Source organism: Oncorhynchus mykiss, chromosome 7 (assembly GCF_013265735.2).
Source record: "Oncorhynchus mykiss isolate Arlee chromosome 7, USDA_OmykA_1.1, whole genome shotgun sequence".
In the NCBI taxonomy this organism is placed as follows: domain Eukaryota; kingdom Metazoa; phylum Chordata; class Actinopteri; order Salmoniformes; family Salmonidae; genus Oncorhynchus; species Oncorhynchus mykiss.
In genome coordinates, this window is record NC_048571.1 from 79,698,328 (window position 1) to 79,770,416 (window position 72,089).

General features: G+C 42.1%; 4 protein-coding genes across 5 annotated transcripts in view; 1 reads left to right on the forward strand and 3 right to left on the reverse strand.

Annotated features, from left to right (window-relative positions):
* Window positions 1-25,977, reverse strand: part of LOC110529040 (solute carrier family 12 member 5-like) — a 266,968-nt gene extending 240,991 nt beyond the window's left edge. The window contains exon 1 of the mRNA XM_036984164.1: window positions 25,546-25,977. Coding sequence (XP_036840059.1) covers window positions 25,546-25,708 — 163 coding nt within the window. The 5' untranslated portion in view covers window positions 25,709-25,977. The remainder of the gene's footprint in view (window positions 1-25,545) is intronic.
* A 2,867-nt stretch (window positions 25,978-28,844) lies between these two features.
* nat8l2 (N-acetyltransferase 8-like 2) lies at window positions 28,845-31,537 on the forward strand. Its single transcript, XM_021610692.2, has 3 exons — window positions 28,845-28,898; window positions 29,128-29,212; window positions 30,311-31,537. Coding segments are annotated over exons 2-3 (690 nt in total). The 5' UTR covers window positions 28,845-28,898; window positions 29,128-29,211; the 3' UTR covers window positions 31,000-31,537.
* Window positions 31,538-35,384: 3,847 nt separating this feature from the next.
* On the reverse strand, window positions 35,385-39,201 carry LOC110528565 (docking protein 5). Of its 2 annotated transcripts, none has more exons than XM_036984167.1 (7): window positions 39,029-39,201; window positions 38,742-38,849; window positions 38,158-38,272; window positions 37,891-38,010; window positions 37,351-37,540; window positions 36,548-36,665; window positions 35,385-35,534 (listed from the first exon to the last, which is right to left on the reverse strand). In XM_036984167.1, the coding sequence occupies exons 1-7, from the start codon at window positions 39,029-39,031 to the stop codon at window positions 35,469-35,471; spliced, it is 720 nt and encodes a 239-aa protein (XP_036840062.1). In that variant the 5' UTR covers window positions 39,032-39,201; the 3' UTR covers window positions 35,385-35,468. The 2 variants fall into 2 exon arrangements, with proteins under 2 accessions (XP_036840062.1, XP_036840061.1); XM_036984166.1 differs by having other exon boundaries at window positions 38,950-39,200.
* Window positions 39,202-47,266: 8,065 nt separating this feature from the next.
* Window positions 47,267-58,814, reverse strand: LOC100136661 (1,25-dihydroxyvitamin D(3) 24-hydroxylase, mitochondrial). The gene is made up of 12 exons (XM_021610696.2): window positions 58,254-58,814; window positions 57,920-58,110; window positions 57,729-57,822; window positions 57,535-57,628; window positions 57,179-57,270; window positions 55,830-55,941; window positions 52,299-52,450; window positions 51,552-51,718; window positions 50,863-50,941; window positions 50,546-50,743; window positions 48,904-49,015; window positions 47,267-48,550 (listed from the first exon to the last, which is right to left on the reverse strand). Exons 1-11 carry the CDS (start codon window positions 58,512-58,514, stop codon window positions 48,905-48,907), a joined length of 1,551 nt encoding a protein of 516 aa, XP_021466371.2. The 5' UTR covers window positions 58,515-58,814; the 3' UTR covers window positions 47,267-48,550; window position 48,904.
* Window positions 58,815-72,089: the final 13,275 nt, after the last annotated feature.

Consider the following 72,089-nt stretch of genomic DNA (forward strand, 5'->3'; position numbering starts at 1 on the left):
ACCACCATTTCACCCTCAAGCTTCTCTTAAACTAATAACAACCATTTCACCGTCAAGCTTCTCCAAACTAATAACCACCATTTCACCCTCAAGCTTCTCTTAAACTAATGACAACCATTTCACCCTCAATCTTCTCTTCAAACTAATAACCACCATTTCACCCTCAAGCTTCTCTTCAAACTAATAACCACCATTTCACTGTCAATCTTCTCTTCAAACTAATAACCACCATTTCACCCTCAATCTTCTCTTCAAACGAATAACCACCATTTCACCCTCAAGCTTCTCTTCAAACTAATAACCACCATTTCACCGTCAATCTTCTCTTCAAACTAATAACCACCATTTCACCCTCAAGCTTCTCTTAAACTAATAACCACCATTTCACCGTCAATCTTCTCTTCAAACTAATAACCACCATTTCACCCTCAATCTTCTCTTCAAACTAATAACCACCATTTCACTGTCAAGCTTCTCTTAAACTAATAACCACCATTTCACCCTCAAGCTTCTCTTAAACTAATAACCACCATTTCACCGTCAAGCTTCTCCAAACTAATAACCACCATTTCACCGTCAAGCTTCTCTTAAACTAATAACCACCATTTCACCGTCAATCATCTCTTCAAACTAATAACCACCATTTCAATCTTCTCTTCAAACTAATAACCACCATTTCACCGTCAAGCTTCTCTTCAAACTAATAACCACCATTTCACCGTCAAGCTTCTCTTCAAACTATTAACCACCATTTCACCTTCAAGCTTCTCTTCAAACTAATAACCACCATTTCACCTTCAAGCTTCTCTTCAAACTAATAACCACCATTTCACCGTCAAGCTTCTCTTCAAACTAATAACCACCATTTCACCGTCAAGCTTCTCTTCAAACTAATAACCACCATTTCACCGTAAAGCTTCTCTTCAAACTAATAACCACCATTTCACCTTCAAGCTTCTCTTCAAACTAATAACCACCATTTCAACTTCAAGCTTCTCTTCAAACTAATAACCACCATTTCACCTTCAAGCTTCTCTTCAAACTAATAACCACCATTTCACTGTCAAGCTTCTCTTCAAACTAATAACCACCATTTCACCGTCAAGCTTCTCTTCAAACTAATAACCACCATTTCACTGTCAAGCTTCTCTTCAAACTAATAACCACCATTTCACCGTCAAGCTTCTCTTCAAACTAATAACCACCATTTCACCGTAAAGCTTCTCTTCAAACTAATAACCACCATTTCACCTTCAAGCTTCTCTTCAAACTAATAACCACCATTTCACTGTCAAGCTTCTCTTCAAACTAATAACCACCATTTCACCGTCAAGCTTCTCTTCAAACTAATAACCACCATTTCACCGTCAAACTTCTCTTCAAACTAATAACCACCATTTCACCGTCAAGCTTCTCTTCAAACTAATAACCACCATTTCACCGTCAAGCTTCTCTTCAAACTAATAACCACCATTTCACCCTCAAGCTTCTCTTCAAACTAATAACCACCATTTCACCCTCAATCTTCTCTTCAAACTAATAACCACCATTTCACCGTCAAGCTTCTCTTCAAACTAATAACCACCATTTCACCCTCAAGCTTCTCTTCAAACTAATAACCACCATTTCACCGTCAATCTTCTCTTCAAACTAATAACCACCATTTCACCGTCAATCTTCTCTTCAAACTAATAACCACCATTTCACCCTCAATCTTCTCTTCAAACTAATAACCACCATTTCACCCTCAAGCTTCTCTTCAAACTAATAACCACCATTTCACCATCAATCTTCTCTTCAAACTAATAACCACCATTTCACCCTCAAGCTTCTCTTAAACTAATAACCACCATTTCACCGTCAATCTTCTCTTCAAACTAATAACCACCATTTCACCCTCAATCTTCTCTTCAAACTAATAACCACCATTTCACCGTCAAGCTTCTCTTAAACTAATAACCACCATTTCACCCTCAAGCTTCTCTTAAACTAATAACCACCATTTCACCGTCAATCTTCTCTTCAAACTAATAACCACCATTTCAATCTTATCTTCAAACTAATAACCACCATTTCACCGTCAAGCTTCTCTTCAAACTAATAACCACCATTTCACCGTCAAGCTTCTCTTCAAACTATTAACCACCATTTCACCTTCAAGCTTCTCTTCAAACTAATAACCACCATTTCACCTTCAAGCTTCTCTTCAAACTAATAACCACCATTTCACCGTCAAGCTTCTCTTCAAACTAATAACCACCATTTCACCGTCAAGCTTCTCTTCAAACTAATAACCACCATTTCACCTTCAAGCTTCTCTTCAAACTAATAACCACCATTTCACCTTCAAGCTTCTCTTCAAACTAATAACCACCATTTCACTGTCAAGCTTCTCTTCAAACTAATAACCACCATTTCACCGTCAAGCTTCTCTTCAAACTAATAACCACCATTTCACTGTCAAGCTTCTCTTCAAACTAATAACCACCATTTCACCGTCAAGCTTCTCTTCAAACTAATAACCACCATTTCACTGTCAAGCTTCTCTTCAAACTAATAACCACCATTTCACCGTCAAGCTTCTCTTCAAACTAATAACCACCATTTCACCGTCAAGCTTCTCTTCAAACTAATAACCACCATTTCACCGCCAATCTTCTCTTCAAACTATTAACCACCATTTCACCCTCAAGCTTCTCTTCAAACTAATAACCACCATTTCACCGTCAATCTTCTCTTCAAACTAATAACCACCATTTCACCGTCAAGCTTCTCCAAACTAATAACCACTATTTCACCGTCAAGCTTCTCTTAAACTAATAACCACCATTTCACCGTCAATCTTCTCTTCAAACTAATAACCACCATTTCAATCTTCTCTTCAAACTAATAACCACCATTTCACCGTCAAGCTTCTCTTCAAACTAATAACCACAATTTCATCGTCAAGCTTCTCTTCAAACTATTAACCACCATTTCACCTTCAAGCTTCTCTTCAAACTAATAACCACCATTTCACCTTCAAGCTTCTCTTCAAACTAATAACCACCATTTCACCGTCAAGCTTCCCTTCAAACTAATAACCACCATTTCACCGTCAAGCTTCTCTTCAAACTAATAACCACCATTTCACCTTCAAGCTTCTCTTCAAACTAATAACCACCATTTCACCTTCAAGCTTCTCTTCAAACTAATAACCACCATTTCACTGTCAAGCTTCTCTTCAAACTAATAACCACCATTTCACCGTCAAGCTTCTCTTCAAACTAATAACCACCATTTCACCGTCAATCTTCTTTTCAAACTAATAACCACCATTTCACCGTCAAGCTTCTCTTCAAACTAATAACCACCATTTCATCTTCAAGCTTCTCTTCAAACTAATAACCACCATTTCACCGTCAAGCTTCTCTTCAAACTAATAACCACCATTTCACCTTCAAGCTTCTCTTCAAACTAATAACCACCATTTCACCGTCAAGCTTCTCTTCAAACTAATAACCACCATTTCACCTTCAAGCTTCTCTTCAAACTAATAACCACCATTTCACCGTCAAGCTTCTCTTCAAACTAATAACCACCATTTCACCGTCAAGCTTCTCTTCAAACTAATAACCACCATTTCACCGTCAATCTTCTCTTCAAACTAATAACCACCATTTCACTATCAAGCTTCTCTTCAAACTGGTAGTCTCTCTCTAGAAGGATTAGTAGCCTCCCCCTAGAAGGATTAGTAGCCTCCCCCTAGAAGGATTAGTAGCCTCCCCCTAGAAGGATTAGTAGCCTCCCTCTAGAAGGATTAGTAGCCTCCCCCTAGAAGGATTAGTAGCCTCCCCCTAGAAGGATTAGTAGCCTCCCCCTAGAAGAATTAGTAGCCTCTCTCTAGAAGGATTAGTAGCCTCTCCGTAGAAGGATTAGTAGCCTCTCTCTAGAAGGATTAGTAGCCTCCCTGTAGAAGGATTAGTAGCCTCTCTCTAGAAGGATTAGTAGCCTCCCCCTAGAAGGATTAGTAGCCTCCCCCTAGAAGGATTAGTAGCCTCCCCCTAGAAGGATTAGTAGCCTCCCCCTAGAAGGATTAGTAGCCTCCCCCTAGAAGGATTAGTAGCCTCCCCCTAGAAGGATTAGTAGCCTCCCCCTAGAAGGATTAGTAGCCTCCCTCTAGAAGGATTAGTAGCCTCCTCTAGCAGGATCAGTAGCCTCTCTAGAAGGATCAGTAGCCTCTCTAGAAGGATCAGTAGCCTCTCTAGAAGGATCAGTAGCCTCTCTCTAGAAGGATCAGTAGCCTCTCTCTAGAAGCATCACGGTCAGTAGGTTGACAGGAGACAACAGCTCCATCTGATATTGGGGAAGTAGTGACCGAACTTAGACTTTTGCAGTTTGTGTGTGTGCGTGTGTGTGCGCGTGTGTCTGTGTGGGTGAGGGGGTGGGTGGTACTTTATTGTCCCACCAATAGGTCTGATACCGCATGATGAAACTAAATGTAACACATTGAGCAGGGAGCAGTGAAAACGCACAACAATCTCCGACCAAAAAAGGCAGAGCTCGACCGCAGAAGACAAGGGAGAGCTCCACCACAGAAGACAAGGGAGCGCTCCACCACAGAAGACAAGGGAGAGCTCCACCACAGAAGACAAGGGAGAGCTCCACCACAGAAGACAAGGGAGAGCTCCACCACAGAAGACAAGGGAGAGCTCCACCACAGAAGACAAGGGAGAGCTCCACCACAGAAGACAAGGGAGAGCTCCACCACAGAAGACAAGGGAGAGCTCCACCACAGAAGACAAGGGAGAGCTCCACCACAGAAGACAAGGGAGAGCTCCACCACAGAAGACAAGGGAGAGCTCCACCACAGAAGTAGTCTTCTTCACTGGGAATGAATGGAGCAAAGAAAAGTGACAACATTATTCTCTCCCTCATGATTCGAATCGCTAAATTATGGATAAAAGTTGTGATGACTGTTGTTATTATTCAAATCGATTCCTGCTGCTGTTGTCCTACATTACCATTTGAGACGTCTTGCTGCAACAACAGAGAGGCTCCATGGCCCCAGTCTTGAGCGATTGTTTTCTTTTCATCTCAGTTTACCCTTGTCTGTCTTTTCACTTGCTTTTTGTGTGAAGTGGCATTGGTTTGTCAAGTGATTTCTCATGAGCTAAGGCTCCTAATTCAGACTGGGTAGAAGGGGAAGGAGGGTGCAGGGAGTCACACATCACAGCCCAATTCAGTCTGCGAGTTCACCTCACTGAATCTCAGCATCTGTCCCAAATGGTACGTTATTCCCTATTTAATGCACTACCAGGGCCCATATGGTCACAAGTAGTGCACTATATAGGGAATAGCCTGCCATTTGGGTCAAAGCCAAAATAATTTCTCCTCCAGTAGTGTGGAGAAACAGTGCCCAGACTCAAAGTGGTGATGACAGATAAGATCATAACCTCTGATACCTATTGGTGATGACAGATATGATCTTATCTTTCATCACTGCCAATAGGTATCAGAGGTTATGATCCTAACCTCTGATACCTATTGGTGGTGATGATAGGATCATAACTTCTGATACCTATTGGTGATGACAGATAGGATCATAACCTCTAATACCTATTGGTGATGACAGACAGGATCATAACCTCTGATACCTATTGGTGATGACAGATAGGATCATAACCTCTGATACCTATTGGTGGTGATGACAGATAAGATCATAACCTCTGATACCTATTGGTGGTGATGACAGATAAGATCATAACCTCTGATACCTATTGGTGGTGATGATAGGATCATAACCTCTGATACCTATTGGTGATGACAGATAGGATCATAACCTCTGATACCTATTGGTGATGACAGATAGGATCATAACCTCTGCTACCTATTGGTGATGACAGATAGGATCATAACCTCTGATACCTATTGGTGGTGATGACAGATAGGATCATAACCTCTGATACCTATTGGTGGTGATGATAGGATCATAACCTCTGATACCTATTGGTGGTGATGACAGATAGGATCATAACCTCTGATACCTATTGGTGGTGATGATAGGATCATAACCTCTGATACCTATTGGTGATGACAGATAGGATCATAACCTCTGATACCTATTGGTGATGACAGATAGGATCATAACCTCTGCTACCTATTGGTGATGACAGATAGGATCATAACCTTTGATACCTATTGGTTGTGATGATAGGATCATAACCTCTGATACCTATTGGTGATGACAGATAGGATCATAACCTCTGATACCTATTGGTGATGACAGATAGGATCATAACCTCTGCTACCTATTGGTGGTGATGACAGATATGATCATAACCCCAGATACCTATTGGTGGTGATGACAGATAGGACGTACCACTATACTTGAATGTACAAGGGTACAAGGGTAATAATCTCTATTCCAATGGTTGTCTAAGCTGACGTAGACATATAGCCCAGTCAGGCTTAATCAAAACGTATCACTAATGTCTTATTTGAGCCTTATAATATATGTATTATAATAGATCAGCAATCTAAAGGGAGAAACAGTTTTTTATATATATATATTATAGCTCAGTCAAGTGCCACAATGTTCTCTCACCATCTGGCGTGTCTGTGTTAAAACTACACAGAGGTCTTCTCTATGGCTTTCTTGTGAGTGGGATTTTGTCATCTTCTCTTTCTACCAATCCCCCCGTTCCCCCTTTCTTTGTGCAGACATCGTTATATAACCAGGATACGAGGGTTTTACTAAATGATTGCATGTCTCCGTCCGGCTGTATATATATATTTTCCGCTGCCACCCGAGACACACATGCACATACATTCACAACCTCAAGCACATGCATGAAACTCAAACCCACACTAATGCAAAGGGACATCACACAACCCCCCCCTACCCCAACACCACACACGTGTAACCTGAACACATGTATGTCTGCATCTCCCTCCCTCCCCCCCCCCCCCCACACACACACACACACACACACACACACACACACACACACACACACACCTTCATGATTCACTAATGTGAAGCAGAGATGAAGAGCAATACTGCCCCCTGCTGTTTTAACATAGAACCAGAGCCCTAGGATCAGTTGAGTCTTTCAGATCCTAATGAATCAGATTATAAAATGGAAAGGACCTGATTCTAGATCCAACATTAAATAGTCACGTGAAAAACACAAGTTTCATATGTATATATTTTTCACGCATTTCTCCCTCATGATTATTTTTCACCACTTCCACTATGTTTTTCCAAACATTTACAATGAAATTTGCTCTCGTATTTAACAATTATTTCCTTGCAATATTTTATTTTGCTATCAATACTTATGTCTTGCTTTCAAGATCATTATTTTTGTTTGCAATGCTAAAAATGTTGTTCTCACGTTCAGAAGTTTTGCTTGATATTAATGCACAAAAGTAACTCACTCACTAGAGGATTGCACCATATAATAATACTATTATTTTATTAAATGTGTTTAAAGCACCAATCCTTATTTAAAACAAGTTTTCTCCCCACCCCAGTTTCAGTAAAAAGTTGAGGGATGGGGCTGGAGAAATGCAACCACTCTCAAACCCATAGATTACGCTATGGATGCAAGGACTGACCATCCATTATATAAAAATTATAGTTTTAACCATGTTGAGGCAATACAGTGTTTGTTTACATTTACTTTGTTAAAAACATTGGAGTAAATGTGGAGTTTTCTTAGATGTGAAACTGCAAATCAAATATGATTTTCACATTTGAACTTGCAATTACACATGTGAAAGTCATATCTGAAGGTGGAGTTTAAAAAATATATGAAACGACAAATGTGATTTTCACATGTGAATGTTTTTTTTACATGTGAAAATCCAATTGCACATGTGAAAGTTGTTCACGTGTGAAACTGCTTATCAGATTCTCACGTGAACATTTTTAACATGTGAAACTGCAAATTTCACAAGTGAAACTGCAATTCCCATGTGAGGTGAAAACAACATATTATTCTCTTCACATGTGAAAGGTGGTGTTAATATGTGAACTCTACATTTAATACGTATACCATGTGCCAATCTCTCCTGGTCCATACACTAATGTGAAGGTAAGGACGTGTGATTGATTTAGGTGAACTATCCTTTTAAGTTAAGTTTCCACACTTTGTCTTTATTGTAGCTTGTTCTTCCTTGAGTTTTATTCCCTGCAAGGACCTTAAAACAGACTACAATTTGTGAGGTTAATTCCCACTTCATTTTTCTACCCCTCTCTGGTGGTTTAATCCAGGAAATAGGGGGATTACTGAGCAGAGACTGTGGAATAGCGTCAATTTATATTCAGTTACAGTGCATCCGGGAAAGTATCCAGACCCCTTCACTTTTATACATTTTGTTACGTAACAGCCTTATTCAAAAATGTATGTGTGTTGTATGTATGTTTTTTCCCCTTATCAATCCACACACAATACCCCTTAATTGACAAAGCGAAAGCAGGGTTTTTAGAAATGTTTGCAAATTTATTACAAATAAAAACAGAAATACCTTATTTACATAAGTATTCAGACCCTTTGCTATGAGACTCGAAATTGAGCTCAGGTGCATCCTGTTTCCATTGATCATCCTTGAGATGTTTCGACAACTTGATTGGAGTCCACCTGTGGTCAATTCAATTGATTGGACATGATTTGGAAAGGCACACACCTGTCTATATAAAGGTCCAACAGTTGACAGTGCATGTCAGAGCAAAAAACAATGTTTTTCAGTGGCAGGGACTGGGAGACTATTCAGGATCGAGGGAAAGATTAACGGAACAAAGTACAGAGAGATCCTTGATGAAAACCTGCTCCAGAGCGCTCAGGACCTCAGACTAATGGCACCGGAGGAGATGGCTCCTAACGAATTGTGCTATTGTGTGTGTTTTTCACGTTATTTGTAACTTATTTTGTACATAATGTTTCTGCCACCATCTCTTATGACCGAAAAGAGCTTCTGGATGTCAGGACAGCAATTACTCACCTGTAATATCTTATGTTTCAACGAGTCGTGGCTGAACGACGACATGGATAACATACAGCTGGGTGGGTTTTCAATGCATCAGCAAGATAGAACAGCTGCCTCCGGTGAGACAAGGGGTAGAGGTCTGTGTCTATTTGCAAATAACAGTTGTTTCACAAAATCTAATATTAAGGAAGTCTCAAAGTTTTGCTCGCCCGAGGTAGAGTTTCTCATGGTAAGCTGTAGACCACTCTATTTACCAGGAGAGTTTTCATCTATATTTTTTTGTAGCTGTCCATTTACCACCACAAACCAATGCTGGCACTAAGACTGCACTCAACAAGCTGCATAAAGCCATAAGCAAACAAGAAAATGCTCATTCAGAGGCGGCTCTCCTAGTGGCCGGGGACTTTAATGCATTTTACCTCATTTCTACCGGCATGTGCAACCAGAGGAAAAAAATCTTTAGACCACCTTTACTCTACACACAGAGACGCCTATAAAGCTCTCTCCCTCGCCTACCATTTGGCAAATCTGAACATAACCCTATCCTCCTGATTCCTGCTTACAAGCAAAAACTAAAGCAGGAAGTACCAATGGTCAGATGATGCAGATGCAGATGCTAAGCTACAGGACTGTTTTCCTAGCACTGACTGGAATATGCTCTGTGATTCTTCCGATGGCATTGAGGAGTACACCACATCAGTCAATGGCTTCATCAATAAGTGCATCGATGACATTGTCCCCAAGGTGATTGTATGTACATACCCGAAGCCATGGATTACAGGCAACATCCACACTGAGCTAAATGGTAGAGCTGCCGCTTATAAGAAATCCCGCTATGCCCTCTGACGAACCATCAAACAGGCAAAGCATCAATACAGGACTAAGATTGAATCGTATATGGACGAACAATGTCAGAGTGGCATAGACTAAGATACAGTAAAATAGAATATACTATATGCATATGAGATGACTAATAAAAAATGTAAACATTATTCAAGTGACTAGTGTTCCATTTATTAAAGTGGCCAGTGATTTCAAGTCTATGTATATAGGCAGCAGCCTCTAATTTGCTAGTTATGGCTATTTAACAGTCTGATGGCCTTAAGATAGCTGTTTTTCCAGTCTCTCGTTCCCAGCTTTGATGCACCTGTACTGACCTCACCTTCTGGATGATAACAGGGTGAACAGGTAGTGGCGCGGCTTGTTGTTGTCCTTGATGATCTTTTTGGCCTTCCTGTGACATTGGGTGCTGTAGGTGGTCTGGAAGGCAAGTAGTTTCCCTCGGTGATGCGTTGGGCAGACCGCACCACCCTCTGGAGTGCCCTGCGGTTGCGGGCGGTGCAGTTGCCGTACCAGACGGTGATACACCCCAACAGGATGCTCTCAATTGTGCATCTGTAACATTTTGTGAGGGTTTTATGTGCCAAGCCAAATTTCTCAGCCTCCTGAGGTTGAAGAGGCGCTATTCTTCACCACACGGTCAGTGTGGGTGGACCATTTCAGTTTGTCAGTGATGTGTACGAGAAACTTCAAGCTTTTCACCTTCTCCACTGTGATCTCATCGATGTGAATAGGGGGGGTGATCCCTCTGCTGTTTCCTGAAGTCCATGATCATCTCCTTTGTTTTGTTGACGTTGAGTGAGAGGTTATTTTCCTGAAACCACACTGCCAGAGCCCTCACCTCCTCTCTGTAGGCTTTCTTGTCATTGATGGTAATCAAGCCTACTGCTGTTGTGTCCTCTGCAAACTGGATGATTGAGTTGGAGGTGTGCATGGCCATGCAGTCATGGGTGAACAGGGAGTACAGGAGGGGGCTGGGCATGCACCCTTGTGGGCCCCAGTGTTGTTTCCTACCATCACCACCTGAGGGCGGCCTGTCAGGAAGTCCAGGACCCAGTTGCACAGGGCGGGGTACAGACCCAGGGCCTCGAGCTAAATGATGAGCTTGAAGGGTACTATGGTGTTGAATGCTGAGCTATAGTCAATGAACAGCATTCTTACATAGGTATTTATCTTGTTCAAATGGGACAATGTGTGCAGTGCGATGGCGATTGCATCGTCTGTGGATCTATTTGGGCGGTAAGCAAATTGAAGTGGGTCTAGGGTGTCAGGTAATGTAGAGGTGATATGATCCTTAACTAGCCTCTCAAAGCACTTCATGATGACAGAAGTGAGTTATGGGGCGATAGTCATTTAGTTCAGTAACCTTTGCTTTCTTGGGTACAGGAACAATGGTGGACATCTTGAAGCAAGTGGGGACAGCAGACTGGGAGAGACTGAATATAAGTAAACACACCAGCCAGCTGGTCTGCGCATGCTCTGAGGACACGACTAGATTTGCCATCTGGGCTGGCAGCCTTGCGAAGGGTTAACACGCTTAAATGTCTTACTCACATTGCCTACAGAGAAGGAGAGCCCACAGTCCCTGGTAAGCAGGCCTTGTCGGTGGCACTGTGTTGTCTTCAAAGCAGACAAAGAAAGTGTTTAGCCTGTCCAGAAGCAAGATGTCGGTGTCCGCGACGTGACTGGTTTTGCTTTTGTAGTCCGTAATTGTCTGTAGAACCTGCCACAAACGTCTCGTGTCTGAGGCGTTGAATTGCGACTCCATTTTGTCTCTATACTAACATTTTTCCTGTTTGATTGCCTTACAGAGGGAATAACTACACGGTTTGTATTCTAACATATTCCCAGTAACCTTACCAGGGTTAAATACGGTGGTTCGCTCTTTCAGTTTTATGCGAATGTTGCCATCTATCCACAGTTTCTGGTTAGGGAAGGTTTTAGTCACTGTGGGCATTCCTGGTCGTAATGCTGGTAATTCTGGTGAGTTACCACCGCTCTGATATCCAAAAGTTCTTCCCGGCTGTATCTAATAACGCAAAACATTTTCTGGCCTAATAACGTAGGAAATAAAGTTGCCTACGGGCTAGAAGCTCGGCTGCCCTCTCTGCCGACGCCATTTTTCATCACTAAGCTAAGAACCCTGGGACTGAACACCTTCCTCTGCAACAGGATCCTGGACTTCCTGACGGGCAGCCCCCAGTGGTAGGTCTGATCACCAACAACAATGAGAGTGGTGTAGTGCCAGGATAACAACCTCTCACTCAACGTGATCAAGACAAAGGAGATGATCATGGACTACAGGAAAAGGAGGGCTGAGCATGCTCCTATTCTCTTTGATGGGGCAGTAGTGGAGCAGATTGAGTGCTTCAAGTTCCTTGGTGTCCACATCACCAACAAACTATGATGGTCTAAACACACCAAGACAGTCGTGAAGAGGGCACCACAGCGCCTATTCCCCCCTTCGGAGTCTGAAAAGATTTGGCATGCTTCATCCGATCCTCAAAACGTTCTACATCCTCACCATCGAGGGCATCCTGATTGGTTGCATCACCGCCTGGTATGGCAACTGCTCAGCCTCCGACCGCAAGGCACTACAGAGGGTAGTGCGTACAGCCCAGTACATCACTGGGGCCAAGCTTCCTGCCATCCTGGACCTCTATACCAGGCGGTGTCAGAGGAAGGCCTTAAAAATGACTCCAGCCAAAGACTCCAGCCACCCTAGTCATGGACAGTCCTCTGTGCTACCGCACGGCAAGCGATACCGGAGCACCAAGTCAAGGTCCAAAAGGCTTGTTAACAACTTTTAACCCCAAGCCATAACTTCTGAACAGCTAATCAAATGGCTTCCCAGACTATTTGCATTGCCCCCCCACCACCATTTGTATGCTGCTGCTACTCTCTATTTATTATCTAAGTGTAACCGTATAGCTTCCGTCCCTCTCCTCGCCTCGAACCAGGGACCCTCTGCACATATCAACAACTGACACCCACGAAGCATCGTTACCAATCGCTCCACAAAAGCCACGGCCCTTGCAGAGCAAGGGGAACAACTACTTCAAGGTCTCAGAGCGAGTGACATCACCGTTTGAAATGCTATTAGCGTGCATCCCGCTAACTAGCTAGCCATTTCACATTGGTTACATAAGCATAGTCACTTTACCTCTACCTTCATGTACATATTACCTCAATTACCTAGACTAACCTGTGCCCTCGCACATTGACTCTGTACCGGTAACCCCTGTATATAGCCTCGCTACTGTTAAAGGATATGCATATTCTTGATACCATATGAAAGGAAACACTTTGAAGTTTGTGGAAATGTGAAATTAATGTAGGATAATATAACATATTAAATCTTGTAAAAGATAATACGAAGAAAAAAACATGCATTCTTTTTTGTACCATCATATTTGAAATGCAAGAGAAAGGCAATAATGTATTATTCCAGCCCAGGCACAATTTAGAATTTGGCCACTAGATGGAGGCAAAATGTGTGTGCAATGACTGATCCAATGAACCTTTGCATATTTGTTCAAAATGTATCAATACTTTCAAAATGTGCCTAATTGGTTTATTCAAACATTTAAGTTCATAATTGTGCACTCTCCTCAAACAGTAGTGTGGTATTATTTCACTGTAATAGCTACTGTAAAATTTGACAAATACAATTTGATTTGATTGGGGCAAAGGTTCACCTTCCAACAATGACCCTCAGCACACAGCCAAGACAAAGCAGGAGTGGCCTCGGGGCAAGTCTATTAATGTTGAGTGGCCCAGCCAGATCTCTGATTTTAACCCGATCAAACATCTCTGGAGAGACCTGAAGATAGTGGTGCAGCAACGCTTCCCATCCAACATTTTTTTTACCTTTATTTAACTAGGCAAATCAGTTAAGAACAAATTCAAATTCTTATTTTCAATGACGGCCTAGGAACAGTGGGTTAACTGCCTGTTCAGGGGCAGAACGACAGCTCAGGGATTTGAACTTGCAACCTTTCGGTTACTAGTCCAACGCTCTAACCACTAGGATACCCTGTCACCCCGATGACAGAGCTTGAGAGGATCTGCAGAGAACAATGGGAGAAAGTCCCCAAATACAGGTGTTCCAAGCTTGTGTCGTCATACCCAAGAAGACTCAAGGCTGTAATCGCTGCCAAAGGTGCTTCAACAAAGTACTGAGTAAAGGGTCTGAATACCTATATAAATGTGATATTTCTGTATTTAAAAAAAATCATAATAATTTGCAAAAATGTCTAAAAAACAGTTTTTGCTTTGTTATTATGGGGTATCTTGTGTAGATTGAAGTACTATAATAAAATAAAAAAAAATTAGAATAAGGCTGTAACACAACAAAATGTATAAAAAGTGGAGGGGTCTGAATAGTTTCCGAATGCATTGTTTATCAAATTTGAATCAATCTAATATGACATTGATCTGAATAAGTATATTTTGTACCCTCTGTATTGTAGCCGTGTCATATCATTGCCAATGTGTTGAGATGAAATCACTGGAAAGCCGCAGATAAACGACATAACCTGGAAGATAACAATGGTTAGCCAAAGAAATGTGATTTACAGCCACTCAGCCACACAGATAATAAATGGAGGGGAAAAAAATAGAGAATATTGCACTCCAGAGACAACGGTCCTTTAGGCCCAAGTCACTGCTAAGCTTACCTCAACATTGACTTACTAATGCATTCACAGGTGCAAATCAATGCGACTGAGAGAATGAACATTATTACTGTTGTCACTGAGCGATAGAGGGCTGAGCACGGCCGTTAGAAGGATATCAGCGTTTACAACCACACAGGAAGTGTATTATTCAGTCCAGTCTAATCAGCACCAGTCTGTTCCACAATGGAACAACAGTCCAGTCTAATGAGCACCAGTCTGTTCCACAATGGAACAACAGTCCAGTCTAATCAGCACCAGTCTGTTCCACAATGGAACAACAGTCCAGTCTAATCAGCACCAGTCTGTTCCACAATGGAACAACAGTCCAGTCTAATCAGCACCAGTCTGTTCCACAATGGAACAACAGTCCAGTCTAATCAGCACCAGTCTGTTCCACAATGGAACAACAGTCCAGTCTAATCAGCACCAGTCTGTTCCACAATGGAACAACAGTCCAGTCTAATCAGCACCAGTCTGTTCCACAATGGAACAACAGTCCAGTCTAATCAGCACCAGTCTGTTCCACAATGGAACAACAGTCCAGTCTAATCAGCACCAGTCTGTTCCACAATGGAACAACAGTCCAGTCTAATCAGCACCAGTCTGTTCCACAATGGAACAACAGTCCAGTCTAATCAGCACCAGTCTGTTCCACAATGGAACAACAGTCCAGTCTAATCAGCACCAGTCTGTTCCACAATGGAACAACAGTCCAGTCTAATCAGCACCAGTCTGTTCCACAATGGAACAAACAGTCCAGTCTAATCAGCACCAGTCTGTTCCACAATGGAACAACAGTCCAGTCTAATCAGCACCAGTCTGTTCCACAATGGAACAACAGTCCAGTCTAATCAGCACCAGTCTGTTCCACAATGGAACAAACAGTCCAGTCTAATCAGCACCAGTCTGTTCCACAATGGAACAACAGTCCAGTCTAATCAGCACCAGTCTGTTCCACAATGGAACAAACAGTCCAGTCTAATCAGCACCAGTCTGTTCCACAACGGGAGAGACAGTCCAGTCTAATCAGCACCAGTCTGTTCCACAATGGAACAACAGTCCAGTCTAATCAGCACCAGTCTGTTCCACAATGGAACAACAGTCCAGTCTAATCAGAACCAGTCTGTTCCACAATGGAACAACAGTCCAGTCTAATCAGCACCAGTCTGTTCCACAATGGAACAAACAGTCCAGTCTAATCAGCACCAGTCTGTTCCACAATGGAACAACAGTCCAGTCTAATCAGCACCAGTCTGTTCCACAATGGAACAAACAGTCCAGTCTAATCAGCACCAGTCTGTTCCACAATGGAACAACAGTCCAGTCTAATCAGCACCAGTCTGTTCCACAATGGAACAAACAGTCCAGTCTAATCAGCACCAGTCTGTTCCACAATGGAACAACAGTCCAGTCTAATCAGCACCAGTCTGTTCCACAATGGAACAACAGTCCAGTCTAATCAGCACCAGTCTGTTCCACAATGGAACAACAGTCCAGTCTAATCAGCACCAGTCTGTTCCACAATGGAACAAACAGTCCAGTCTAATCAGCACCAGTCTGTTCCACAATGGAACAACAGTCCAGTCTAATCAGCACCAGTCTGTTCCACAATGGAACAAACAGTCCAGTCTAATCAGCACCAGTCTGTTCCACAATGGAACAACAGTCCAGTCTAATCAGCACCAGTCTGTTCCACAATGGAACAAACAGTCCAGTCTAATCAGCACCAGTCTGTTCCACAATGGAACAACAGTCCAGTCTAATCAGCACCAGTCTGTTCCACAATGGAACAACAGTCCAGTCTAATCAGCACCAGTCTGTTCCACAATGGAACAACAGTCCAGTCTAATGAGCACCAGTCTGTTCCACAATGGAACAACAGTCCAGTCTAATCAGCACCAGTCTGTTCCACAATGGAACAACAGTCCAGTCTAATGAGCACCAGTCTGTTCCACAATGGAACAACAGTCCAGTCTAATGAGCACCAGTCTGTTCCACAATGGAACAACAGTCCAGTCTAATCAGCACCAGTCTGTTCCACAATGGAACAACAGTCCAGTCTAATCAGCACCAGTCTGTTCCACAATGGAACAACAGTCCAGTCTAATGAGCACCAGTCTGTTCCACAATGGAACAACAGTCCAGTCTAATGAGCACCAGTCTGTTCCACAATGGAACAACAGTCCAGTCTAATCAGCACCAGTCTGTTCCACAATGGAACAACAGTCCAGTCTAATCAGCACCAGTCTGTTCCACAATGGAACAACAGTCCAGTCTAATCAGCACCAGTCTGTTCCACAATGGAACAACAGTCCAGTCTAATCAGCACCAGTCTGTTCCACAATGGAACAACAGTCCAGTCTAATCAGCACCAGTCTGTTCCACAATGGAACAACAGTCCAGTCTAATCAGCACCAGTCTGTTCCACAACGGGAGAGACAGTCCAGTCTAATGAGCACCAGTCTGTTCCACAATGGAACAACAGTCCAGTCTAATCAGCACCAGTCTGTTCCACAATGGAACAACAGTCCAGTCTAATCAGCACCAGTCTGTTCCACAATGGAACAACAGTCCAGTCTAATCAGCACCAGTCTGTTCCACAATGGAACAACAGTCCAGTCTAATCAGCACCAGTCTGTTCCACAACGGGAGAGACAGTCCAGTCTAATGAGCACCAGTCTGTTCCACAATGGAACAACAGTCCAGTCTAATCAGCACCAGTCTGTTCCACAACGGGAGAGACAGTCCAGTCTAATGAGCACCAGTCTGTTCCACAATGGAACAACAGTCCAGTCTAATCAGCACCAGTCTGTTCCACAATGGAACAACAGTCCAGTCTAATCAGCACCAGTCTGTTCCACAATGGAACAAACAGTCCAGTCTAATCAGCACCAGTCTGTTCCACAATGGAACAAACAGTCCAGTCTAATCAGCACCAGTCTGTCCCACAACGGGAGGGACAGTCCAGGACAAACAAAAACACAGATGACAGGTCACAATGGACAGGCAGGGCAGAATGGTGCACACACACACACACACACACACACACACACACACACACACACACACACACACACACACGTTCATAAAAAGAGAAAATACAGTGTACAGAAAAGACTCAAAGATATACTAGTCATTTAGAGTAACCTTATACAGACACACATTTCTGAGCACCTTGCCTATCTGTCACTTTGTGCAGGCTCCGTGTCCCTTGTGATGTACACTGACGTATCAGGGTGACCCCTGACCCCCATGACACAGTGGTGTTGTTTTTTTCTGGATCAAAAAAATGGCTTAGATGGTTGGAGTGGAAGTGGTCGTGGCAATGGGCTGCAGGGCTGAATTCCGCCTTCACCAAGGTCCGGGGGGGACCCACTGCAAATTGGGTATAATGCCTGGTACCTCAGCCCAAAAGAACCCTGAATTGCTAAATTTTTGGATTTTATTCTTCTTCTCAAAACCTGACTGTCCAGATTTTATTTTGGTGCATTATCTTCTCTACAAACTTTCTGCCCCAAAATAATTGTGTAGTTATTTTGTTTGTTTGTTCTTTTCTACTGTATGGCAGAAGAATTTCCTATGCAGGAAAAACCCTGTGGTCAAGGCATTGTTCGAGACCAAAGAGTTGAGTCTAATGCAATGGAACAGTGGCTTTTATTACTGGGTGGGATCCATAACATGTCACTAACCTGCCACCTCCCACGCTAGTCTGAGGTCTACTGGCTAAAGTGTGCTAATTGTACGCACGCACATTTGCACACACACACACACACACACACACACACACACACACACACACACACACACACACACACACACACACACACACACACACACACACACACACACACACACACACACACACACACACACACACACACACACACACACACCAGGGCCAAGGTGAGGGATTAATTATGCATTGAGTTAAAAAAAGGGAACAGTCCCTTTCAAACAGCTCTGCATCTGCTCATACAGTACAAGTTAACGGATCAACTTTGGTCTCCTCTGTATACGGTGCATTCGAAAGTATTCAGACCCCTTCACATTTCCACACATCATTTTTGTTACGTTACAGCCTTATTCTAAAATTGATTCAATTGTTTTTTTCCCCCTCATCATTCCACACAAAATACCCCATAATGACAAAACAAAAACAGTTTTTGAGAAATGTTTGCTCCTATTCTTCTCTGCAGATCCTCATAAGCTCTGCCAGGTTGGATGGGGAGCGTTGCTGCACAGCTATTTTCAGCTCTCTCCAGAGATGTTAGATCAAGTCTGTGCTCTGGCTGGGCCACTCAAGGACATTCAGAGACTTGTCCCGAAGCCACTCACTCCTGTTTTGTCTTGGCTGTGTGCTTAGGGTCGTTGACTTGTTGGAAGGTGAACCTTCGCCCCAGTCTGAGGTCCTGAGCGCTCTGAAACAGGCTTTCATCAAGGATCTCTCTGTACTTTGCTCTGTTCATCTTTCCCTCGATCCTGATTAGTCTCCCAGTCCCAGCCGCTGAAAAATCATCCCCATAGCATCATGCTGGACTACCATGTTTCACCTTAGGGATGGTGCCAGGTTTCCTCCAGATGTGAGACTTGGCATTCAGGCCAAAGAGTTCAATATTGGTTTCATCAGACCAGAGAATCTTGTTTCTCATGGTCTGAGAGTCTTTAGGTGCCTTTTGGCCGACTCCAAGCGGGCTGTCATGTGGCTTTTACTGAGGATTGGCTTCTGGTGGTTCCAAACTTCTTCCATTTAAGAATGATGGTGGCCACTGTGTTCTTGGGGACCTTCAATGCTGCAGAAATGTTTTGGTACCCTTACCCAGATCTGTGCCTCGACACAATCCTGTCTCGGAGCTCTACGGACAATTCCTTCGACCTCATAGCTTGGTTTTTGCTCTGACATGCACTGTCAACTGTGGGCCCTTATATAGACAGGTGTGTGCCTTTCCAAATCATGTCCAATCAATTTAATTTACCACAGGTAGACTCCAGTCAAGTTGTATAAACATCTCGAGGATGATCAATAGAAACAGGATGCACCTGAGCTCCATTTCGAGTCTCATAGCAAAGAGTCTGAATACTTATCTAAATAAGGTATTTTAATATATATATATACACATACACACACTGTACATAAATTTGCAAAACATAAAAAATAAAAAAATGTTTTCACTTTGTCATTATGGGGTATTGTGTGTAGATTGCTGAGGAAATGTTTTATTTAATACATTTTAGAATAAGGCTGTAACGTAACAAAATGTGGACAAAGTAAAAGGGGTCTGAATACTTCCCAAAAGGCACTGGTAATACGAAGATATTAACAAAGATTCAAAGTCATTTCGGGTAAATTAGACCACACGGGTGATGATGTTACAAATCAGACAAGGTCATCCTAGAGGTGATTGACTATAGCATATTGCAACAGAATACTGCACTAGGACTTCTCTATGGGTTGTAGAATGGAGCGTATCACGACAGTGAATACGCTGTCGATTCTGTTGTGTTCCAGGGCTATGTCAAAAATAACGTCATCAAGATGAACAGCTCCACAAGTTCACAAATGTCCTTGCGGTCCAACGTAAGGTTGACTGCAAGGCGATACACACCCCTACCTACTCCAATGGAAAGATCCGCAACTCTGCAAGGTCAAGGACAATGGAGCTCCACCTGCGGAGAATCAAATCACATGGTGTGAGCTGTCTTTCTCACACACACACACTTTGGATCGATAGAAACAGGATCACAGGGAGGGAATATATATATATATATATATATATATATATATATATATATATATAGCACCACTAAGTCATAAAACTGAAGGTCTTCACTGTGCCTGGATGTCATAACAGCACTGAGCTAACACTGTGTCAATGACTTTCGCAGAATCACACACCTCGCCATTTGGGATCCACAACTGTATGGTGGAAAAATGTTATTTGTACACTAGCATGCATACACCCACCCACACACACACACACAGCAACATTAGCAACAAGAGCTTCGCCTCGTACCTACGACCGCAGCACAGCTGTGCTTAAAAAGTTAAAACCCACTCTCTCCCGTGTACAATTGCTTTATGTTTTACACTGAACTTCAAACTAACGTTTCAGTCAACAGACACAGTCAACCAATTAAAACTTGGAATCAAACCATTTAAATGACGCAAAAGCCTGAGACCTATTGAGACACCTCCACTTGACGAATGTTATTTATCCATTTTCTCATCTAGACAAATGTGTACTTTTCTACATTCAACATATTTGCTGTTATTCGCATCCATTCATTTAGCTGGAACGACGAGGTGTCTTTGTTCACACAAAAACCATGGTTCTCTTTACCTGTATCCAACAGTGTAAATGATTCATTCCTAAGCAAGGTAATACTATTGATCTGAGGTTGGACATCCAGGAAGTCTGAGTGGTACAGCCCCTGGAGCAGTCTGAGTGGCCCTGGAGCAGTCTGAGTGGCCCCTGGAGCAGTCTGAGTGGCCCCTGGAACTCGGGGAGGTAATATTCTTACTGAAACGTTGAAAGACATTCAAATAATCACCAGATCAATGTAATATGAAAGAAAGCTTGTTTCTATACAGCAAATAGCACTTGTTTTTTCCTCACTCACTGCAAAGCCATTTGTAATGTACTGTGAGAATGAAAAAGATGCGGTAGCCATGGAAACTGTTATTGTTGATCCAGAGACAAGAGCCTCCACAAGGCTGTGCAACTGCTGTGTCTCCTGGCGACTAAGGGAGTCCCTCTGTGAAGAAGTTTCTCATTTCCAGGGGAAAACGAGGAGATGGCAAGATTTGTTCCTACTTGTAATGCAGGCTCTGGCCAAGAGAGTGATTGATACACGCAACAGTATTTATTTTGCAAAGTGAAAACTGAGAAGTGCTGAGAAGGCATTTTCCATACTAATTTCACAAAGTAGGGGATATAAGTATTGGCCCTTGGTGGCACCGGTGACATAGTGGAATAGGTAATGGACGACTTTCATTACTCACATCTCCAGACTTTAACTGTGGCAACCTGTCAGAAGTAGCTGTCCCATATATAACCGTAGTGTTCCCACTCCTCCAATATCTTTAAGCGGCTGACAGCTTGGAGCAGGTCAGTGTGCCAACGCAAAGGACAGGAGGCTTTAGTTGGTGTAATGGGAAAACAAGGGGATGGATTTAATCAAATTTCAAATGGAAAGGGGGGATACCTAGTCAGTTGTACAGCTGAATGCATTTCAACTGAAATGTGTCTTCCGCATTTAACCCAACCCCTCTGACGCTGCCAATGTTATTACGCCACAGCTTTAAAATGTGCATTTGAAGATTAAACAAAATATATGAGACTTTGAGAGTCAGAAAATAGGCTAATGTGTTTGATTCATTGGGACTACATGTACATTTCAGTCATTTTGCAGACACTCTTATGCAGAGCGACTAGGGTTAAGTGCCTTGCTCATTGACAGGTTTTTCACCAAGTCGGCTCAGGGATTTGAACCAATGACCTTTCGGTTAAAGGCCCAATGTGCTTAATCGCTAGACTACCTGCCACCCTTAAGCTTTAAACCTGGACAATTTTCTCTTCACCAACAAGAGGGGTGTGAACAGTTTGTGTCATGAACAGTGCTTGTGCCCATAGAAATAGACATGGGTGGCCGTGAGATGTTCCCCAAAGCTGGAAGGGGGGCCTGAGTGAAAAAGTTTGGGAACCCCTTCTCTACATGTGTTAGGTAGACTTTCTCCTCACAGATTTATGATTCCAGTTTTAAGAAGAAACCCCTGTATGCACTCAGTAGACAAATAAAACAGAAAAACCTGCCTACTGCATAAACTGGTTTGACTCCCATTTAGTTGTTTTCAAAATTAAATTGGGTCCATTGGATTTTGCACAATGGTACAATAACTGCTGCACCGATTTTAGTCCTTCACCAGTCCTCCTGAAACCTAGATAATTAGCTATCATTAGTGTGGTATTAAGACTTTACAATGGCTTGGGAAGTCAACTTGTAACACATTTGTTAGCCTGTAAAGCTTATTTCCTGCAATTCTATACATTTTGCCATTTGTCCGTCGGACTACCAGATGGTGAAGCGTGAGTCCAATGGTGGCGAGCTTTATACCAAACCAGCCGATGCTTGGCATTGCGCATGGTGATCTTAGGCTTGTGTGCGGCTGCTCGGCTATGGAAACCAATTTCAGGAAGCTCCCGGGGAACAGCTCTTGTGCTGATGTTGCTTCCAGAGGAAGTTTGGAACACAGTAGTGAGTATTGCAACCAAGGACAGATGATTTTTACGCGCTACATGCTTCAGCACTTGACGGTCCAGTTCTGTGAGCTTCTGTGGCCTGCCACTTCACAGCTTAGTCGTTGCTGCTCCTAGACGTTTCCACTTCACAATAACGGCACCTACAGTTGCCAGGGCAACTCAAGCAGGGCAGAAATTTGACGAACTGAATTGTTGGAAAGGTGGCATCCTAGTATGGTGCCATGTTGAAAGTCACTAAGCTCTTCAGTAAGGCCATTCTACTGCCAATGATTGTCTCTGGAGATTGCATGGCTGTGTGTACGATTTTATACACCTGTCAGCAACGGGTGTGGCTGAAATAGCCAAATCCACTAATTTGAAGGGGTGTCCACATACTTTTGTATATACAGTACCAGTCATTCAAGGATTTTCTTTATTTTTACTATTTTCTACATCGTAGAATAATAGTGAAGACATTAAAACAATGAAATAACACATATGGCATCATGTAGCAAACAAAAAAAAGTGTTAATCAAATCAAAATTAATTTGAGATTTGAGATTCTTCTATATTATGGCAAGAACAGCTCAAATAATGAAAAAATAAATGACAGTCCATCATTACTTTAAGACATGAAGGCCAGTAAATACGGAACATTTCAAGAACTTTGAAAGTATCTTCAAGTGCAGTCGCAAAAACCACCAAGTGCTATGATGAAACTGTCTCAGAGTTACCTCTGCTGCAGAGGATAAGTTCATTAGAGTTACCTGCACCTCAGATTGCAGCCCAAATAAATGCTTCACAAGTAAGAGACACATCTCAACATCAACTGTTCAGAGGAGACTGTGTGAATGAAATTGCTGTAAAGAAACCACCACTAAAGGACACCAATAAGAATAAGAGACTTGCTTGGGCCAAGAAACACGAGCAATGGACATTAGACCGGTGGAACTCTGTCGTTTGGTCTGATGAGCACACATTTGAGATTTTTGGTTCCAACCACTGTGTTATTGGGAGACACAGAGTTGGTGAACGGATGATCTACGCATGTGTGGTTCCCACCGTGAAGCATGGAGGAGGAGGTGTGATGGTGTGGGAGTGCTTTGCTGGTGACACTGTGATTTACTTACAATTCAAGGCACACCTAACCAGCATTCTGCAGCGATACGCCATCCCATGGGTTTGCGCTTAGTGGGACTATCATTTGTTTTTCAACAGGACAATGACCCAAAACACACCTCCAGGCTGTGTAAGGACCAAGAAGGAGAGTGATGGTGCTGCATCAGAAGGCCACAATCACCCGACCTCAACCCAATTGAGAGGGTTTGGGATGAGATTGACCGCAGAGTGAAGGAAAAGCAGCCAACAAGTGCTCAGCATATGTAGGAACTCCTTCAAGATAGTTGGAAAAGCATTCCTCATGAAGCTGGTTGAGAGAATGCCAAGAGTGTGCAAAACTGTCATCAATATAAAGGGTGGCTACTTTGAAGAGTCTCAAATAAAATATATTTAGATTTTTTTAACACTTTTTTGGTTACTACATTATTCCATATGTGTTATTTCATAGTTTTAATGTCTTCACTATTATTCTACAATGTAGAAAATAGTCAAAATAAAGAAAAAACCCTGGAATGAGTAGGTGTGTCCAAACCTTTGACTGGTACACACACAAACATACATATATATATATATATATAAATAGACACAAATATTGGGAGAGGGGGGACTGCCCCGCCCCCCAGCCAACCCCTCAGGCGCGCCCCAGAGTTTGGGAACCACTGACGTAGAGTACCAAAAACCTTTCTAAAATGAATTGACTTCAGGGAAAAGGTATATGCCACACACACACACACACACACACACACACACACACACACACACACACACACACACACAGGTGGTTTGATTGAATTCACGCTCGGGAAGTGATAAATGAGCAATGAAAATAGAATTAGCAGAACTGTCATCTGTATGCTAAATGTTTACACTGAACCAGCCCCTATGGTAAACACTGTATGACCACTATTGACCTGTTCTGAATGCTTTTATTATGAACTGAACATGATGTACTGCATTTCTTCTCAGTCTATAGAATATTGCCTACATGCAGTAAGAGCGAACTGCTAGAATGATTAAGGAACAATGTGGCTAAATGTAATACCATCAACAGATCTTTAGAAACTAAGGGTTTATTCGTTTCAAGCTTTAGGGGGAGGGGTTTGTATGGTAATGAGATGTATTGTATTGCCATACACCTGTCCGGTATCCAGACAGTCTCAGTAAGATTAATGCACACTCATGGAGTCTCAGACAGTAGTGTATGCTTGTCTTGCTGCAAGGGTTAGCTGCTGTGACTCAACATGCAATGACACCATTGCTCCTAGACAAAAGCACAATATTCCAACTAATCACTAATGTGCAACAAACAATGTTCCATAATAATAGCGTGTATATGATTGATGTGATTGGATTGGTTATTTGCTAGTTATAAAGCCACTTCTTTATATATAAAAAAAAATATATGTATATATATGTTCTGTCTGTCATGTCCGTCATTTAAATTAACTTAAAATCAAAAAAACATAAAACATCTAGAAAATGGCATTTCGATTGACATTTTGCGCACTGCACCTGTGGCTAGATAGCAATTATTTCTATTAGGCTGTTTGGCAAATGGAAAATTGTTGACCTGCGGTCATTTAAAATTCATGTCACACACATCTGTTCACAGACACTATGGTGGCACCCAGCAACCATCCAGGCGTTAACATGATGCCCCAGCATAGGATACTATACAGTAGAAGCGCACATCCTACCTTGCACAACCACTACCTCCGTATTGAAAGACACCTCTTTGTTTGAAGAGCTCGGAGTGGGTTCATCTCCCTCGAACAGTTGGTTCACCTCGCCCTGGATGTCTGACACGTTGCGGCCGCTGTCGCTCTTGGAAAAGGCGGTCACGGTAAACCTCTGGCTCATGGTGTCTCCGGTGGTACCTCACAACCGTGAAACAAGCGGCGAGTCTCCTGCCTTGGCGGCGTACCCGTGGAGGAATTCACCGAGGATGCAGATGGAGACGCAGATCGAAGCTCCTGACAGCTGTTGAGAAGGCTGTACACCGACCCAAGTGATTGTCCTCGGTATCATTGACTAGATCTCTATCCGCAACAAGTTTCCCTCTCACTTGTCTTTGGAAACTGCGGCGTTTTGTTCGTTGATATGAGATATTGAATGATGAGAATAAGCTATCACATCAACCAGTGTCTGGAAACGGTTGTGCACCTGGGTCCTAAAGCCGGTGTGATATAGGTAAATCGATAGTATAGATAGCCATACCTTTTACAATGAATAACAATGTTCCCTTTACCATGAATGACAATGTTCCCCTTGTGCGTCTAACCATGTGCATTAGCCCCATAATGTAAGCAATGCCACTTTTATAGTTATCTCCCTTATTGCCTATAAGTCATTTAATTTCTTATGTAAAGAAATGAGAGGTGGTAATGAAGTATCCAACTTCTTGATAGCCTATGCAGTGTTTGAAATAAGAATGTTCCTACACTGAACAAAAATCTAAATGTGAAGTGTTGGTCAAATATTTCATGAGCAGAAATAAAAGATCCCAGAAATGTTCAATATGCACCAAAAGCTTATTTCTCTCAAATGTTGTGCTAAAATGTGTAACTTCCCTCTTAGTGAGCATTTCGCCGTGTCAAGATAATCCATCCACCTGGCAGGTGTGGCATATCAAGAAGCTGATTAAATAGCATGATCATTACACAGTATTCTGTTGGGTACAATAAAATGTGCAGTTTTGTCACACAACAAAATGCCACAGATGTCTCAAGCTTTGGCATGTTGACTGCAGGAATGTCCACTAGAGCTGTTGCCAGAGAATGTAATGTTCATTTCTCTACCATAAGCCGCCTCCAACATTCTTTTAGAGAATTTGGAAGTACGTCCAACCGGCCTCATAAACGCAGACCGTGTGTAACCATGCCAGCCCAGGACATCCACATCCAGCTTCTTCACCTGTGGGATCTTCTGAGACCAGCCACCCGGACAGCTGATGAAACTATGGGTTTGCACAACCAAAGCATTTCTGAACGAATTGTCATAAACCGGCTCAGGGAAGCTCATCTGTGTACTCGTCGTCCTCACCAGGGTCTTGACTTGACTGCAGTTCAGCGTCATAACCAACTTCAGTGAGAAAATGCTCACTTTCGATGGCCGCTGAAGAAGTGTGCTCTTCACGGATGAGGCCCGGTTTCAACTGTACCGGGCAGATGGCAGACAGCGTGTATGGCGTTGTGTGGGTGAGCGGTTTGCTGATCACAACGTTGTGAACAGAGGGCCCCATGGTGGCGGTGGGGTTATGGTATGGGCAGGCATAAGCTACGGACAACGAACACAATTGCATTTTATCGATGGCAATTTGAATACACAGAGACACCGTGACAAGATCCTGAGGCCCATTGTCGTGCCATTCATCCACCGCCATCACCTCATGTTTCACCATGATAATGCATGACCCCATGTCGCAGGGATCTGTACACAATTCCTGGAAGCTAAAAATATCCCATTTCTTCCATAGACTGCGTACTCAGCTGACATGTCACCCATTGAGCACGTTTGGGATGCTCTGGATCAACATGTACAACAGTGTGTTCCAGTTCCCGCCAATATCCAGCAACTTCGGACAGACATAGAAGAGGAGAAGGACAACATTCTACAGGTCACAATCAGCAGCCTGATCAACTCTATAGGAAGGAGATGTGTCACGCTGCATGAGGCAATTGGTGGTCACACCAGATACTGACAGGTTTTCTGATCCATGCCCCTACCTTTTTTAAAGGCATGTGACCAACAGATGCATATCTGTAATCCCAGTTATGTTGTCACGTGTGCTCCCTCTCCGTCCTCTAGGTCACCAGGCTGCTCGTTATGGCGCACACCTGTCACCATCGTTATGCGCATCTGCATGTCACCAGACTCACATGGACTCCATCACCTCCTTGATTACCTGCCCTATATATGTCTCCCTTTGGTTCCTTCCCCAAGCGTTATTGTTTTAGTGTTTCATGGCTGTGTGTTCGAGTTTCTTGTTTTGTATTATGTTACGTTTATTTATTAAAACACTCACTCCCTGAACTTGCTTCCCGACTCTCAGCGCACTTGTTACACATGTGAAATCCATAGATTAGGGGATAATGAATTCTTTCAAATTGACTGATTTCCTTATATGACGTGTAACTCAGTAAAATCTCTGAAATTGTTGTTCATATTTTTGTTCAGTGTATTTTCATAAAATAGCATTGGAGGAAAAAGTACTGACTTGTTATACTTGAGTAAAAGTTTCAATACCTTAATAGAAAATGACTCAAGTAAAAGTCACCCAGTAAAATTCTACTTGAGTAGAAGTCTAAAAGTATTTGGTTTTAAATATACTTAAGTATCAAAAGTAAATGTAATTGCTAAAATACACTTAAGTATCAAAAGTTAAAGTATGAATGATAAAACATTCCTTATATTAAGCAAACCAGACGCCACAATTGTCTTGTTTTTTAAATTTACGGATAGCCAGAGGCACACTCCAACACTCAGATATCATTTACAAACAAAGCATGTGTGTTTAGTGAGTCTGCCAGATCAGAGGCATTGGGGATGACCAGGAATGTTCTCTTGATAAGTGTGTGAATTTAACCGTTTTCTGTCCTGCTAAGCATTCAAAATGTAACAAGTACTTTTGGGTGTCAGGGAAAATATATGGAGTAAAAAGTACATTATTTTATTTAGGAATGTACTTAAGTAAAAGTATAAGTAATCAAAAATATAAATAATAAAGTAAACTACAGATACCCCAAAAAACGATGTAAGTAGTACTTTAAAGTGGTTTTACTTAAGTACTTTACACCACTGCCTATTCATACCAGTATAATAGTAATAATAATAATATAGTATTATTAATATATGCATGTATATTAAATAATTGTATTATTCTTAGTATTGTTACGGTAGTTTAGTCTGCCTTCGACCTACTCATTACCACAACTATAGAATAATGACTTTTCCACAATGGAATCACATGACTAAGTTTGAGGGAACGCCATGGGTAGAGGAACGTTTGCGTTGAATGGTTGTTGGGACTCGCGTGGAGCCTACCGTTTATGCAAGTTATGTTTTTATTATCAACATCTTTATTGTAACGTTAATGTAGCCTACTCTGGAACATTTTGTAGCATTTTATTTTAACTTGAATTTGAAGCAGATTTGACTGGGTCAACTTGCAGTGTGGACTTTGCACGAACATAAACGAAGTTGTGTAAGGTTTCGTTAATGAAAAATTACTTTATCCAGAGCCTACGCCTTTTTAACGTTACGTTGTATCCTTTCTGCAGTTGTTGAATATAGCCTATATTTAATCCGTAGTCACAAGGCTGGAATTGGAACAGAAGGCTGGAAGTACACAGATAATCTCAAAAAGTAAGGGTGTTTTTTTTGTGAGTGACGTTTCAGTTTTGAGCAGTGAGTTTAGTCAACTAGGCCTACATCAGACATGTTCATTATGCTGACGATGTAGCTTCAAATTGAGACGTTCTTGCTCAGCCGATGCCAAGGATCTCAACTCCATAATTATTTCATCCACGGAGTTGAGCGCAGACTATAGAGTTTTCAAATGAATCGTTCGCGTCACTATGCAGTCAATATTTCACAATCCGTGTACCCATGTTTGTCCTCTGTTGTTGCGTGCTTTGTTTCCTGAAATCTATATGTTTTAATAAAACGTTAATAAAATACAACCACCGACTCTTTCCTTGTTGAGATTCAGTTGGCACATGCGCATTCCTGAGTTGCCATTTTAGAGCAACAGCAATTAGTAACAGTTGGTGGTTGTGGTTGTATTTGACTAACATTTTATTATAAGGTTTTATAACAAATATATGGATTTCTGTAAACAAGGAAAGGCACACAAGAACAGAAGACAAACATAGGTACATGGTAAAGGTTTAAGAATTTACATTTTGAAGTATCGACTGCATAGCAACTCGTGAAGGAGTCAGATGTTCATTCTAAAAACTCTAGTCTGCACTTAACTCCGTGGATGAAGTCATTGTGAAGTTGAGGTACTTGGCAAGATCAGCCCTTACCTACTAGTGGGTCGATATGACATTGGTATTACACGTTTGAAATGCATGTAGTGGCCTAGGGGATATGACATTGGTATTACATATGTGAACATAAAATTGTAATAACGAGCCTAACATGCAAAATATATTTGAATGATGGTGACTTTGTAGTCAATTACCCTATCAGCATTATACATTGTATGTTGTTTAGTAACAGTAAATACATTTAGAATAAGACACCAGATAGATATATAGGTTACACTGAGAACTGTATTGTTTGGAGAATTGAAGTCTACCCACAACTTTTGTTACTGTGTTTTTATTTCCATACATTTTCATTGAATTCATTCAATAGTACTAAAGTATAGTATGGTATAATACTGTGGAACATTCCACAGTTTGTAACTACACCTTATGGGGATGTCTAATCATATGAAATATTTCCTCCCAATAGTGCATTTGGTGGTCCGACGATACAGGCCCTCCGACAAGGCTGCTGTGTTAACCCTGTTCTGTGATGGCATCTTGGAGCACATCAACCCTTCGTTCTACAACGCCATTAGCAACCCTGTCAATGTGGGCGTCGCCCTGTTCCTTTCTATGGCCGGGTACATGCTGGGAGGTGGGTCTACTCTCTGGGCCTTGCTGTTGGCTGGAGCCTGGGTAGGTCTGGTCTACTACTGCTGCAGCCAACTGTACTCTAGCTTCGTCAGAGAGAGGCTGCGCACGGACATGCAGGACATTCCAGGATGCTACCTGAGCCACCCCGACAACTGCTTCTGGGTGGCTGAGACTGAGGTCAACGGCAGGGTTGAGATTTTAGGTATGGTGGCCGTTGTGGCCAAAAAGGTGGTGGGCGGAAGAGACGGGGAGATGAGCGGTGAACTATTCAGGATGATTGTATCGACGAAGTGTCGTCGGACAGGACTCGGTTCCAGGATGACCCAGACCGTTATTGACTTTTGTAAAGAGCGAGGGTTCTCTAAGGTCGTCCTGGAAACCAGTTCCATCCAGACTTCTGCAGTGGCCCTGTATAAGAAACTGGGCTTCTCACACATCCTGTCACACACCAAGACGTACTCTCCTGAATGGATGACAATTATATCCCGAGTCACCATTCTGAAGATGGAAAAAGTCATATAAGACCTTCCCATGATTTTGTATAGTAAGTGAAGCACAGATTAGATGTCTTTGAGACAAGAATTAGATGCAATACCGTAGGCCTATATTAGTAACTAGATCGAATCAGCAAAGGTATAAATATAAAATAAAATGGTATAATGTAGCCTATTGAAATATGTTTGAAAAATATGTATTTTCCCCATTCAGGTTTCACACTTGTGAGTTGCGACCCCCGCAAAACATTCTCATGGAGGGGGGTTAGGAAACTGCTCTCTCATTGTCACCACCAGCTGAGGAGTTTTCTCCCTAATTGTCTTCCCTATGACACATGGCTCTCCAAACCTGTTCCTGTAGGTTTTTACTCCAACCCCACTTATAACTAACCTGATTAGGGTTTATCAATCAGCTAATTATTAGAATCAGGTGCACTAGATTAGACTTGGTGTGAAAATCTACAGGACGTAGGTAGTTCTCCAGGAACAGAATTGGAGAGCCCTACATTTATTTATATATATATGACCTATATATATATATATATATATATATATATATATATATATATATACTATGACCTATATATGACCTATATGTACTATATATACTATATGACCAATATGTACTATAGTCCGGGCTCTGTCTGGGCCACTAAAGGACATTCAGAGACTTATTTTGTCCCCCTACACCTAACGCGATCACGACACGCAGGTTAAAATATCAAAACAAACTCTGAACCAATTACATTATTTGGGGACAGGTCGAAAAGCATTAAACATGTATGGCAATTTAGCTAGTATTGCTAGCTAATTTGTCCTATTTAGCTAGCTTGCTGTTGCTAGCTAATTTGTCCTGAGATATAAACATTGAGTTGTTATTTTACATAAAACGGCCAACCGAATCGTTTCTAGTCATCTCTCCTCCTTCCAGGCTTCATCATCTTTGAACTTATATGGTGATTGGCATCTAAACTTTCATAGTATTACCATGACTACCGGCAAAACATTTAGTCTTTCAATCACCCACGTGGGTATAACCAATGAGGAGATGGCACGTGAGTACCTGCTTCTGTAAACCAATGAGGAGATGGGAGAGGCAGGACATTCAGCGCGATCTGCGTCAGAAATAGAAAGGAGTTCTATTTTAGCCCTTGGCATCGTAGACGCTCGTTGGCGTGCGCGAGCAGTGTGGGTGCAATAATTGAATTACATGGATTTCTAAATTTATTTTGCAACGCTCGCGCACGCGATGTGTCTGGTCTGGTCAGCATGTGAGAGTCTTTAGGTGCCTTTTGGCAAACTCCAAGCAGGCTGTCATGTGCCTTTTACTGAGGTGTGGATTCTGTCTGGCGACTCTACCATAAATGCCTGATTGGTAGAGTGCTGCAGAGTCCTTCTGGAAGGTTTTCCCATCTCGACCGAGGAACTCTGAGTGACCATTGGGTTCTTGGTTACCTCCTTGACCAAGGCCCATCTCCCCTGATTGCTCAGTTTGGCCAGGCGACCAGCTCTAGGAAGAGTCTTGGTAGTTCCAAACTTCTTCCATTTAATAATGATGGAGGCCACTGTGTTCTTGGGGACCTTCAATGCTGCAGAATTGTTTTGGTACTCTTCCCCAGATCTGTGCCTCGACACAATCCTGTCTCAGAGGTCTACGGACAATTCCTTCGACCTCATGACTTGGTTTTTGCTCTGACATGCACTGTTAACTGTGGGACCTTCTATAGACAGGTGTGTGCCTTTCCAAATCATGTCCAATCAATTGAATTTACCACAAGTGGACTCCAATCAATAAAAACAGGATACACCTGAGTTCTATTTAGAGTCTCATAGCAAACGGTCTGAATACCTACGTAAATAAGGTATTTCTGTTTTTTAGTTTTAATACATTTGCAAAAATTTCTATAAACCTGTTTTCACTTTGACATTATGGGGTATTGTGTGTAGATTGATGAGGAACGGAGCAAAGTACAGAGATCCTTGATGAAAACCTGTTACAGAGTGTTCAGGACCTCAGACTGGGGTGAAGGTTCACCTTCCAACAGGACAACGACCCAAAGCACACAGCAAAGAGAAACACGGGAGTGGCTTCAGGACAAGTCTCTGAATGTCATTAAATGTCCTCCTCATCCAAAATGACAGAGCTTGAGAGGATCTGCAGAGAAGAATGGGAGAAACTTCCCAAATACAGGTGTGCCAAGCTTCTAGCTTCATACCCAAGAAGATTCAAGGCTGTAATCGCTGCCAACAGTGCTTCAACAAAGTACTGAGTAAATGTGATAATTAATTTATTGATTTTAAATACATTTTTATAAATTTGCCAACATTTCTAAAAACCTGTTTATGTGTAGATTGATGAGGGGAAAACATGTTTTAATCCATTCTAGAATAAGGCTGTAATGTAACACAATGTGGAAAAAGTAAAAGGGGTCTGAATGCTTTTCGAATGCACCGTTTACTCTCAGAACAGCCTCAATTCGTTGGGGACATGGACTCTACAAGGTTTCGAAAGCGTTCCACAGGGATGCTAACCCATGTTGACTCCAATGCTTCCCACAGTTGTGTCAAGTTGGCTGAATATCCTTTGGGTGGTGGACCATTCTTGACACATACAGGAAACTGTTGAGTTTGAAAAACCCAGCAGCGTTGCAGTTCTTTTGTTCTTTTGTTTTGTCTTGCCCATTCACCCTCTGAATGGCACACATACTGTACACAATCCATGCCTCAATTATCTCAAGGCTTAAAAATCCTCCTTAATTCCTGCAGTCAAATGACCTAGTGACTCATGGGTGGAATGTATTTTTCATAATTTCATAATTAAACATCATTTGAAGTGTTTCTATGTCAAACAATTTTGTTAAATTTCAGTCTTCTGTGGTGTATATAAAGTGCAATATTGGGCTGCAAACATAAAATGTAATACATTTCAACTCTATATCTGACAAGGTGTATTTCTTTCAAGAACATAACCATGTGTGTGAGGTGTATACTTTTGTTTCAAAGTAGATTTGTTTAAGACTACCAAGAAACACTGTTTGTGACCCTGATTTAGCCCATTGCAGTAAAAAAAATACCTGTCTCCTTCCCTTCATCTACACTGTTTGAAGTGGATTTAACAGGGGAAATCAAAAAGGGATCATAACTTTCACCTGGTCAGTCTATGTCATGGAAGAGCAGATGTTCCTAATGTTTTGTACACTCAGTGTATATTAATATCATGTTAGTCTGCATACCTCTCCCCTGTCAGATCCATTGTTTCTCTCTGGACAGTATGTGTAGTGGCGCAGCGGTCTAAGACACTGCATCTCAGTGCAAGAGGACCTACAGTCCCTGGTTCGATTCCAGGCTGTATCACATCCAGCTGTGATTAGGAGTCCCATAGGGTGGAACACAATTGGCCTAGCGTCGTCCAGGGTTAATAACAATTTATTCTTAACTGTCTTGCCTAGTTAAATAAAGGTTCAATGAAAAACATTTAAATAGTATGTTGTCAATCTTGTGCCGTGTGCCTGAAGCCGATGCCAGCCAGATCACAATCTTGGTTTTAATGTTTCGTCATCATCATCATTCACCAAAGATGCCTATTTGAATCTTAAATCACACAAAATGTGTGTTTTCTTGCTGTTGTTGGCAAGACTAGTCGTTAATTGAAACATGAAGTTTGAAGTACCCACCATATATTTAAGCTTGAATGTATTGTTTGTCTAATAGTGAGACGTCCAGATTTTTGCTCTCTGTTCGGCACTAACAGATTCTGGTGTATTACGAAGACTCACGGAGGGGTACTCAGTTTTCTCAGCTCTATATATAGTAGGCATTCATCTTTGACGCATATGGTAAACAATGGGAACTAATGGCTAGTCATTATAATAATTTTTAATAACTCATTTATTAACATTAATAAATTCGACAGTAATGTACAAGGTTACTGACAAAATAAAGGAAACACCAAGTGTCTTAAAGGGCGTGGGGCAACCACGAGCTGCAAGAACAGCTTCAATGCACCTTGGCATTGATTCTACAAGTGTCTTAAAGGGCGTGGGGCAACCACGAGCTGCAAGAACAGCTTCAATGCACCTTGGCATTGATTCTACAAGTGTACACCATTCTTCCACGAGAAATTTAGTGTTTTGTTTATGGTGGTGGAAAATGCTGTCGCATGCCCTGCAGACTCTCCCATAATTGTTCAATTGGGTTGAGATCTGGTGACTGAGACACACACACACTTTAAACATCCTATGCTCCTCTGAGACCCCTCTTTCAAAGTCACTGAGATCTCTTCGTATAGCCATGGTAGCTGAAATAATGGGAAATAATGGGCAACTGATTCCAGTACATAAATATGTATATATCATCATGTATCATCACGTAATTCCTTCATATCTGAGCATTGTTTCAAAAAACAACTACGACTATCAAACTGATATACAGTGAATATATTTAATCTGATTTCAAATGGGATCAAGGATTCTGACTGGACCGTCAGAATCAGCAGTATCAGCACAGAGACCACGGTATTGTAGACTCTCTGGTTCTCCTCTCCGTGCCTGTCTTCCTCTCATCCTAAATGGGTATGGAACACATTTTAAGGGTCATTCGATTGAAGGTGCATGGGCAAAAAAACAAGACAATGGAAGTGATAATGCACAGACTGCTGACACTTACTGTTTTAATATACATGGATATGCAGTAGATGACAGAGTTCTATCTCATTTCACAAGCGTCTCAAGAGTGTGAGTGCTAATCAAGAATCAGCCCCCCCCCCCCCCCCTGTCCATAATCTGATTTAATTTTCAAAACATTTAACAGTCAAAACTGATCCAAGGTTAGCACTCCTGTGCAGTATATACTCTGAGACATTTTGAATAGGGGCCTAGACAGGGTTGTGCTACTACATTTGGGGCCCCAGGGCACCGACCTCCGATATCTTTTTGTTTGTTGTTGTGGAAATCAGCTAAAGTACTGCATTTCACCACATTTTGCCATGGTGCAGAGAGAAAACTGTAGTTTTATAATGCTATTCTACACATTTTGCCATGGTGCAGAGAGAAAACTGTAGTTTTATAATACTATTCTACACATTTTGCCATGATGCAGAGAGAAAACTGTAGTTTTATAATGCTATTCTACACATTTTGCCATGATGCAGAGAGAAAACTGTAGTTTTATAATGCTATTCTACACATTTTGCCATGGTGCTGAGAGAAAACTGCAGTTTTATAATTTCCTGCAATTCTACACCTCCCAGGGTTGTGGGCCCCTTGGAGGTCGGGGCCTGAGTGCTCATTCAATAGTAGAGGAGATTTGTCTTGATTGTGTCATGCTTGACTACATTATTATGGGGAGATTACAGCAATTAAGCTGGGCAGTGTAGGTTACAGGCACAATAAGACTATGTGAATTAGACCTGGGTTCAAATACTATTTGAAATCATTGCAAATACTTCAGCTGTGCTTGATTGAGTTTGCAAACCCCGCCCACCTGGCACTCCAGGCAGATTTAAGCAAATGCTGAAAGTATTTTAAGACTTCAAATAGCATTTGAACCCAGGTGTGATGTGAAAGTGGTCAACGTACACAACATAGCCAGTCCTCTTGCTCCACAGTGGCTAACACTGCCTCATTCACTCTATGATAGAGCCGTTCTCCCTCTGGTGTCTGAAAGGTGAAGAGTCCCTCTCCAGTGTCACACATCCTGGGGAAAATACAGTTTACCATTCATTCTGTGAATGGCCTATGAAAAATTAATTTAGTACAGATCATATATAAGCATTAGCAAATATTTCTAAGCATTACAATCCACAAGAATTATAAAGCATATAATTGCTTATTCACTAAAGATATTATTTTGTGTAATCCAACAATGTTTCATTATCTTAAATAATACTTTCTCTTGAGGACCTCTGACTGGTCAATGGGCTGGATCGGTATCAACCGTCTTACTTTCACCTATTAAGTCATTTCAGATCAGCTGTTTCAGAGCAGTGGTCACTGGTAATGGAGTAGAGCAGAGTGAAGTCCATTGGAGGTTTGGGCTTTTTCCAAATGATCTCTCCTTCTTCCTATGTATGCACTAATTACTTCTCTTCAATGATTAGAAATGAAATGACTGGTATAGTAAATATGTCTATTCCCAGTAGCCCATGTCCAAAGAGTCCCAGGACAGGGTATGAACCATGCATCAATCCTACCCCTAGCAGTATACTGCACACACCTCTTGGTCTATGAGGTCACTTATGTATTTAGATGTATGATGTACGGCTCAAGATAGAGTATCCAATAGGAAGACAGCTACAAACTGTGTTGACTCCGTTATACAGTATATACATTACATTGGTTAATAAAATTCTTATGAAGTGGTTTTATACCCAGATCCTCACCTCCCAGCTTCAAATGTGAACCAGTTTTGACCCCGACCGTAACGCCGAAGTGACCGCAGTGGCCAGGATGTGATTTTGAGACCAGGGTTCTGAGTGTCCCACAGCAAGAGAGTGTCACAAGTGATCTGTAGATTACATTCCCCGCTGAAATCCATACACTGTGATGGCTTCATGAACACGTGGAACTGCTCTGGAAAAGAGAACAGAATACATTGATAAGACAAGGTCCGATCTGTGATATTTATTTTGGTAGTTTAAACTAATTCAATTGAACAATGTTACTTACATTATGTAATTTATAGTTTCAAAATGTGGTTAAATATTTAGAGGTCCTATGAATGTGAGTGTTTTTTTTTTCTTTTCTCGAGCCCCGTCCCTCAGCTTTATATCACGCCAAGTGTAGTCGGCTTGTTGTTTTTCAGATGAAAGATTGGGCCTTTAAAGCACGTTGCTCATATTTTTCGACCCATTTATTTAAAGCATTTGATCAGTATAGTAGCTTGTGTCATTGCTGGAGTATTATACGAACGTGGTCTATACCTCTGTGATCTCGATGTAGGCTCGTGTTAAATAGGACTGGCTCCTCCAAGGGCAGGTCAGTCATTTTAGTCTCCAGACATTCCATTTGTAGCACATTGCACCATTCTTTGGCGTCCAACTCTGTTAGGAGTTGTTGAACGAAACACTTTTAGAAATGTGCTATACTTGTAAATCATTTCTATTTGTAGTTGGTTGTGTTGACAAAATACATTAGTTCAATTCAGTTCAATTCAATACAACATTAAGTTCATGTTTCCCCAAACTCACCTGAATCACATGCAAAAGCCTTTGGTGAGTCATTATTGAACGTCAGAACCACAGCGTGTTTCTTTTTATCCCGCGGGGGTCTGGTAACATTTCTTATTTTTGTGAGGTCTGTCACCTGAAAGAATATAGGACACATGACACAATATTGGCCCTGTTTGTTGCTCCCAAAAGTTATCTTTAATAATAAAGCGTTCATTACATAATAACAACCCTTCAACCGACACAGTTTTTATCACATTGTTGAAACTATAGAATTACCGTTATAACTTTTAATAGGATCTCTGTGATTGAAACGTAGTTATTTCATCTCTACAAAGCCACAAAGATATATGTCAATTTAAGCTCACGGCAAGCAAACAGTGAGCAAATCTTCCTTATACTTCTAAATATATACTGTATCTCTTCTCATTTTGTTGTCGAGACCATGTGGTACATTTGAGTGTGCAATGACTCTCATTTTCACAAATCAACAAAATAACCACAACTCTCGATGTTATTGATAATCATGGGGGGGGGGGGGGGTAATCATCTCCAAAGAAAACCACAGAGGTACACCACTCCAGTATTTCAGTTTGATTGCTTACTTTGTGGTGACATTGGCAGTTAGCCGCCTGTTCATTTGAGAACCTCTCCAATCTCTTGTGTCCTTTACTGGAGTCTCTTCTTAGAACAAGCCAGCACCTCCGATAGATCTGGACAAAAGAGAGAATGATTGAGAAAAGAGTTCATCCACGTTGGGTCCATTGACTTAGATTAAATTGGTCTGAGGCTGGTTTGAAAACAGGCACTTACCCATAAATGCTTGCTGCGAAAATACACATATCCCTGTTTAACAATGTCATTAAAATACAAATCCATTGCTTGAACCCACCATCAGACACTCATGCTTGGGAGAAACTGGCACACAGAAGTCCCTTTTGCTCTCTCTTTATCATGTGTCTCGTCCCGTCTCTGATTTGACAATACAACGCAGTGTAACGCAGGAGTATCGCTATAGCCCAATGCTCATGGGACTATTATGGGACTGGTCTCCTTCTGTGATGTAGATATTATGGGTGAGGCGGTTGGGGGGGCAGACGAGGGAGAGAGTGAGAGAGGGGGAGAGAGAGAGAGACAGTGAGTCTGAAGTTTATATTCGGTAGGGAAGGATCTCGTCCAAAGAACCAGAATTCTCACAGGACCTCTAATTAGTAGGCTGTCAACCTTGAGACTTAAATATAAACACAAATAAATATATCCTCGATCAAACCCTGTGTCTGTCTGTTTTCCTATTTAAGTGAATCGTGTTAGAAGCAACTCTTCCAACCGTTGCTACGGTACACTCTAGCCTCCTTAATTTCAACTCTGGACCTAGAAGCCAGTTCCACTGCCGTTTATTATTATTATTTCCCCCTAACCCTACCACCCCTCCCTTAGTAAACTGATGGACAACAACATCTAGGCTTCTACTTCCAGCTTATACATACTATATTCATATTACGGACACAGTATATTTTACATTAGTTATGTTTTGTTTGTTTTTAGTTCGATCCTTCAGCTAGCCTCAACCCCTCCCATCTATCTCTGAAGACCATCTCGTTTTCTATTTGCCATATATTTTTCAACTGTGCTGTGATGTTTCACTAAAGTTCTGAACCTTTCTATTCTCATAGTTTCTACATTTCTACATTGTAATTTAAAGAAAAACAATTTTTCTAAGAGTATTATATTATCGATCGATTAACTTTCAGATGACCCAGCAGTGCTATTTGCAGAGTTAACTCCAGGTAAATTTTGCAATTCTTCAGCCATTCCTGAACGTGCGACAAAAAACAAGCTACATTTGGACAGTACCAAAACAAATTATCCAGTGATTCTGTCTCTTTATAGCAAAATCTGCAGAGCTGAGATGGTTGTATCCCCCATATATACAGTAGCAGTCAAAAGTTTGGACACACCTACTCACCTCCAGGCTGTTTAAGGGCTATTTGACAAAGAAGGAGAGTGATGGAGTGCTGCATCAGATGACCTGGCCTCCACAATCACCGACATCAACCCAATTGAGATGGTTTGGGATGAGTTGGACCACAGAGTGAAGGATTAACAGCCAACAAGTGCTCAGCATATGTTTCATAGTTTTGATGTCTTCAATATTATTGTACAATGTAGAAAATAGTACAAATAAAGAAAAACCCTTGAATGAGTAGGTGTGTCCACATTTTTGACTGGTACTATATATAAGAATTTTGTATAATCATTTAAATTGAAAAACTGTGTCCCCACTGCCCTTTTTCATTGTTCTCCTCCAGTGAGGGACCGATTTAGACCTGGGCCACCAATTAATTATCAGGTAGAACAGAAAAATATCATGTTCCAGACCTCATAGGGTAACAACCTATTCAGCCCTTTCCCAAGCAGGATTACCCCTAATGCAGACTTCGACTATGATCCAATATGTTCTCCTTGTTTTGAACAGGATTACCCCTAATGCAGACTTCAACTATGATCCAATATGTTCTCCTTGTTTTGAACAGGATTACCCCTAATGCAGACTTCGACTATGATCCAATATGTTCTCCTTGTTTTGAACAGGATTACCCCTAATGCAGACTTCGACTATGATCCAATATGTTCTCCTTGTTTTGAACAGGATTACCCCTAATGCAGACTTCGACTATGATCCAATATGTTCTCCTTGTTTTGAACAGGATTACACCTAATGCAGACTTCAACTATGATCCAATATGTTCTCCTTGTTTTGAACAGGATTACCCCTAATGCAGACTTCAACTATGATCCAATATGTTCTCCTTGTTTTGAACAGGATTACCCCTAATGCAGACTTCGACTATGATCCAATATGTTCTCCTTATTTTGAACAGGATTACCCCTAATGCAGACTTCAACTATGATCCAATATGTTCTCCTTGTTTTGAACAGGATTACCCCTAATGCAGACTTCGACTATGATCCAATATGTTCTCCTTGTTTTGAACAGGATTACACCTAATGCAGACTTCAACTATGATCCAATATGTTCTCCTTGTTTTGAACAGGATTACCCCTAATGCAGACTTCAACTATGATCCAATATGTTCTCCTTGTTTTGAACAGGATTACCCCTAATGCAGACTTCGACTATGATCCAATATGTTCTCCTTATTTTGAACAGGATTACCCCTAATGCAGACTTCAACTATGATCCAATATGTTCTCCTTGTTTTGAACAGGATTACCCCTAATGCAGACTTCGACTATGATCCAATATGTTCTCCTTGTTTTGAACAGGATTACCCCTAATGCAGACTTCGACTATGATCCAATATGTTCTCCTTGTTTTGAACAGGATTACCCCTAATGCAGACTTCGACTATGATCCAATATGTTCTCCTTGTTTTGAACAGGATTACACCTAATGCAGACTTCAACTATGATCCAATATGTTCTCCTTGTTTTGAACAGGATTACACCTAATGCAGACTTCAACTATGATCCAATATGTTCTCCTTGTTTTGAACAGGATTACCCCTAATGCAGACTTCAACTATGATCTAATATGTTCTCCTTGTTTTGAACAGGATTACCCCTAATGCAGACTTCGACTATGATCTAATATGTTCTCCTTGTTTTACACACACAGTCATCCATACAATAGATATTTTCAGACCACATGTCATTCCAACTCACCAATGAAATGAGAAAATAAACTCTACACATTCCTTTACACATGCTTGAAATTGAATGAGGACTACCAATGCAGTATTACTTACAGCTATTCTAAAAACAGCCCATTATACTCAGGCATATGTCTATGGGGCGTGAGGTTCACAAAGTCCTATTTAGTAAGGCAGGGTCATCAATTGCTAATGCTAATTCAAGACCTGTGGCCTCTTGCTACCACTACTGCCAACGTCAGCTAACTGTGAGAAACATTTACACACATACCGATGACACGGGCAGTCGTGTGGCGTGTATAAACAGCATTGATACCATGCACTCAACAACTCTTAAAATATAGACTTTTCAGTCTGACTTTAAACAAACTATAACTTACAAAGGCCTTATGAAGCTTCATAGTCCTTTATAAGGCCTACATAGATGCTTCACAAATCATTTATTAGAACAATGATCATATATACCTTATATGAACCCAAGTTTAGCAAAGCCCGGATATATGATATTAAAACTCGAAACTAAGAACAGATAGTTTACATCTGTTAATCAATGATTTGTATGGCATCTACGTAGGCTTTATAAAGGGCGTATGAAGTTTTTATCTAGCTGAAATGTATGCACAATGATGATGGGAACACATAATAGGCTAAATTAATAAAAAAAACTATTAGTATGTATTAGCAGCTAGTCATGAAGTCATAGGCTCTGTCCAGCTTCTCTTCTAGCCTGCTTCCCAGTACGGGAAGTACGCTAGAATAGGAAAGTACGCTAGAATAGGAAAGGAATAGGAAAGGAGTCGTTGATGGTCTATGCTCCCAAAGGAGCGATGCGCCTAAACGTGTAAGTAGGAAAGTAAGAATAGAACGTTTTGTAGTATGTGACATTTCTTAACTTTGAGTCAGGATGCCACACACTCATTTCTGCTTTTCATCTAGTATGTATTTTCAATATACCTAATTACCACTTTTTTTGTAAGGAAAACTATTTCACTTTTGTTGTACGCAATTATAGGTAATATTTCATAGAAATATGGAGACACTGGAGAGTTACTTTACTAGAATGTTCTAAAAATAGTATGTAGTTTGCTTAATAGCTAGTCAATATTTTAGTAAGCAGTAGGCTAGTAGAGAATTCAGTCGTGGTCATAGTGAAGGATTATTTATCAGTACTTCCTCTTCCATTAATTATTGTACCTAACCCTAAATTACAATGTATGTTGACTGATAAGGATCCAACTAGCTAATAAAGAGCTATGTTAAGATGATCGTACCATGGTGATCACACCTTATTCATGCCACCCTGCATCCCACTGCTGGCTTGCCATTGAAGCTAAGCAGTGGTTGGACCTGATCAGTCCATGGATGGGAGTCCAGATGCTGTTATTGGAGGGCCAGTAGGAGGCACTCTTTCCTTTGGTGTAAAAATAAACAACAATCCCAATGCCCCAGGGCAGTGACATTGCCCTGTGTATGGTGCTGTCTTTCAGATGGAATATTTTATTGTAAGACTAGGGGTGTAAACCCTGGTGTCCTGGGTAAATTCCCCATCTGTCCCACATGGCCACCTAATCATCCCCAGCTTCCAATTGGCTCATTCACCCCCCTCCTCTCCCCTGTAATTATTATCCAGGTTGTTGCTGTAAATTAGAAGGTGTTTTCAGTCAACTTACCTGAAAAAACAAGGGTTAATTTAATTATGCCTCGGATACACCAGTCCTCTGACTTTCACAGGACCGCATAGTGACCAGCCCAGGTTTCAAATAGTATCCTGTGTTGTGTTTGCCTGGAGTGTCAAATGTGCTGGGACGGTTCCGCTGTCCACTGAGCCAGGCAAGCTCAATTACTCTAGACTACATCACTTTCAACAGCTTATACTCTTATTATGCATAGCCTTGTACTCACAAAGCAACAAATTACATTTGTTTTGAGTTTAGCTCCACACGCATTTCAGGTGAATGACACTTGGCAGCGGTCCAAAGCAAAGACCATGTTGAGAAACCGAGGGTAAAGTTACTCTCACCTTTGTTATAACACTTGCCAATGTTTTTGTGTGCTTTACGTCAATGCTTTGAGTTCAAAACTTGTGAAATAGCAGAACATGAGGAAAATATTGAATCTGTGTCAATCAGGTGGTGACAGACAGTCCCTTTTGGGAAAACACATACTGTAAACATGCTGCATGTGTACACAGTGTGATATTTTTAATGGGGAAATCTTTTTTTGGGGGGGGGGCAATCTGGTTCTCTTAGACTGGGACTTTAGTCAAATGTCATGATAGGTGAACACATTTTACTTAAGAGGCCACCAATAAGGTCACACATACAGTGTTGTGCAGTCATGCTTCCAATACAGTATCTCCATTATATGTAGTAAAAAAAAACATACAATACATTTTTCACTTGAGGTGTTATGAATCTACTTTAAAAGGCATGTTAACCCTCATAACATATTTTACATAAATATATTACCAACAATTCGAAACCTAGAAGAAGCTATTGGAAAAACTAACAATCCTAGCAAAATGTCCACTTAATTCTTATCAAAACATCATCAGACATGTACAATAATAAAAATTAAGAAAACAAAGCAGACTGTTATTTTAGCAAAATAACAGTTAATTTGCATACTCTGTAAAACGAAAATCTACATTTTCCCCTTAAATAATGTGCAGCTTTTTTTTTAAAGTACAATCCACATTAGTACTAAAAAGCAGATGTTATTCTAGTACCATTTCGTTTTTTTGTAATATTTTTAGTAAATATAGATTTTGCCATATTTCTGTGGTAAAAACGACTGCCATTTAAAGGGGCGGTACACCAACATTTTAAATATACTTCATTTTATTGAAAGAAAAGTGATTAATTCATTGATCCTGCTAGACAATTACCAAAAATATGGCTTTGTTTCTTATTTTTATTTACTTACCCTACAGCCAGCATTATCATTGCTGCTAGTCAAGTAATGAGGGTTGTACAGGTCTATTGCAGGATGCTTCAAAAAAGCATGGGCAAATCCTGAAAGTCTCTTCAAACCAAATATTATAGCAACCCAAACACTATAATACGTTGCACATACAGAATATTGAAGGATAACATTTCCTGTAGAATAACTATTTTTCAGGGGGAGATACACACCAATACAGCACTATGTGTACATTCAGAGGGTAGCTGGTGTCTGTTTTACAGTTCTACCAACTATTCATACCCCTGACAGACTTTAATTAGGTAATTGCTATTATACCAAGGTCATGCCTAGTTATAACCAGTTATAACCCTAGGAGAGTACATAAGGTGCTTCCTTTCTGCAGGTCACTGATACAGGTCAAAATGACCCCAAAGGACATGCATTTTTTTAAAGTCCATATTGATACAGAAACACTGAACAATGATCTTGATTCATTAAGAACAAGTTGATTGACAAAGTCATGAAAAATTGGGAGTATTTCATGAATCACCTTTGGGCTATGATCAGAAATATGCCTCAAAATGACTCCAGTCGGTAGGTAGTATGAGGGTTAAAAAAGCATGATATGCTATATGATGCTATAACTATATTATGATGATAATACTATCACATTACTACATAATTATTCTTACTATTTCATGATTACTACATGTATACTGCATCATTTTCTTTCCTGTATCACATTTATTGATTTACAGTAGTATGTCTTCTTGAATTTCCTGTTGTACTCTACTTTTAGCACCCATGTATACTGAAATAAAACGAAACTAAGTTAAAACATTATTGTAGACTACAGATTCATAATATTTTCATAATGCCAACAGAAATAATGTAATAGGAAATGACATTATTCAGTCCAAATCAGTTTCTTCTTGTGATACAAGAAATCTCTTGACATGACTTGAAGTATATGTTTTGAACAGTAGATGGCAGAAGTACACTATCTTAAATATCCAGCTGTGCATTTCAAATCAGCGTATTTCAAATTAGTGTATTTCAAATCAGTGTATTTCAAATCAGTGTATTTCAAATCAAAGGACCCTAATAGAGTACTTGCAGCTTTGGGCAATGAATAACAGGTAGATATTACAATGAATAACAGGTAGATATTACAATGAATAACAGGTAGATAGTACAATGAATAACAGGTAGATATTACAATGAATAACAGGTAGACATTACAATGAATAACAGGTAGACATTACAATGAATAACAGGTAGACATTACAGGTAATAACAGGTAGACATTACAGGTAATAACAGGTAGACATTACAGGTAATAACAGGTAGACATTACAATGAATAACAGGTAGACATTACAGGTAATAACAGGTAGACATTACAGGTAATAACAGGTAGACATTACAATGAATAACAGGTAGGCATTACAGGTAATAACAGGTAGACATTACAGGTAATAACAGGTAGACATTACAATGAATAACAGGTAGACATTACAGGTAATAACAGGTAGACATTACAGGTAATAACAGGTAGACATTACAATGAATAACAGGTAGACATTACAATGAATAACAAGACATTACAATGAATAACAGGTAGACATTACAATGAATAACAGGTAGACATTACAGGTAATAACAGGTAGACATTACAATGAATAACAGGTAGACATTACAGGTAGTAACAGGTAGACATTACAGGTAATAACAGGTAGACATTACAATGAATAACAGGTAGACATTACAGGTAATAACAGGTAGACATTACAGGTAATAACAGGTAGACATTACAGGTAATAACAGGTAGACATTACAGGTAATAACAGGTAGACATTACAATGAATAACAGGTAGACATTACAGGTAATAACAGGTAGACATTACAGGTAATAACAGGTAGACATTACAGGTAATAACAGGTAGACATTACAATGAATAACAGGTAGTCATTACAGGTAATAACAGGTAGACATTACAATGAATAACAGGTAGACATTACAGGTAATAACAGGTAGACATTACAATGAATAACAGGTAGACATTACAATGAATAACAGGTAGACATTACAGGTAATAACAGGTAGACATTTCACATTTTGTTTTGGTGATGCATAAGCATTTGAAGTAAAGTGAAATTAAATATAATTGAATATGATGCAATATAGTCAATATTTTTCCACACTGCAAAAGTATCCTTAAAGGATCCCAATTGGTTTAAAACAGTTTCATATATTTTTCTTATCAATAAGACGGTAAAACAGAAGTTATATAATTGTGTGAGCCTGGTCTAGCGGTATCTGCTGACTTGCGATCACACATTGCCCCTTGTGGCATGGGTTTAAACCAAGGATGTATATAAACCCTGTATTGGCCATTGAGAGCCTTTGAAGCCACCGGTCGGCCATATTGGCACCCACCAGTAAGAGCAGTCCTCCATAGGAATGAATGTGATTCTACAGTATTTCAATTAAATGTTTCAAGGACAAAATGACATGTATTTAACTCTTTGTTTTGTAGTGGGGACAGTAACGTTAGTAATGTTTTAAAAAAAAGTATACTTGAAGGTAAGTGTTTTCATACATATATTTTTTTAATGTTTAGTTCACATACTATAATTTACAAGTATGCATTAAGATGTAATAGAATAAACATTGCAAAACATGAATTACATTTAAAAAAAATGAATTTCTATTGCTTCCAAACTATACTTCAACACAGTGCTCCCTATCAGTCATCTAGAGTATATATCAATGATTGTTTTAAACAATACCTGCACTTTCATATGTGTATTCCTCTAACTCTCTCCCCTCTTTAAAAGACGTTATGTCAATAAGGTACAAATGTTATAGTATACTACCTGAAATACACTCCATTTCCAAAGCAGAAATTAACAATATTACCATTTTTCAGCAGATGATGTATTTCAGACCATTAATATCAGATTAGTAAAAGTAAAACATTTCCAGTGAGATAAACTTACGAAATTATAATAAACCACTCCTTGTAATAAAGACAACTGTGCCACATAACTGAATGGCAGAGGGGGGGCTGTGTATGCTGAGATATAATCTCCAAGACATGTTTTGTTGTCAGACTACAGCTGCACTATGCTGTGTGGATAGTTGATATATCTGATGCTGGTGTTACTGAACAGCAGCCCTGAGCTGAGCACAAGAGCCAGTAAGATTACCATATGGTGCATTCCATGACATTTTCACACACAAATATGATGATATACCAAAGTCAGACATTATTAGGTCCTTAGCTTTTGTGTGTAGCTATGATACAGTTGTATTAATCTTAAATCATATTCTGCAAAGTAATTTCAATTTCAAACATGAACATTTCTGCAACAAAAACAGAAAGTGGATTAAATATATAAGGAATTGTATGAATATATTCTAAAAACTACTAGCCTACATCATGTTGACACTATAATTGCACTTTATACACAAAAAAAATAAACACAAGTAGACTTTTTACATGTATATAATTTACCATAAGAACACAACGTATACAAAAGTCATAATTTCATGAATATATTTGACACAAGAACAGTTGTGTAAGATTAGTGGGCAGTAAGTACAGCTGCTGTATCGTACAAGTGACAGTGATCCGCAAGTAGACTGTCATATTTAATCGTTTGAATATATTTATATTAGTTTGAGGTATATTGGACAGGATTACATAAATATATATTTATATCTGAAATAGTTCTTTGTTATTTACAGAGCAGCAATATGTGGAGTCTCTCGGGACGTTCAGGTCCACAACTCATCTCCCTGTTGTGAAGTCCAAATGGGCTGTATTTGATCTGTTCAGGAAAAAAATAACATATGGAATCAAATTTAATATTTAAAAACATGCTGATATGTTTCCTGACTGTTTGTGAGTTTAATGTAACTTTTTTGTAGTTTCCCCCATACATTATTTTATATGCTGTATTTATGTGTTATATACATTTGAGATATGTTATATATACACAGTACCAGTCAAAAGTTTGGACACACTTACTCATTCAAGGGTTTTTCTTTATTTATATTGAAAAGCAGGACATTACAATGAACAACAAGACATTACAATGACTAACAGGAAAACATTACAATGATTTAAGTCTTAGTACATGGATGATTTTGAGGTATAGTCAAGAGCGAGTTTTATTCTTACCTCATCGTCTGATGAATGCCACAGGGAGTTCCCGGTTGGGAACCAGCAACCCGGAATGGATAGCATCAACTGGTTCACAATCTGTCGCCACAACTTCATAATCCCTGACCACCTTATAGAAAGAGGGGAAAAAAGAGCAATCGTTAGATAAGGAAGGGCATGTAAAAAGAACATCAGTATCAAATGAGGTAAGAGTCACATGGTGAAATAAAAATATTTTTCACATTTGAAACACATTGCAGGACAACGTCTTCTTGGAACAATGTATATGCAGTGTAGTCGGAAATTATTCAGACCCATTGACTTTTTCCACATTTTGTTCAGCCTTATTCTAAAATGGATTAAACTGTTATTTTCCATCAATCTACACACAATGCCTCATAATGACAAAGCAAAAACAGGTTTTTAGAAATTTCGCAAATTATGTTAGATGGGGATCGTCGCTGCACAGCTGTTTTCAGGTCTCTCCAGCGATGTTCGATCGGGTTCAAGTCCGCGCTCTAGCTGGGCCACACAAGAAGCCACTCCTGTGTTGTCTTGGTTGTGTGCTTAGGGTCGTTGTCCTGTTGAAAGGTGAACCTTCACCCCAGTCTAAGGTCCTGAGCGCTCTGCAAGAGGTTTTCATCAATGATCTCTCTGTACTTTGCTCCGTTAATCCGTCCCTCGATCCTGACTAGTCTCCCAGTCCCTGCCACTGAAAAACATCTCCACAGCATGATGCTACCACCACTATGCTTCACCGCAGGGACGGTGCCAGGTTTCCTCCAGACGTGATGCTTGGCATTCAGGCCAAAGAGTTCAATGGTTTTATCTGACCAGGGAATATTGTTTCTCATGGTCTGCATCCTTTAGGTGCCTTCTAGCATTCTCCAAGCAGGCTGTCATGTGCCTTTTACTGAGGAGTGGCTTCTGTCCAGCCAATCTACCATAAAGGCCTGATTGGAACATCCTTCCTTGCAGCATTCCACCACAAACTCTGGAGCTCTGTCAGAGTGACCATCGGGTTCTTGGTCACCATGCTGACCAAGGCCCTTATCCACCAATTGCTCAGTTTGGCCAGGTGGCCATCTCTAAGAAGAATGATTGAATAATGATGGAGGGCACTGTGGTACCTCGACACAATCCTGTTCCGCAGCCGTATGGACAATTCCTTCGCCCTCAACGCTTGTTTTTTGCTCTGACATGCACTGTCAACTGTGGGACCCTAAATAGACAGGTGTCTGCCTTTCCAAATCTTGTCCAATCAATTTAATTGACCACAGGTGGACTCCAATCAAGTTGTAGAAAAATCTCAACAATTGTCAATGGAAACAGGATGCACTTGAGCTCAAATTCGAGTCTCATAGCAAAGGGTGTGAATAACCATTTGCGAAAATGTCTAAACATCTGTTTTTGCTTTGTGATTATGGGGTATTGTGTGTAGATTGATGAGGAAAATGTTTTATTTACTCCATTTTAGAATAAGGCTGTAATGTAACAAAATGTGGAAAAGGTCAAGGGGTCGGAATACTTTCCAGAATGCACTGTAAATTTAAGCCTGGTTCAAGAAGAGAGAGTAATATTCACTGGTTCAGCACTACCTGCAGTGATATTATGTTGGCGACTTGGCGGTCATTTTGGGGACACAGGAGGTTGTTCTTACCCAGCAGAGTGCCAACTGCAGCTGTAGCTCTGCCAGACGCTGCCCGATGCACATCCTCTTCCCAATGCCAAACGGCACATGGGCAAAGGGGTTGATGGGTCTGCTTTCTCTTAACCAACGCTCTGGCTTAAATAGGCTACTGTGCTCAAAGTACTCCTCATTGGCACCGAGAGCATGGCTGTTGATCATCAACACTGTCTGCAAATGAAAAACAAAAAGCTTGATTAGACATCAAACAAATGTACATGTGAATTGGTCCGAGACTAATCAACCGAACATGTTCTCTTAAATGAGGGAATTGGAAGTAATCCACTTACCCCCTTGGGAATGGAGTAATCCCCCAACACAGTGTCTTTGTCTAAGGTCCGACTCGTGAAGGGAACTGACGGCGATAACCTGCAGGAATTTGAAAACATTGCTTGGGAATATAGCCTTGAAGCAGGGGGATGCATATACATGTAAGCTCTTTAGGATCAGTTAAACTTACTCAAACCATTTCAAACGGAAAGTTGAAAGGAAATATAACTAAACCCCTGTCAAACATTAGAAGCATTCTCTGCGTGAGTTTAAGCATTAAACTCAAAACACTTGTTACGTTTCAAACTCTTGTGACATCATGAGATTTAGTGTTATTATCGGTGTAGTAGTACGAAGGTATTTAAGGACAACAACGTGACCCTACTGTTGTTGCTATAAGCTGTAGTGAATGGTCACCCAGTCATCATACCTAGTTATCTCACTATAAACTGCTTGCCTACAGTTTTTGAATTACGGAGGTCATGGGTGGTTTGACATTAAGCAACTACTCCATTGATTTGGAGTTGAGAAAAATGTATGTGTGTACTCTGTCAGTATCTGCAACTGTATGGTTATTTCAGATTAAGATCTGAGGGGTACCAATAGCCTATAGCTAGCCTACTTCATCTGTTCTGCACTTGTGTTTGTGTGACATACAGTACAGTCTGTGGTGTTGTCGTTTTTGCGTCAGTGGAATGTCTTACTGTACCTCATGGACTCCTTGAGGCAGGCCTTGAGGTAGGGCATTCTCTGGAGGTGCTCAGCGCTGGGAGTCTGATTGGCAGGAAGAACTTCTCTAATTTCCTGGAGCAGCTTCCCCTGTGCGCATGGGTTACGGGAGAGGTTGAAAATAGCCCACAGCAAGCTGTTGGCAGTCTGGAAAAAACATCAACAGAGAGAGAGAGACAGAGAGACAGAAAGCAAGAGAGAGGCCGAGAGCAAGAGAGACAAACAGACAGAGAAAGAGAGAGAGAGAGGGATGGGAGAGATGTCAGACTCAGAGAGATACTACGAACTGCATTCCATAGAGGGGTCCTACAGTTAATGGAGCTGAGGAATGTGAGGGGTTCCTCCCGATCATTTTGTTCCTTCTCTCACAGGGAGGGAATACCACTTAAAATGTGGAATGCAAAAAGGTCAAAGTAAGGAATGAAGTAAGGAGAAAAGTCAAAAATAAAGGATTAAGTATCATGTTTTCCCTGCTTATTGTTCTGAAAATAGAATAGTGAAATAGGCACTGGTGCAAGTGAATGATAAATCTGGCCCTATCCTTGTTTGAAGGACCGAGATTCAAAACCGGGTCTCAAGACAGTTAGCCCGCTAAAGCTAATGCCTAGGCGTATTCATGGCAGTTCACCTAAAAAACTGGAGGCCCTATCACACTTCAATGTTGATACTCAACATGCGAGCGTGGTTCATCGAACCAGCTCTGTTACATTTGTCAATTGATCCTTACCGTCTCCACTCCGCCAATCTGGAGCTCTGTGATGGCGGCGTACAGCTCCTTCTTGGACAGGTGACTGTGGCGGTAGATGTCACACAGAAAGTCGTCACCGGGCCCCGTTGTCTCTGTGTGGTGCTTTATCTTCTTGTCTATGTAGACTTTGGCTAGAGACAACAGGAAGATAAAAATAGGAACTAATAAACTGATGGATATATAGAGTATAAGGTAACAATTACTTCACATATTTTCACATTTTAAAGACATTCTAAGGGTCAACTTCATTTCACCAAAACATGGATTCCATTTGAGAAAAGCTGCAACCAGTCATAAAACAATGATAATTGTAAACATCTAAAAACATGAAGACTATAGTAAACATGCCCTAAAATGACCTGTAACGGTATTCGTCGTCGGAAGAAGAGGAATCAACGGACCAAAGTGCAGCGTGGTAAATGTTCATGCTTGGTTTATTAAAACTGAACACTAACAAAAAATAAACAAGAGAACAACCGAAACACTCCTGTAAGGTGAAAACACTAAACAGAAATTAACTACCCACAAAAACCCTATGGGAACAAGCTACCTAAGTATGGTTCCCAATCAGAGACAACGATAGACAGCTGTCCCTGACTGAGAACCATACCCGGCCAAAACAAAGAAATACAAAAACATAGAAAAAGGAACATAGAATGCACACCCAAATCACACCCTGACCAAACCAAAATAGAGACATAAAACGCTCTAAGGTCAGGGCATTCTTTCAAAAGCCAGCAAAGACCTTTCATCTCCTGAAGTGCAACATACAATTGTTTAAGCATATGTTGCAGAATAGTGATTCAAATATTTTTTTCTGAATATCGATCTTAATGGGGTTAGCCATCAGTGACAGAGTTGACAAGCCACTGAACGAGTTGACAACAGATACTCAAAACAGACATATTTTTGCCTCTAAAAATACAAGTTCAATACAAAACATTTGTAAAATATGGAAAATTATTAATTTGAAAATCCCTAAATTGAGTTGAGTTGACGTTAGACAACATTTTTAGAAGAGAGTTGTCACGACTTCTGCCGAAGTTGGTGCCTCTCCTTGTTCGGGCGACGTTCGGCGGTCGTCGTCACCGGCTTTCTAGCTGCCATGGATCTACGTTTCTTTTTCCATTTGTTTTGTCTTGATTGTACACACCTGGTTCCCATTACGTTAATAATTATTTTCCCTATTTAACCCTTTGGTTCCCATGATGTTTTGTGAGTGATTGTTTCTTGTTTAGTGTTAGTCTTCTGTGTTATGGTGTGTTTTCCCTGCATGGAATTTATGGTTGTTTTTTTTTCGAGTAAAGTACATAATATATATATTTTTTTTATTACACTTTTTTTTTTACCCGTTTTCTCCCCAATTTCGTGGTATCCAATTGTTTAGTAGCTACTATCTTGTCTCATTGTTACAACTCCCGTACGGGCTCGGGAGAGACGAAGGTCATGCGTCCTCCAATACACAACCCAACTGCTTCTAAACACAGCGCGCATCCAACCTGGAAGCCAGCCGCACCAATGTGTCGGACGAAACACCGTGCACCTGGCAACCTTGGTTAGCGCGCACTGCACCCGGCCCGCCACAGCAGTCGCTGGTGTGCGATGAGACTAGGATATCCCTACCGGCCACTTTAACTTTATAACAAATGTATAACTTTATAACATATTTGAACTAAAATTCATATTCTATCAGGCAGATAGAGTTGGCAGTTTATTGTTGTGACCATGGCAATTTCGATATTGTTTGTTTAAATCTATCAAAAGTAGAGAACTTTCCAGACCATGAGTGGTCTTGTTGCACTACATGTAATGAGGACATGAAGAAGGGGTCCTTATGATATAGCTGTCCCTGCTTATTCCTGATTCATTTAGGATTTTCGACAAATCTGACAGAGTTCACCAAATCTCTGGACACATTTTTTAGGAATTTGGACAGTTTTGATAGAAATATTCTTTAAAGTCACAGAAGGCTATTGCAAGAAAATGCATTAGATAACTTTTCAGTTAATAACTATTATTGCCATTTATTTTCATTTGAAATACTTTTTGGAAGAGTTTGACATTTGAATCCTTTGCCTCCGGACAAGGGCATTTCAAGGCATAGAGCCGACACGGACATTAATAATATTGAAAGTATTTAGAAAATTCACAAACAAATATTTTCACTTATAAAATTCCTGTAAATGCAGATTTTAAGCTCAAATAACGCAACTAAATATATTTTTTACGTAAAAAGAAAGTTTCCCTGCCGAACAAGGATTGTCACAACTTTCAAGAATCCCTGAGCTAATTTCCTTCCCATTTTGCAGTGAGACTGAGAGAAAATGTTGCAGTTTTAAAGCTAATCTACTGTAATTAAGAACATTATATAGTTCATTATATAATTCATGGCTATCTGGGGGGCCCAACTTCCTGGAGGGGCGAAGCTCATTGGCCCCCTGCATAGGGTGTTGTGCTACACCAGTGAGTGTGTGTGTGTGTGTGTGTGTGGGTGTGTGGAGGGGGGGGGGGGGGGGGGGGGGGGGCTGGACAGGACAGGTGCCTGCAAGCCACTGCCAAGCAAGCAACACAACAAACGATCAGTAGCAAAGTCCTGAGCCAACATTCCACACCTCCCTCCTCCCCTCCAGCCCTCTATCCCGCCATCCCTCCCACTATTACAAATATTTGGGAGACTTCTCCCTCTTAGGTCATCCGGTTTACTACCACTCTGGCTGTGTCATGTAAGAAGTGTAGAGCCAACTACATTGATCACAGAGGCACCCTGCTCATATCTCTCTCTCTGTTATCACCTGACTGGAAATGTGCTCAAAACAGTTTGTGGGTCATACGTCATCTGGAGAAAGAGCTGCAAAACACGCGCTGTGGTGTAGGGATTGGGGGATTGCCTAGGGAGGGGTTTAAAGTGAATGTGGCGGGCTGAGAGGTTTCATCAGGGGGAGAGAGGACATGGAGGGGAAGTTCCTTTAGAGGGAGGGTGGCTGGACGTGAGAACGAGGGTTGGAGGGTTGATATGGAGGTTGTGAGTTTAAGAAAGGGGGAAAAGAAGATGGGGTTGTTTTAGACGTGGTTTAGACGTGGAGGAGAGGTTTCAGGTGGGGACAGAGGGGATGTGGAGGAGAGGTTTCAGGGGGGGACAGAGGGGATGTGGAGGAGAGGTTTCAGGTGGGGACAGAGGGGATATGAAGGGGAGGTTTCAGGGGGGGACAGATGAGACATGGAGGGGAGGTTTCAGGGGGGACAGAAGGGACATGGAGGGGAGGTTTCAGGGGGGACAGAGGGAACATGGAGGGGAAGTTTTCAGGGGGGACAGAAGGGACATGGAGGGGAGGTTTCAGGGGGGACAGAGGGAACATGGAGGGGAAGTTTTCAGGGGGGACAGAAGGGACATGGAGGGGAGGTTTCAGGGGGGACAGAGGGAACATGGAGGGGAGGTTACTTTAGGGGAGGGGAGAGGAGTTTCAAGCGAGAGTCAGGGGACATTGAAAAGGTGTTAGAGGTTGTTTGTACCTGTGCTGAATATACGGTCCCATGCCATAGTGTGGTTCTGCCATGTTTTGGTGTTCAGTTTTTTGTGGAGCTCCACTGGCGTGACCATCATCATGCCAAATGTGCTCATCATCTACATAAATAGAGAGAGAGAGAGAGAGAGAGAGAGAGAGAGAGAGAGAGACTTTAAATGTAACAATCAAATAAAGACATACAGTAAGAATGTATTTTTGCAAGTAACCATTCATTTCCAAGGTCTTCCTACAGTATTTCAATGGCAATTTATAGCACATGGCCATGGTTACTATAACAAAAAATGTCATGACCTTTTTTACGATGTTTTTGTCTCCTGCATGTGGTATTATTGATTTGCTCCAGTAATTTACAGAGATAGTCTATTGCACCATCAGTAACTGTCGCTGTGGTGATTATAGCCCACTCATTCAAGTGAACTCAATGACCTGCGCTCTTTCTACAGGCTCAGAGAGCGAGCGCGCAGCCTAGCTGTGTCACAAAAAGCCAGCGCTAAGACGCTACTCCAAAAATGTAGTTCACCAAGATACACATTACTTCACACAAGAATAAGTTAAGCTACACTAAAGCTACCCTTTAGAAAAACTGAGTTTAATTAACTAAAGTCACTTTGAACAAGTAGTCCACTGCCTCCGAACTGCTTAGTGAAAATTATAACATGTAAATCTGAAGTGTCATAGACGACAAATTGCAAGAACAGTTCACTAGAGTCAGATTGTTAAGATAATGTAATTTAACTTGGTAATTTTTCCTATTAAAGACAAAAAGTGACTATTAGGCAGGTCTGAAATTATTGACTACTTCACATGTGTTTTATTATATTTTTGCAAAAACAGTAGTGTGTAGTTCCAGTAGTTATCTACACTGCTACATGATAAAACAGTAGTGTGTAGTTCCAGTAGTTATCTACACTGCTACATGATAAAACAGTAGTGTGTAGTTCCAGTAGTTATCTACACTGCTACATGATAAAACAGTAGTGTGTAGTTCCAGTAGTTATCTACACTGCTACATGGTAAAACAGTAGTGTGTAGTTCCAGTAGTTATCTACACTGCTACATGATAAAACAGTAGTGTGTAGTTCCAGTAGTTAGCTACACTGCTACATGGCAAAAAAGTAGTTAAAACAAGCAAAATTATAATTGAATTAAACTACCACCAAGCTACTGCAAATTCGAATTAAACTATTAGTTGAATTTACATGTAGTTCACTACTTCCCAACACTCCAGAAAGATCACTAAGGTTATCAAGTCGGGGTCTTCAGCAGCGCCCACAATACAGTCTACCCTTCACTATGCAGATAGTAATTCGATGTCTAAAATCATTAACCACTTACTGTTTTTATGGACATGATAAAGGTCATAGCCTCCTCGTTGACGTTGTCATGCAGAAGTCCGAATCTTTTGTCATAGAGCACTAAGCAAATGGCTGTAAGTATAACGAGGATCAACAATCAGATCATAAACATTTGAAAACATGAATTGATTTATGAATGAATGAACTCAAACAATTATACTGTGTATTCATTCTAATAAGAGGTTTACTAAATTGTTTTTTTTTTTTTAAACAATAAAATTATATTTAGAATAATGTAATGTATTTAATACATCTGAATTAGATATAAGCAACAATTGATATCTAGCTACAAATATGTTCATTATTTATAGCCTAATCATTCAATAGAGTACGTACTCTCCATTGACCATTTATTCAATTCGAAGTACAAGTCCTCAAATCGTCCATTGTCAGTCACTTGTCCAATTCTACTAACGAAATCCGACAACACCTGCATTTTGGAGACAGAAATTACAGTAAATAGCAGACATTCTTTGATCAAATTCACGTTGAACTGCACTGTTTTAACGCAGAGAAATGATCTTACAAACCTGATTTATTTTTCCATCAAGTTTCGCGACTTCGGTGGGTTTCATAAATTTCTGCTGAAAGGCGCTTCTCACCCTCTGCCAGTCTTTCCCTTCCCTAAAAATCATGCGGACAAATATGAGCTATTTTTATCTATATACTTCTGCTAAGCAAATAGATTGATATCATATTAATATTGAAAAGTGCTACTTACAGAATAAGGAGTCCATATGCCTCGTCTCTGAAGTCTCGGTATGCTTTCCAGGGTTTAATCTCCAGACGCTGCGGGTAAATGCTCTCCTTTCTGTAGAGCGTTTCCAGCAAGCAAGGTGCGCCAATATGGACCGATTCAAAGGAGCCGAGTTTCATCCGGAAAATCTTGCCGAATTTCTTATGGTAATCAATCTAAAAGAAAGAAATATCATTCACAATACATTTAATTCACCCAAAACAGATTATTTATTATTTATTAAACTAAATGAACATGTGTTCAATGCTTAATGTTATTATTCCTATAGCCTAATTATAATAATTGTTTTATCATTTACCAATGCATCATGTTGTCTTTGCAGCCCTCCTTTGCGGAGTAGTTGTATCAAACTGCCAAATAAGGGCCAATTGGTGGGTCCAGGTATCGAATAAAGGCTCTGAGTTTGCGAGGGAAGACTTTGTCCACAAGGCGCAACCACCGCAGCATCCTTCGGGTCCAGGACGCACACTGAAGACGTTGGCTTGAAGTGCTGCAACCCAACCATCTTCTTCTTTAACAATTCGACTATCTGTGGTACCTTTTGGATTTGTGCCCTCATTCTCAACCAGCGATAGGCTAATAGCGGATATGCACTGGGGCATTTGGCGCTCAGCACGAATGAATGTTTTTGCGTAAGTTGTTGGAAACTTGGAACTTCTCAGGCTTCTCGTTTCTTGGAACTGTCACACCTTCCACAATATATATATACTCTGAGAGTGTTTATTCAGGATGAACCCATAACCAATCAGGGATCAGTCCTGCATGGTGTAGCCGTTGAGCCCACACTATTCAATTATGGATCAATGTTGTGACGATCGCATGACTCCAGATAGACCGAGGAAGTGCCCTTGCCCCCGCTTTATAAATAAACATATCGGCATAAACTGAAGGTGAACGAAAGGTGAAGCGGTTCGCTTGAACCCTAGTGGAGTCCACCACGGGAGGCTGCGGAGGGGAGGACGGCTCATAATAATGCCCGGAAGATAGCAAATGGAAACCATGTATTTGATGTATTTGATCAAATTCCACTCATCCTACTCCAGACATTAACACAAGTCCGTTCTCCCCAATTAAGCTGCCACCAATCTCCTGCGGACTGTCCAAAACTGGGAAAACCAGAGGCAATACTACTACTGTACCACAGTTCTGTCATTTGCACAACGATTTACTTAATACCCTCAGCTCATACTATTTGGCAAGGATGCACAATGTTTTTCCATGAGTGATAAAAAAATACACTATATACACAAAAGTATGTGCAAACCCCTTCAAATTAGTGGATTTGGCCATTTCAGCCACACCCGTTGCTGACATGTGTATAAAATCGAGCACACAGCCATGCAATCTCCATAGACAAACACCGGCAGTAGGATCCGTCATAGGATGCCACCTTTCCAACAAGTCAGTTTGTCTGCCCTGCTAGAGCTGCCTCGAGTCAACTGTAAGTGCTGTTATTGTGAAGTGGAAACTTCTAGGAGCAACAACGGCTCAGCTGTGAAGTGGTAGGCCACACAAGCTCACAGAATGGGACTGCCGAATTCTGAAAGACGTGCGTAAAAATCGCCCGTCCTCGCTTGCAACACCCACTACCGAGTTCCAAACGGCCTCTGGAAGCAACGTGACTGTTAGTTGGGAGCGTCATGAAATAAGTTTCCATGGCCGAGCAGCTGCAAGCCTAAGATCTCCATGTGCAATGCCAAGCGTCAGCTGGAGTGGTGTAAATCTCGCCGCCATTGGACTCTGGAGCAGTGGAAACGCGTTCTCTGGAGTGATGAATCACGCTTCACGATCTGGCAGTCCGACTGAGTTTGGGAGATGCCAGGAGAACGCTATCTGCTCCAATGCATAGTGCCAACTGTAATGTTTGGTGGAGGAGGAATAATGGTCTGGGGCTGTTTTTCATGGTTCGGGCTAGGCCTCTTTGTTCCAGTGAAGGGAAATGTTAACGCTACAGCATACAATGACATTCTAGATGATTCTGTGCTTCCAACTTTGTAGCAACAGTTTGGGGAAGGCCCTTTCCTGTGTCAGCATGACAATGCCCCTGTGCAAAAAGCGAGGTCCATACAGAAATGGTTTGTCGAGATTGGTGTGAAAGAACTTGACTGGCCTGCATAGAGCCCTGACCTCAACCCCATCGAACACCTTTGGGATGAACTGGAATGTAGATTGTGAGCCAGGCCTAATCGCCCAACATCAGTGCCCAACCTATTAATGCTCTTATGGCTGAATGGAAACAAGTCCCTGCAGCAATGTTCTAACATCTAGTGGAATGCCTTCCCAAAATAGTGGAGGCTGTTATTGCAGCAAAGGTGGGAGCAACTCCATATTAATGCCCATGATTTTAGAATGAGATGTTCGACGAGCAGCTGTCCATATATTTTTGATCATGTAGTGTACATCTTATAGGTATCCCTAGTTGTCAATTTCATTGGTTAGAATATGTTTTTGATAGTTTGCTGTAATGGAGATTCCCCATTTCCATCAGTAGTATTAGAACAAATCAAACTACTTATAATTATTATATTTCTATGGTTTTAAGCCCAGTAGACTATAACAGAAAGGTATGGAAGGCTCTGTCATAATGGCATATCAATCAACCTCTTGACATGACTGCAATAAAAACCTAGTTGAGGAATGAGTTTCCCCCCTTGTGGTTAGCTTCACACCCAACACGTCAGCAGTCACATTAGGAGGGCATGTCAGCGATGGCATGTTTTTGGATAACCTGCGATGAAGCCCGTGCATAATGTTGTTGCCCTGTAAAAGGGCTTACTCACAGAGATGCCATCGTAATAACCTTGAACCCTGAGCAATGTTTGTTGGAGGATTTATGAGGATCCTCAACACACTATCTTACAGAATTCACCAGGCTCCGTAAACTCTTAGAATTAGTGATGACTTGAGGAACCCTGGAGGTCCTCAAGGAACCATTGCTATTCAATGGTTCATATTTGCACCTTTGGTTAGTTGAGGAACCTTTTAAAGGTTCAATGTATTAGTGGTTCCTGGAGGAACCCTGGAGTAGAATCGTGTCCTAGTAGGGGTGTGGCGTTAAGATAGATATTTTTGGGGCCACCCATTAGAGTAAACGTCCTTCCTGTTCATCTGTTCTGTTCTGTATTGTCATCACATGTCAAGTTTCATGATTTAATGTCACATGCACAAGTACAGTGAAATGCCTTTCTTGCAAACTCAAAAACCAACAATGCAATAATCTATAACAATGTATTACTAGAAAAAACCAACACGAGAAATAAGAATAAGAAAGTAAATAAGCATGCTATATACAGGAAATATTTAAAAAAGTCAGTTCCAATACCATATTTACATGTGCAGGGATACTGGAGTGATGGAGGTAGATATGTATAGGGGTAAGGGGATACTGGAGTGATGGAGGTAGATATGTATAGGGGTAAGGAGACAGGGATACTGGAGTGATGGAGGTAGATATGTTTAGGGGTAAGGAGACAGGGATACTGGAGTGATGGAGGTTGATATCTATAGGGATAAGGAGACAGGGATACTGGAGTGATAGAGGTAGATATGTATAGGGGTAAGGTGACAGGGATACTGGAGTGATGGAGGTAGATGTGTATAGGGGTAAGGTGACAGGGATACTGGAGTGATGGAGGTAGATGTGTATAGGGGTAAGGTGACAGGGATACTGGAGTGATGGAGGTAGATATGTATAGGGGTAAGGTGACAGGGATACTGGAGTGATGGAGGTAGATGTGTATAGGGGTAAGGTGACAGGGATACTGGAGTGATGGAGGTAGATATGTATAGGGGTAAGGTGACTAGGCAACAGGATATAAGATAAACAGAGTACTGTAGCAGCAGCTTGTATGTGAGTGGGTGTTTAAAGTCAATATAAACGTATGTGCATGTTATGTGTGCGTGAGTGTGTTGGAGTGTGTGTGTGTGTGTTGGAGTGTGTGTGTGTGTGTGTGTGTGTTGGAGTGAGTGAGTGTGTGTGAATGTGTAGGGCGCTGTGAGTGTGTAGGGCCCTGTGGATGTGTAGGGCCTTGTGAGTGTGTAGGGCCCTGTGAATGTGTAGGGTCCTGTGAATGTGTAGGGCCTTGTGAATGTGTAGGGTCTTGTGAATGTGTAGGGCCTTGTGAATGTGTAGGGCCTTGTGAATGTGTAGGGCCTTGTGAATGTGTAGGGCATTGTGAATGTGTAGGGCCTTGTGAATGTCTAGGGCCTTGTGAATGTGTAGGGCCTTGTGAATGTGTAGGGCCTTGTGAATGTGTAGGGCCTTGTGAATGTGTAGGGCCTTGTGAATGTGTAGGGCCTTGTGAATGTGTAGGGCCTTGTGAATGTGTAGGGCCTTGTGAATGTCTAGGGCCTTGTGAATGTGTAGGGCCTTGTGAATGTGTAGGGCCTTGTGAATGTGTAGGGCCTTGTGAATGTGTAGGGCCTTGTGAATGTGTAGGGCCTTGTGAATGTGTAGGGCCTTGTGAATGTGTAGGGCCTTGTGAATGTGTAGGGCCTTGTGAATGTGTAGGGCCTTGTGAGTGTGCATAGCGACAGTGCAAAAAATGTGATAAAAGGTCAATAATGATACAAGTTTAACTTCGATAGTCCGTATAGCTATTTTGTTAGCTATTTATCAGTCGTATTGATTGGGAATAGAAGCTGTTCAAGAGCCTTTTGGTGGCAGACTTGCTGTACCAGTACTTCTTGCCGTGCGGCAGCAGAGAGAATAGTCTATGGCTTGGGTGTTTGAAGTCTTTTACGATTTTCCGGGCCTTCTTTTCACACCGTCTGATATAGAGGTCCTGGATGGCAGGGAGCTCGGCCCCAGTGATGTACTGGTCTGTCCACACCACCCTCTGTAGCGCCATGCGGTTGAGTGCGGTGCTATCGCCATAATAAGCAGTGATGCAGCCAGTCAATATGCTCTCAATGGTACAGCTGTAGAACCTACTAAAGATTTAACTAACTTTTTCAACCTCCTGAGGGCGAAGAGGCCTTCTTCACGACTGAGTGTGCGTGTTTGGACCATTGTGAGCCTTTTGTGTTTTGGACACAGAGGAACTTGAAGCTGTCTACCTGCTCCACAGCCGCCCCGTCGATGTGGATTGGGGCGTGCTTATCCCTTAGTTTCCTGTAGTACATGATCAGCTCTCTGGTCTTGCTGACGTTGAGGGAGAAGTTGTTGCTCCGGCACCACACTGCCAGGTCACTGACCTCCTCCCTGTCGGCTGACTCATCATCGCCGGTGATCAGGCCAACCACCGCTGTGTCGTCAGTGAACTTGATGATGGCGTTGGAGTCGTGCTTGGCCACGCAGTCATGGGTGAACAGGGAATGCAGGAGGGGACTATGCACACATCCCTGTGGCCCCTGTTAAGGGTCAGCATGGCAGAGGTGATGTTGCCTACCCTCACCACCTGGGGTCATCCCGTCAGGAAGTGCTGGATCAAGTTGCAGAGGGAGGTGTTAAGACCGAGAGTTCTAAGCTTGGTGATGAGCTTGGAGGGGACAATGGTGTTGAACGCTGAGCTGTAGTCAAGGAACCGCATTCTCACATAGGTATTCCTCTTATCTAGGTGGGTGAGGGCAGTGTGGAGAACAATAAAGATTGTATCGTCTAGGATCTGTTGGAGCGGTATGCAAATTGGAGTGGGACTCTTGGGTGTCTGGGATGATGGAGTTAATATGTGCCTCGACCAGCCTCTCAAAGCACTTCATGATTACAGAAGGTTCAACACTGAATGTTCTGTAGCTTCAATGAGGCTAACAGAGGTGCATGAGTTCCTCAAGAGCTTATGTAAATCCCAAAGTTGGAATAGTTAGCACTTTATTACTATATATAATCAGCAATGTTAAAAGTATTCATATTATTATATTATATGTAATATGCATATAATATAATATGTAATATGCATACATATTCAAGGAAATAAAAATGTGCAGTGTACAAAATGGACATGATGGATAGGAATGACATACAGTGCATTCAGAAAGTATTCAGACCACTTGAAGTTACAGCCGTATTCTAAGATGGATTAAATACTACCCCCCCCCCCCCTCCCCAACCCTCATCAATCTACACACAATACCCCATAAGGACACAAAGCAATAACCGTTTTTTTCGATTTCTTTGAAAATGTTTTGTTTTTTTAAACCCGGTAATGACACATTTATATAAGTATTCAGACCTTTTACTCAGTACTTTGTTGACGCACCTTTGGCAGCGATTACAGCCTCAAGTCTTCTTAGGTATTGACGCTACAAGCTTGGCACACCTGTATTTGGTGAGTTTCTCCCAAATACCTTTCTCCCAAATACCTCTCTACCTTTAATGCTTCAGAAGTTTTTTGGTACCCTTCCCCAGATCTGTGCCTCGACACAATCCTGTCTCGGAGCTCTATGGACAATTCCCCTTGACTTCATGGCTTGGTTTTTGCTCTGACATGTACTGTTAACTGTGGGACCTTGTCATGTTGTCTTGTCTCTGTCCTTTCCCTTCACCCTGTCTCCCTCTGCTGGTCGTGTCAGGTTACCTTTTCTCCCCCGCTTTCCCCCAGCTGTCCCTTGTCTCCTCTAACTACCCATTCACCCCGTTCCCCACCTGTTCCCTTTTTTCCCTCTGATTAGGTCCCTATATCTCTCTCTGTTTCTGCTCCTGTCCTTGTCGGATTCTTGTTTGTTTGTTTGTGTCATTCATGCCTGAACCAGACTGCCGTCATGTTTGCTGTAACCTTGTCCTGTCCTGTCGGAATCTGCCGGTCCATCTGAGCCTACCTATGTTTGGTAATTAAAGAAGCTCTGTTTAAGTTGATTCGCTTTTGGGTCCTCATTCACTCACCATAACAGAAGAATCCGACCAAGAATGGACCCAGCGACTTCGGATCCTCTCCACTCAGCCGTCGAGATCCAGGGAGCGATGCTAGGCAGACACAAGCAGGAATTGTCTGCTGCTCGACATGCCGTTGAGACCCTGGCCACCCAAGTCTCCAACCTCACAGAACAGGTTCACCATCTCCGCCTCGATCCACCGGCCACTTCCAGGGCTTTCGAATCTCCGGAGCCCAGAATCAATAACCCGCCGTGTTACTCTGGGGAGCCCACTGAATGCCGCTCGTTCCTCACCCAGTGTGATATTGTGTTTTCTCTCCAGCCCAACACTTACGCCAGGAGCACTGCTCGTGTCGCCTACGTCATATCTCTCCTTACTGGACGGGCTCGTGAGTGGGGCACGGCAATCTGGGAGGCAAGGGCTGAGTGTACTAACCAGTATCAGGACTTTAAGGAGGAGATGATACGGGTTTTTGATCGATCTGTTTTTGGGGAGGAGGCTTCCAGGGCCCTGTCTTCCCTATGTCAAGGCAATCGATCCATAACAGACTACTCTATTGAGTTTCGCACTCTTGCTGCCTCCAGTGGCTGGAACGAGCCGGCTTTGCTCGCTCGTCTTCTGGAGGGTCTCCGCGCAGAGGTAAAGGATGAGATTCTCTCCCGGGAGGTTCCTTCCAGCGTGGATTCCTTGATTGAACTCGCTATTCGCATTGAGCGACGGGTTGATCTTCGTCACCGAGCTCGTGGAAAGGAGCTCGCGTTCTCCGTTGCCCCCCTCTCCGCATCACTACCATCTTCCTCTGCCGGCTCGGGAGCTGAGCCTATGCAGCTGGGAGGTATCCGCATCTCGACTAAGGAGAGGGAACGGAGAATCACCAACCGCCTCTGTCTCTATTGCGGTTCTGCTGGTCATTTTGTCACTTCATGTCCAGTAAAAGCCAGAGCTCATCAGTAAGCGGAGGGCTACTGGTGAGCGCTACTACTCCTGTCTCTCCTTCAAGATCCTGCACTACCTTGTCGGTCCATCTACGCTGGACCGGTTCGTCAGCTTCCTGCAGTGCCTTAATAGACTCTGGGGCGGAGGGCTGTTTTATGGACGAGACCTGGGCTCGGGAACATGACATTCCTCTCAGACAGTTAAGGGAGTCCACTGCCTTGTTCGCCCTGGATGGTAGTCCTCTCCCCAGGATTCAGCGTGAGACGCTACCTTTAACCCTCACTGTTTCTGGTAATCATAGCGAAACCATTTCTTTTTTGATTTTTCGTTCACCTTTTACACCTGTTGTTTTGGGCCATCCCTGGCTAGTTTGTCATAATCCTTCCATTAATTGGTCTAGTAATTCTATCCTCTCCTGGAACGTCTCTTGTCATGTGAAATGTTTAATGTCTGCTATCCCTCCTGTTTCCTCTGTCTCTTCTTCACAGGAGGAGCCTGGTGATTTGACAGGGGTGCCGGAGGAATATCACGATCTGCGCACGGTGTTCAGTCGGTCCAGGGCCACCTCTCTTCCTCCACACCGGTCGTATGATTGTAGTATTGATCTCCTTCCGGGAACCACTCCCCCCCGGGGTAGACTATACTCTCTGTCGGCCCCCGAACGTAAGGCTCTCGAGGATTATTTGTCTGTAGCTCTTGACTCCGGTACCATAGTCCCCTCCTCCTCTCCCGCCGGAGCGGGGTTTTTTTTTTGTCAAGAAGAAGGACGGGTCTCTGCGCCCCTGCATAGATTATCGAGGGCTGAATGACATAACAGTTAAGAATCGTTATCCGCTTCCTCTTATGTCTTCAGCCTTCGAGATCCTGCAGGGAGCCAGGTTTTTCACTAAGTTGGACCTTCGTAACGCTTACCATCTCGTGCGCATCAGGGAGGGGGACGAGTGGAAGACGGCGTTTAACACTCCGTTAGGGCACTTTGAATACCGGGTTCTTCCTTTCGGCCTCGCTAACGCTCCAGCTGTCTTTCAGGCATTAGTCAATGATGTCCTGAGAGACATGCTGAACATCTTTGTTTTCGTTTACCTTGACGATATCCTGATTTTTTCACCGTCACTCCAGATTCATCTTCAGCACGTTCGACGTGTCCTCCAGCGCCTTTTAGAGAATTGTCTTTTTGTGAAGGCTGAGAAGTGCACTTTTCATGCCTCCTCCGTCACATTTCTCGGTTCTGTTATTTCCGCTGAAGGCATTAAGATGGATCCCGCTAAGGTCCAAGCTGTCATTGATTGGCCCGCTCCTAAGTCACGCGTCGAGCTGCAGCGCTTTCTCGGCTTCGCGAACTTCTATCGTCGTTTCATCCGTAATTTCGGTCAGGTGGCAGCTCCTCTCACAGCCCTTACTTCTGTCAAGACGTGCTTTAAGTGGTCCGTTTCCGCCCAGGGAGCTTTTGATCTCCTCAAGAATCGTTTTACATCCGCTCCTATCCTTGTTACACCTGACGTCTCTAGACAGTTCGTTGTCGAGGTTGACGCGTCAGAGGTGGGCGTGGGAGCCATTCTTTCTCAGCGCTCCCTCTCTGACGACAAGGTCCACCCATGCGCGTATTTTTCTCATCGCCTGTCCCCGTCGGAACGTAACTATGATGTGGGAAACCGCGAACTGCTCGCCATCCGGTTAGCCCTAGGCGAATGGCGACAGTGGTTGGAGGGGGCGACCGTTCCTTTTGTCGTTTGGACTGACCATAGGAACCTTGAGTACATCCGTTCTGCCAAACGTCTTAATGCGCGTCAGGCGCGTTGGGCGCTGTTTTTCGCTCGTTTCGAGTTCGTGATTTCTTATCGTCCGGGCTCTAAGAACACCAAGCCTGATGCTTTATCTCGTCTCTTCAGTTCTTCAGTAGCCTCCACTGACCCCGAGGGGATTCTCCCTGAGGGGCGTGTTGTCGGGTTGACTGTCTGGGGAATTGAGAGGCAGGTAAAGCAAGCGCTCACTCACACTCCGTCGCCGCGCGCTTGTCCTAGGAACCTTCTTTTCGTTCCCGTTCCTACTCGTCTGGCCGTTCTTCAGTGGGCTCACTCTGCCAAGTTAGCCGGCCACCCTGGCGTTCGGGGTACGCTTGCTTCCATTCGCCAGCGTTTTTGGTGGCCCACCCGGGAGCATGACACGCGTCGTTTCGTGGCTGCTTGTTCGGTCTGCGCGCAGACTAAGTCCGGTAACTCCCCTCCTGCCGGCCGTCTCAGGCCGCTTCCCATTCCCTCTCGACCGTGGTCTCACATCGCCTTAGATTTTGTCACCGGACTGCCTTCGTCAGCGGGGAAGACTGTTATTCTTACGGTTGTCGATAGGTTCTCTAAGGCGGCTCATTTCATTCCCCTTGCTAAGCTTCCTTCTGCTAAAGAGACGGCACAAATCATCATCGAGAATGTTTTCAGAATTCATGGCCTTCCGTCAGACGTCGTTTCGGACAGAGGTCCGCAATTCACGTCTCAATTTTGGAGGGAGTTTTGTCGTTTGATTGGGGCTTCCGTCAGTCTCTCTTCCGGCTTTCACCCCCAGTCTAACGGTCAAGCAGAACGGGCCAATCAGACTATTGGTCGCATCTTACGCAGTCTTTCTTTTCGCAACCCTGCGTCTTGGTCAGAACAGCTCCCCTGGGCAGAATACGCCCACAACTCGCTTCCTTCGTCTGCAACCGGGCTATCTCCTTTTCAGAGTAGCCTCGGGTACCAGCCTCCGCTGTTCTCATCTCAGTTCGCCGAGTCCAGCGTCCCCTCCGCTCAGGCTTTTGTCCAACGTTGCGAGCGCACCTGGAAGAGGGTCAGGTCTGCACTTTGCCGTTATAGGACGCAGACTGTGAGGGCTGCTAATAAGCGTAGAACTAAGAGTCCTAGATATTGTCGCGGTCAGAGAGTTTGGCTCTCCACTCAGAACCTTCCCCTTAAGACGGCGTCTCGCAAGTTGACCCCGCGGTTCATTGGTCCGTTCCGTATTTCTCGGGTCATTAATCCTGTCGCAGTGCGACTTCTTCTTCCGCGATACCTTCGTCGCGTCCACCCGGTCTTCCATGTCTCTTGTGTTAAGCCCGTTCTTCGCGCCCCCGCTCGTCTTCCCCCCCCCCCCCCCCCATCCTTGTCGAGGGCGCACCCATCTACAGGGTCCGCAGGATTTTGGACATGCGTCCTCGGGGCCGTGGTCACCAGTACCTTGTTGATTGGGAGGGGTACGGTCCGGAGGAGAGGAGTTGGGTTCCCTCTCGGGACGTGCTGGACCGTGCGCTGATCGAGGATTTCCTCCGTTGCCGCCAGGTTTCCTCCTCGAGTGCGCCAGGAGGCGCTCGGTGAGTGGGGGGGTACTGTCATGTTGTCTTGTCTCTGTCCTTTCCCTTCACCCTGTCTCCCTCTGCTGGTCGTGTCAGGTTACCTTTTCTCCCCCGCTTTCCCCCAGCTGTCCCTTGTCTCCTCTAACTACCCATTCACCCCGTTCCCCACCTGTTCCCTTTTTTCCCTCTGATTAGGTCCCTATATCTCTCTCTGTTTCTGCTCCTGTCCTTGTCGGATTCTTGTTTGTTTGTTTGTGTCATTCATGCCTGAACCAGACTGCCGTCATGTTTGCTGTAACCTTGTCCTGTCCTGTCGGAATCTGCCGGTCCATCTGAGCCTACCTATGTTTGGTAATTAAAGAAGCTCTGTTTAAGTTGATTCGCTTTTGGGTCCTCATTCACTCACCATAACAGACCTTATATAGACACGTGTGTGCCTTTCCAAATCATGTCCAATCAATTGGATTTACCAGAGGTGGACACCAATCAAGTTGTAGAAATACTTATCTTTGTCATTATAGGGTATAGTGTGTAGATTGATGAGGGAATCATTTCATTTAATACATTTTAGAATAAGACTGTAACGTAACAAAATGTGGAAAAAGTCATGGGTTCTGAATACTTTCCGAATGCACTGTACGCTAATGGGTGGCCAAAAATAACTATCTGAAAGCCACGCCTTCAACCTGATAAGCTGCCACCTCTACAATATATTATTAAAAATGTTCAAAATCAAACCCCTCCCATCACAAAAAGATTCTGGTTTGAACCTTTACACAGGGGTTCTACTAAGCTAATATAGGGAATTGTCTTAAGATCGTCATACCATGGATCATTTAGCTATTTGATTTAGAATTGTAAGATCCCTGTAGGTATACTATATATATACATATATATTTGATAATGTAACACGTTCATAAATGGCAAAACAGAAAAATATGAAAAAATAAATAAATCATTAAGAATACATTTTTGGAGCCTCCCGAGCGGCGCAGCAGTCTAAGGCACTGTATCGCATTGCTTGAGGCGTCACTACAGACCCTGGTTCGATCCCAGGCTGTCTCACTACCTTGAACAGGAGTCCCATACAATTGGCCCAGCGTCGACTGGGTTAGGGGGGGCTTTACTTGGCTCATCTTGCTCTAGTGACTCCTTGTGGTTTGGTTTGGTTTGGCGGGTCATGTTTCGCAGGACGCATGACTTGACCTTCGCCTCTCCCGAGCCCGTTGGGGAGTTGCAGCGATGAGACAAGGTCATAGTTGGATCGCAATTGGATATCACGAAATTGGGGAGAAAAAGGGGGTAAAAATACAAAAGAAATATGTAATAAAAAAAAGATTACGGTTTTGAAGTGTCTGTCTTATACCTAGGATATATAAGAAAACTCAGGAAAAATGTGTGTTTGTTGGACACTAATTTAAACCCCTAATTTAGTTGGCACGAAACTACCTCCATACTTCATACGTTTTCAAAACCGGGTTATTTTCAGACGATTCTTGGTCGTAGAGCAAAACAAAGAACACCATCGTGTTTGTGAGAGTCTCATCTTTCCATAGACTGCCAAACTGTTCAGACGCTACAGACGTTTTTGTGAGAAGACCGATTTTTGGGATGTCTCCTGGTCTGACAAACAACGCTGTAGCTCTGCCACTTTCCACCGCAGGTGCGGAAGGCCGCCTTAGGCAGATTCTGTGGATTGAGACTCAGCCCATGCAAAAATACATATCTCTAGCTTAAACTGACAGAGTTTGATGGGGTTGTTTCTCACATTGACGGGTGAGTTAATAGACTCATAAGGAAAATAACAACAACAATGTGTATGCAAGCTCTGAATCTGTATAGAAACAATGGAGGTGAAAGATTGTCTCATAAAGAATGATATGTTCAAAAATCGTAAACATTAATCAAATGTAATTTCATAAAACCTTCAAACCTTAAAACGTACAGTACCATTAGGTTTCAAAGCGTCTAGCAATAACGTCTCCATTTCTGAAATAAAATCATTTTTTTTGTGTGAAAAACATCCAGCATCAAATGCGTGTCTACCATAATCTACCATTCGATGAAACATCCTAAACACGAGACAACTCCTTGTTTTCTTACGGCACATCAGAAGCCGACAGATAAGGGATTTGCTCAAGATGAACTGGGAGGAGGGGGGGGGGGGGGACAGCGGGTGTACTCCCTAGACTTAGAGAGAAGTGTCATCAACATACAGAGCACAGGAACCCGATGACCCAAGCTTGCGCTCCCCCTAAATTGATAGGTCAGTGAGTTCGGAGAGTGTACCCAGAGACCCCACAAACATACCTTTGCATTTTAGGGTGTATTTAGAGAGGAGAGAGAGCATGAGTCATTCTGTGAGACCAAAAGGTTATTCCAGTCACATAGCTGCTCACATACTAGCACTGCCTTTAGAATTCCATTCACACACATGTACCCACACACATTGACAAGCATGTATGTACAAACGCACGTATGCACACACACACACACACACACACACACATGTACCCACACACATTGACAAGCATGTATGCTTGTATGTACAAACGCACGTATGCACACACACACACACACACACACACACACACACACACACACACACACACACACACACACACACACACACACACACACACACACACACAGGGTGAAATAAAAGCAAGGTTAAATAACTCTAAATCGTGATAATTGCTCCTCTTTTTACATTGCTCATATCACAGATACCCAATTTGGATTATTGGTCTATTGCTGAACGTGGGCTGTCTATTATTAGACGATGTATGGATGATAGGTGGAATTTAAAGTTGAAAGAGATCTCTGTGAACCCATTGACCATAATAGTTAACTGTGCAGAGCAGTATTTAGGTCCGGATTGCATGCACGAGCATGGGATCTACTCTGAACTCGTACTCATAACCTACTCTTTAAAGGGACAATCTGCAGTTGCTACATCCATTTTGGGACTTCTGATGTGTACCCATTGATTCTTGAAGAATATATTACTTCTAAATGACTCATGAGCTTAGTTTAACTGGTGTACCCCATCAGAACCCAAAATATAA

What these genes read in the sequence shown, in the direction of transcription:
- LOC110528565 (XM_036984166.1), bottom strand. Translation starts at nt 39,015, where the DNA reads ATGGATTTGTATTTTAATGACATTGTTAAACAGGGATATGTGTATTTT. An exon ending in TTCGCAGCAAGCATTTATGG is followed by an intron (nt 38,850 to 38,949) that starts GTAAGTGCCTGT and finishes TCTTTTGTCCAG; the next exon opens with ATCTATCGGAGGTGCTGGCT. An exon ending in TTCACATTTGAAGCTGGGAG is followed by an intron (nt 36,666 to 37,350) that starts GTGAGGATCTGG and finishes TATTTTCCCCAG; the next exon opens with GATGTGTGACACTGGAGAGG.
- LOC100136661 (XM_021610696.2), bottom strand. Translation starts at nt 58,514, where the DNA reads ATGAGGGCACAAATCCAAAAGGTACCACAGATAGTCGAATTGTTAAAG. An exon ending in TTGATGGAAAAATAAATCAG is followed by an intron (nt 57,629 to 57,728) that starts GTTTGTAAGATC and finishes TCCAAAATGCAG; the next exon opens with GTGTTGTCGGATTTCGTTAG. An exon ending in GAATAAATGGTCAATGGAGA is followed by an intron (nt 57,271 to 57,534) that starts GTACGTACTCTA and finishes TTATACTTACAG; the next exon opens with CCATTTGCTTAGTGCTCTAT.